This window comes from Capra hircus, chromosome 2, assembly GCF_001704415.2.
Source record: "Capra hircus breed San Clemente chromosome 2, ASM170441v1, whole genome shotgun sequence".
In the NCBI taxonomy this organism is placed as follows: Eukaryota; Metazoa; Chordata; class Mammalia; order Artiodactyla; family Bovidae; genus Capra; species Capra hircus.
The window spans coordinates 129531073-129603161 of NC_030809.1; the positions used below are offsets into that span (position 1 = coordinate 129531073).

The 72089-nt window shown below is 40.1% G+C and overlaps 1 protein-coding gene across 1 annotated transcript; it reads left to right on the forward strand.

Moving 5' to 3' along the window:
• WDR75 (WD repeat domain 75) lies at positions 17335–52785 on the forward strand. Its single transcript, XM_018065506.1, has 21 exons — positions 17335–17466; positions 23406–23535; positions 24302–24367; positions 25125–25215; positions 28319–28443; positions 31900–31970; positions 35247–35366; positions 35796–35884; positions 39773–39931; positions 40793–40852; positions 40943–41058; positions 42248–42423; positions 43562–43719; positions 44191–44371; positions 45429–45523; positions 46639–46734; positions 47327–47496; positions 47974–48033; positions 50690–50839; positions 51192–51283; positions 51568–52785. Exons 1-21 carry the CDS (start codon positions 17381–17383, stop codon positions 51770–51772), a joined length of 2496 nt encoding a protein of 831 aa, XP_017920995.1. The 5' UTR covers positions 17335–17380; the 3' UTR covers positions 51773–52785.

Here is a 72089-nt window from a genome sequence, read left to right on the forward strand (position 1 = left end):
AAACACAGTCCTTAAATACCACAGCAATGAAAAGGTACATAGGTGTTATACAAAAATCTGCCTTTAATACTGCCAACCTTTAGGAAAATAAAAGTTCAAAGCTATTACTAAATGATAAGACCATGAGATTTAGTTTGGGTTTAAGAAAACTTATATTATTAGTGAATATCTTTCTAAGTAAAGAATAAGCAAAGCTTACAGAGAAGGAGAGGAAATCCTATGGTTATCAAGGAAGGAGTTTAAAGCAAAATCCAACATTTGTTTGATGCAACGGTTTCCCAGGAATAAACTGCTACTCACGAATGGGGTCAAAGACACTAGATGGCTCTCCAAAATGCCCTTTTCTATTCAAAAGGTATTTCAAAATAAAGTGGGGGTGGAATGAGAGGCTAGGGAACTGTTCTGTGCACCAAACGCATTCTCAGAGTACTAACAGCTGTTTCAGTTTACATACTTTAAGTATGACTTTACACATAGAAATTAAACTTAGGCAACATGCCTAAGAAGCCTCTCTGCAAAGAACTGCATGTACCATCAACAGCTGGAATTTGTATAGGTCCACATTCTACAGAATATAATGTCCTATGAGCCACCAATGACCTCCATCCCCAAACCCAAATGTCAAGAACAGCTTCTAATGCTCATGTAATTTTAGGGTAGAGAAGGATAAGATGGTGAAGGAAGAGGAATCTAATTTCAAAACAGTATAGAAGAATTCTAGACTTAAAGACATCTTTTGTAAATAAATACAAGATTCACAAAGACCTTTTTGAATGTTTCTATACTGAGAAATGCTCATCCCATAACACTCTACTGAGCTTAAATATCAGCTAGATATTAAAAATATTTTTCTATGTACTAATAGGGTAATTATAATTTCTGGTAGAAGTAAAAATACAAAGTCTGCAAAAATAATGATGTGTCTTTGGTGCCACCATGTGGTGTATTTTTATTTTTGCAGTCATTTTTTAAAAACCAATTTTCATACCTAGTTCTGAAGTCATCATCAGCTCAGATCTCTGGCATGCAAATAATATTAAATACTTCAGGAATATAAGGTTGGTTCCAAGATAATTTACCTACTAATAAATCATCAACCAATAAATGGTAATTAGGAACCCACAATGCAGGAAACACTGCATTATGATATCCAAAAGGACAATACACTCTCTTGACCTCTAAGATTGTATATCTGTTAACACCAAAACACAGACAAATCAAGTATTAACTTGAGACAACTCAAGCTACTATATAATTAAAATGCAATAAGTCATATAGAAAAGTTTACCTGCTCAGATTAGAAAGTAGAAAGATAAATGAAAATATTCATGGAAGAGAACTGAGAAGGTTTAAAACTCTTGGAAAGGATTTCAGTTTTAAGAATAAAAATAAGAAGGGATTTCAGGTAGAAGCAACATAAGAAAAGGTACAGATTTAGAATCATCATGGAATGCTAGGAGGACCATACCCACAGAGAGGTTCATAAAAGCAAGAAAAATAAGATAGATTTTAAAAAGTTAGGACAATCCGTGTCAGTTCTTCATTGCCGGCTGCACAGTACCAGAGTGAGCGGAGGGCTCAAACAAACCTTGTGTGCACCAGGACCCAGGGACCCCACAGAGACTGAACGGAACTGTGCCTGGGCGTCCCCTGTGGAGGAGAGGGTCAGCAGTGGACTGCCGCAGGAAGAGGGGCTCTGGTGCAGCAGACTTGGGTATGGCACAAGCCCTCTTGGAGGAGGTCACCATTAACCTCGCCACAGAACTGCCAGAACTTACACAGGACTGGGAAATAGACCCTTGGAGGGCACAAACAGAACCATATGTGTACCAGGGCCCAGGAAAAAGGAGCAGTGTCCCCACAACAGACTGACCCAGACTTGCCTGTGAGTGTCCAGGAGTCTCCAGTGGAGGCATGGGTCGGTGGTGGCCTGCTGCAGGGCTGGGGGCACTGAGTCTAGAAATACATGCATGAGATCTTTTGAAGGAGGTCTCCATTATCTTCATTGAAAGTGAAGTCACTCAGTCGTGTCCGACTCTTTGCGACCCCTTAGACTGTAGTCTACCAGGCTCCTCTGTCCATGGGATTTTCCAGGTAACAGTGCTGGAGTGAATTGTCATTTCCTTCTCCAGGGGATCTTCCCAACCCAGGGCTCGAACCTGGGTCTCCCGCATTGCTTTACTACTGAGCCACCATTATCTTCATTACCTACACCATAGTTTGCCCCAGGTAAATAGCTAGGAGGGAACACAGCTCCACTCATCAACAGAAAACTGGATTCAAGATATACTGAGCATAGTGCCTTCGGAGAAGGCAATGGCACCCCACTCCAGTGGTTTTGCCTGGAATATCCCGTGGACGGAGGAGCCTGGTAGGCTGTAGTCCATGGGGCCGCTAAGAGTCAGACAGGACTGAGCGACTTCACTTTCACTTTTCACTTTCATGCACTGGAGAAGGAAATGGCAACCCACTCCAGTGTTCTTGCCTAGAGAATCCCAGGGACAGGGGAGCCTGGTGGGCTGCCATCTCTGGGGTCGCACAGAGTCGGACAAGACTGAAGCGACTTAGCAGCAGCAAGAGCATAGTGAAAGTGAAGTTGCTCAGTCATGTCCAGCTCTTTGCGACCCCATGGACTGTAGACCACCAGGCTTCTCCATCCATGGGATTCTCCAGGCAAGAGTACTGGAGTAGGTTGCCATTTCCTTCTCCAGGGGATCTTCCCAACCCAGGGATCGAATCCGGGTCTCCCGCATTGTAGGCAGACACTTTACCATCTGAGCCACCAGGGAAATCCAGTCACTGGTACTGAGCATGGCCCTGTATAATTATAAGGGACTTGATTTAGGTCATATCTGAATGGTCTAGTGGTTTTCCCACTTTCTTCAACTTAAGTCTGAATTTGGCAACAAGGAGTTCATGATCTGAGCCACAGTCAGCTCCTGGTCTTGTTTTTGCTGACTGTTAACAGTTCTCCATCTTTGGCAGCAAAGAATATAAACAATCTGATTTCAGTGTTGGCCATCTGGTCATGTCCATGTATAGAGTATTCTCTTATAGATCTCATCAAGAAAATTAGAGATATCAAGGGAACGTTTCATGCAAAGATGGGCTCAATGAAGGACAGAGATGGTATGGACCTAACAGAAGCAGAAGATGTTAAGAAGAGGTGGCAAGAATACACAGAAGAACTGTACAAAAAAGATCTTCATGATCCAGATAATCACGATGGTGTGATCACTCACCTAGAGCCAGACATTCTGGAATGGGAAGTCAAGTGGGCCTTAGGAAACATCACTATGAACAAAGCTAGAGGAGGTGATGGAAATCCAGTTGAGCTATTTCAAATCCTAAAAGATGATGCTGTGAAAGTGCTACACTCAATATGCCAGCAAATTTGAAAAACTCAGCAGTGGCCACAGGACTGGAAAAGGTCAGTTTTCATCTCAATCCCAAAGAAAGGTAATGCCAAAGAATGCTCAAACTACTGCACAATTGCACTCATCTCACACGCTAGTAAAGTAGTCCTTAAAATTCTCCAAGCCAGGCTTCAGCAGCTCATGAAACGTGAATTTCCAGATGTTCAAGCTGGTTTTAGAAAAGGCAGAGGAACCAGAGATCAAATTGCCAATATCCATTGGATCATAGAAAAACCAAGAGAGTTCCAGAAAAAACATCTATTTCTGCTTTATTGACTATGCCAAAGCCTTTTGTGGATCAATACTGTGTGGATCACCACAAAGTGTGGAAAATTCTGAAAGAGATGGGAATACCAGACCACCTGACCTGCCTCTTGAGAAATCTGTATGCAGGCAGGAAGCAACAGTTAGAACTGGACATGGAACAACAGATTGGTTCCAAATAGGGAAAGGAGTACATCAAAGCTATATATTGTCACCCTGCTTATTTAACTTATATATATGTAGAGTACATCATGAGAAATGCTGGGTTGAATGAAACACAAGCTGAAATCAAGATTGCCGGGAGAAATATCAATAACCTCAAATATGCAGATGACACCACCCTTATAGCAGAAAGTGAAGAAGAACTAAAGAGCCTCTTGATGAAAGTGAAAGAGGAGAGTGAAAAAGTTGACTTAAAGTTCAACATTCAGAAAACTAAGATCATGGCATCCGGTCCCATCACCTCATGGAAAATAGATGGGGAAACAGTGGAAACAGTGACTTACTTTATTTTGGGGGGGCTCCAAAATCACTGCAGACAGTGACTTTAGCAATGAAATTAAAAGACGCTTGCTCCTTGGAAGAAAATTTATGACCAAACTAGACAGCATATTAAAAAGCAGAGACATTACTTTGTCAACAAAGGTCCATCTAGTCAAGGCTATGGTTTTTCCAGTAGTCATGTATGGATGTGAGAGTTGGACTATAAAGAAAGCTGAGCACCGAAGAGCTGATGCTTTTGAACTGTGGTGTTGGAGAAGACTCTTGAGAGTCCCTTGGAGAGCAATGAGATCCAACCAGTCCATTCTAAAGGAAATCAGTCCTGAATATTTATTGGAAGGACTGATGTTGAAGCAGAAAATCCAATACTTTGGCCCCCTATGCAAAGAGCTGACTCATTTGAAAAGACTCTGATGCTGGAAAAGATTGAAGGCAGGAGGAGAAGAGGACAACGGAGGATGAGGTGGTTGGATTGCAACACAGACTCAATGTTCATGAGTTTGAGTAAACTCCAGGAATTGGTCATGGACAGGGAGGCCTGTTGTGTGGCAGTCCATGGGTTCTCAAAGAGTCGGACACGACTGAGTGACTGAATAGAATTGAACTTCATTGCCAGATCAAGAAGCCTAGATTTTACCTATGGATCATAAGGAATCGATTCAAATTATCATGCTTTTATTTACCACTGTAGAAATAATAATTTATTTCCCAAACTGAAAATAATCTAACAAGTCAGGCCCTTTAATATCATACTCTGAATCGGTAATTTGAGATTACAAAGCCCTGAAATCAAAGTCAACCAACAAATCACTCCAGAAAGAAAAAAATTAATATGTACTAAAATGGACAGTGACTGAACCCAGTGAGATATGAAACCTTCTTCCTAGTCTTTTATAGAGATCTGTTCTGAGTGGATGGGTGAGCGTTGTAGGGAAAGAGAAGAATTTTAGACTCACAGGCACCTTTGGAAGCAGAGTGTAATGTAGTGTGCATTGAAGAAGAGCAGAGTCACGTAAAGGAATGATGGGCTAGGACAATTGCTAGGTGAGACTTAGATGGCCAGGTAAAAGTGAACACTCTAGCACTGGGTCAGTTTTCTTCAAATGGTTGATGTAAAAATTTTTTAAATAGAAAATTTACTGCGGGTCATGTTATTGGATGCTATAACTGATCTGTTCTTTAAAATGCACTTATAGACCACCATGAAGAATAAAAGATCTCTGGGGGAAGATTCAAATAACAGTTCCTCAGTCTTCACATGTGAGAAATCATGGGGGAAACCTGCGGTCTTGTTTATGCTGTTCATTCCGCCTGGAATGTTCTTTACAGAGTCTCTTTACATGGCTTACTTCTATTCATCCTTTAAGAATTACGTGAATCATCACTTCCCTCAGAAATTCAGATCAGGTCAGGGGGCCTTCTGTAAACCCACATCACCATGTATATACGACATTTGCACTGGACATGGAAAAACAGGTTGGTTCCAAATAGGAAAAGGAGTACATCAAGGCTGTATATTGTCACCCTGATTATTTAACTTATATGCAGAGTACATCATGAGAAACACTGGGCTGGAAGAAGCACAAGCTGGAATCAAGGTTGCCGTGAGAAATATCAATAACCTCAGATATGCAGATGACACCACCCTTATGGCAGAAAGTGAAGAGGAACTAAAAAGCCTCTTGATGAAAGTGAAAGAGGAGAGCGAAAAAGTTGGCTTAAAGTTCAACATTCAGAAAACGAAGATCATGGCATCCGGTCCCATCACTTCATGGCAAATAGATAGGGAAACAGTGGAAACAGTGTCAGACTTTATATTTTTGGGCTCCAAAATCACTGTAGATGGTGATTGCATCCATGAAACTAAAAGATGCTTACTCCTTGGAAGGAAAGTTATGACCAACCTAGATAGCATATTCAAAAGCAAAGACATTACTTTGCCAACAAAGGTCCGTCTAGTCAAGGCTATGGTTTTTCCAGTGGTCATGTATGGATGTGAGAGTTGGACTGTGAAGAAAGCTGAGCACCGAAGAACTGATGCTTTTGAACTGTGGTGTTGGAGAAGACCCTTGAGAGTCCCTTGGACTGCAAGGAGATCCAACCAGTCCATTCTGAAGGAGATCAGTCCTGGGTGTTCTTTGGAAGGAATGATGCTAAAGCTGAAACTCCAGTACTTTGGCCACCTCATGTGAAGAAATGACTCATTGGAAAAGACTTTGATGCTGGGAGGGATTAGGGGCAGGAGGAAAAGGGGACGACAGAGGATGAGATGGCTGGATGGCATCACTGACTCGATGGACGTGAGTTTGAGTGAACTCTGGGAGTTGGTGATGGACAGGGAGGCCTGGCGTGCTGCGATTCATGGGGTCGCAAATAGTCGGACACGACTGTGTGACTGAACTGAACTGAATACACCTATTAAGATGATTTTTAAAAGATTAAATGGATGAACTACTGCTAAGTCACTTCAGTCGTGTCCAACTCTGTGCAACCCCATAGACGGCATCCCACCAGGCTCTGCTGTCCCTGGGATTCTCCAGGCAAGAACACTGGAGTGGGTTGCCATTTCCTTCTCCAATGCATGAAAGTGAAAAGTGAAAGGGAAGTTGCTCAGTCATGTCTGACTCTTCGCGACCCCATGGACCGCATCCTACCAGGCTCCTCTGTCTGTGGGATTTTCCAGGCAAGAGTACTGGAGTAGGGTGCCATCGCCTTCTCCGTCTTTATAAAATAGACCATCACAATTTCATAATTGTTTAATGTTTTTATATTTTTACTTGTTTTTCAAAAATTGTCAAATTTCTAAACTAAATTAATTCACAAAGGTTGTATGTCCACTCTAAGGTGTAGAAAAACACTGTATCTTGGAAAAAAAAAAAAAAGGCCTTAGAAATTCATCACTTTGGATAATGTAGAAACACAATTTATTATCAGACACTACATCTTACATATTGAATTAAATTTCATGATTGCATGTATCAGTGGATATTTAATCTGATTTAATCCAGATTTTATGAATTATAAATTAATCAACATAATTTAATTCAAAAATAAGGAAACAAAACAGAATAGACATCAGTTGTATATAAACAAGAAGAACTTTTTAAAGTTTTGTAGTATCTCGGAAACCAATTTAGAATCAGGTTCAAAAATAATAAATACTGTATTAAAAATGTGAAAAGTGCCCTCTATATTCACATTTGTTTCTTAGCAACCAGTTTCTAATCTTGTTAAATTTTGCACCCTAATAGTTGAAGAGACAATTTTAGTATGCATATCCAAATATATGTATATACATAGGCTAGGGATATGTGCCTGTATGCGTGTATGTATCCATAGTAGTGTACTAAATTCTTATAAACACAAAACCAAATAAACATGAAAAGGAATAAGATCAGAGAAGCTCCAAAAAAAGATTAATGAAATCAGGCCCTCAGCGGAGTCAGTGACTGGTCATTCTGTTGCTGTAGTTGCTGTTGCTTAGCATCAAGGTTATTCTTTTGTGACCCCCATAGACTGTAACCTGCCGGGTTCCTCTGTCCATGGGATTTTCCAGGCAAGAATACTGGAGTAAGTTGCCATTTCCTTCTCCAGGGGATCTTCCCGACCCAGGGATCAAACTCATATCTCCTGCATTGGCAAGTGGGTTCTTTACTGCTGAGCCACGATGGAAGCCCATGTGTAGCTAATTACATCTTTATAGATAGTAAGGAAGTTTTAGTAAAAGCTTGTAATGAATAGCTAGAACACCCTTGGGGATATAACTAGCATAAAATATTTATTAAGGCCAAGTACTTGAAAGTATAGTGTTTTGTATAAGTTGATTTTTATGTGGGTAGGACTTGAGACTCTACTCAATGGCTTATTTTGCACTTGTTTAGTCACTAAGTCATGTCTGACTCTTTGTAACCCCGTGGACTGCAGCACCCCAGACTTCCGTCTTTCACTAACTCCTGGATTTTGCTCAAACTCATGCCCACTGAGTCGGTGATGGCCATCCAACCATCTCATCCTGTCACCCGCTTCTCCTCCTGCTTTCAATCTTTCCTAGCATTAGGGTCTTTTCCAATGAGTGGGCTCTTCACAGCAGGTGGACAAAGTATTAGAGCTTCAGCTCCAGCATCAGTCCTTCCAATGAATATTCAGGACTGATTTTCTTTAGGATTTACCGGTTTGATCTCCTTGCAGTCCAAGAGACTCTCAAGAGTCTTTCCCAACACCAAATTCAAAAGCATCAATTCTTTGGCACATAGCCTTTTTTATGGTCCAACTCTCACATCCATACATAACTAATGGAAAAGCTTTGCTTTGACTGTATAGACCTTTGTTGGCAAAGTGATGCTTCTGTTTTTTAATATACTGTCTAGTTTTGCCATAGTTGTTCTTCCAAGGAGCAAGCATCTTTGTATCTCATGGCTGCAGTCACAATCTACAGTGATTTTGGAGCCCCCCAAAATAAAATCTGCCTCTGTTTCCCCATCTATTTGCCATGAAGTGATGGGACCGGGAGGGATGGTATTCATTTTTGTTAAGATTTAAACCAGGTTTTCCACTCTCCTTTCACCCTCATCAGGAATCTCCTTAGTTCCTCTTTGCTTTCTGCCATTAGAGTGGTATCATCTGCAAATCTGTGCACAGTCGTCATTAAATTGTAGAATTTTTTAAGCTTTGTTGACTGAAAAAACATACGCACAACCTAAAAGTTGAGAGCTGTATGTCTATTTGGTGGAAATTGTTAGGACTTCAAGCCTGAGAGACAGCATCGCAAGCAGCCTAAGAAACTGCTCTGAGGAGGCAGAGGAAGGAGTCAGCTTATACAGACGTTTGCAACAAAGGGAGCAGATAGTCAGTACATCAGAGTATTGTTAATTAAGGAAACTAAATATCTCAAGTTAAGAAATTTAGTGCTCTTCTATATATGGGAAGATGCAAGCTCTGGGCTTGCATCCTTTTCATATGCATCTCAGCTCTCTGAGGCCAGCATCCTGCTTCTCGATTATTCACACCCTATATTCTTCATTTGTTCACCATAGAGAGTGGTGGGTGTGGTGGATGGCTGGTACTGGCACTTTCTCCCACCCCCATGAGCTCCTCCGGGCTAACCATGGGTAGTGGCTAATGGCTGCTGGATAGCTCGCATTGTTCTTCCCGGCTTGGAAATTTACATTTGGAAGGTTGGAATCCCTAAAGGCTGTGCCATCCTTGTATACCGCTAAGGCAGGAAATATTCCATTTCACAGCTTTATGAAGCTATTCCCTATGGCCTAGACTCTCAAATTAAAATCTGAAAGTTCAATAAGAATTTTCAATTTTTGATATCATTTTAATAATCTGAGAAAAATTACCACAAAAATAACAACAAAAGTTCTCTTTTGAATTATATCCTCAGTCAGTACAAAATAAAATAATGTTTCCATGTTTCCAGTCTTCACGGACACCCTCCATCCTCCCTTCCTAGCTTACTGTTGAGTAGAAACCTTGGTGGTGGTGGTCTAGTCACTAAGTTGGGTCCAACTCTTGTGACCCCATGGACTCCACACAAGATGGATTCTTCACCCAAGAATACCAGAGTGAGTTGCCATTCCCTTCTCCAGGGGATCTTCCCAACCAAGGAATCAAACCCAGGTCTCCTGCATTGCAGGCAGATTCTTTACCAACTAAGCTACAAGGGATGCCCCCAACTAAAACCTTACCAATGGCACAGTCATTTCACACGCTAGTAAAGTAATGCTCAAAATTCTCCAAGCCAGGCTTCAGCAATACGTGAACCGTGAACTTCCTGACGTTCAAGCTGGTTTTAGAAAAGGCAGAGGAACCAGAGATCAAGTTGCCAACATCCGCTGGATCATGGAAAAAGCAAGAGAGTTCCAGAAACACATCTCTTTGTGCTTTATTGACTATGCCAAAGCCTTTGACTGTGTGGATCACAATAAACTGTGGAAAATTCTGAGAGAGACGGGAATACCAGACCACCTGACCTGTCTCTTGAGAAATCTGTATGCAGGTCAGGAAGTAACAGTTAGAACTGGACATGGAACAACAGACTGGTTCCAAAGAGGAAAAGGAGTACGTCAAGGCTGTATACTGTCACCCTGCTTATTTAACTTATATGCAGAGTACATCATGAGAAACACTGGACTGGAAGAAACACAAGCTGGAATCAAGATTGCCAGGAGAAATATCAATAACCTCAGAAATGCAGATGACACGACCCTTATGGCAGAAAGTGAAGAGGAACTAAAAAGCCTCTTGATGAAAGTAAAAGAGGAGAGTGAAAAAGTTGACTTAAAGCTCAACATTCAGAAAACGAAGATCATGGCATCCAGTCCCATCACTTCATGGGAAATAGATGGGGAAACAGGGAAAACAGTGGAAACAGTGTCAGACTTTATTTTAGGGGGCTCCAAAATCACTGCAGATGGTGACTGCAGCCATGAAATTAAAAGACACTTACTCCTTGGAAGGAAAGTTATGACCAACCTAGATAGCATATTCAAAAGCAGAGACATTACTTTGCCAACTAAGGTCCATCTAGTCAAGTCTATGGTTTTTCCAGTAGTCATGTATGGATGTGAGAGTTGGACTGTGAAGAATGCTGAGCGCAGAAGAATTGATGCTTTTGAACTGTGGTGTTGGAGAAGACTCTTCAGAGTCCCTTGGACTGCAAGGAGATCCAACCAGTCCATTCTGAAGGAGATCAGCCCTGGGTGTTCTTTGGAAGGAATGATGCTAAAGCTGAAACTCCAGTACTTTGGCCACCTCATGCGAAGAGTTGACTCACTGGAAAAGACTCTGATGCTGAGAGGGATTGGGGGCAGGAGGAGAAGGGGACGACCGAGGATGAGATGGATGGATGGTATCACGGACTCGATGGACAAGAGTCTGAGTGAACTCCGGGAGTTGGCGATGGACAGGGAGGCCTGGCATGATGTGATTCATGGGGTCACAAAGAGTCGAACATGACTGAGTGACTGAACTGAACTGAACTGAACTGAATGACACAGTCAGTGAATATATATTTTTATGTTAAGTGTATTATCTGTATACATTTTCTACATTCCTGACACACTTAACTTTTTCTTAATTTTTTGATAGTTCTAGACAATACAGAGAATCTATGAGTCTTTTCAAATTGCCACAAACCTCAAAAAAAAAAAAATCCAACATATTTGTTGAAAAACACCTGCATATAAGTGGACCTGTTGCAGGAAGGCGGACCCCTTCCAGGGCCTGAAACTGGGCTCTTGTCTAACACTCAGAAATGAATTGTCCAAGGAGACACATCTGCTGACAAAGCAAGAGATTTTATTGGGAAAGGGCGCCCGGGCGGAGAGCAGGAGGGTAAGGGAAACCAGGAGAACTGCTCTGCTGCGTGGCTCACAATGTCGGGTTTTATGGTGATGGGATTAGTTTCCGGGTGGTCTTTGGCCAATCATCCTAATTCAGAGTCTTTCCTGGTGGTGCACGCATCACTCAGCCAAGATGGATGCTAGCGAGAGGGATTCTGGGAAGTGGAAGGACACGCAGTGTCTCCTTTAGACCTTTCCCGAACTCTCCGGTTGGTGGTGGCTTATTAGTTCAGTATTCCTTATCAGGATCTCCTGTCATAAAACAACTCATGCAAATGGTTACTATGGTACCTGGCCAGGGTGGGCGGTTTCAATCAGTGTGCTTCCCCTAACAGACCCATAGTTCAAGACTGGTCCAGGGCATAGAAGTCGACCCATAGCTCAACAACAAGCCCATGTTGTTCAAGTGTCAATTGTATAAAACTCTTCACATTAAACATAGGAGAATATGTTCATAAATGTGGAATAGATAAAAAGAGTTTTTAAAAACAACAACAAAACATTATCCATGAAAGAAGAGAACTGATAACTGTGCACCAGAAACTTCAGTTCTGTGAAAGACACTATTAACAGAATGAAAAGGCAAGCCACAATCTGGGAGGAAGTATTTACAATTCACATATCTGAGAAAAGAATTGTGTCTAAAATACATTTTTAAAAATTTAAAAACTCCAAAATAAGAAAATAACCAATAAAACAATGGATAAAATATTTGAAGACACTGCACCAAAGAAGATATTACTATATAGATAGGAAATGAACACATGAAAAGATGGCCAACAGCATTAGTCATTAATGCAATGAAAATAATAACAATGAAATCCCACTATAAAATTACAGTGGCTTAAATTAAAAATACTGACAAAACGCTGACAAGGATGTAATGCAACTAAAACTTCCATAACTAACTGATTAGCATGCAAAATGGTACTGAAACAGGAAAAACAGTCTGGCAATTTCCTAAAAACTTAAACATTATTTGACTAAGCAGTCCCACTTATTGGTATTTATTCTAGAGAAATAAGACTTCCCTGGTGGCTCAGATGGTAAGGAGTCTGCCTGCAGTGCAGGCGACCTGGGTTTGATCCCTGGGTTGAGAAGATTCCCTGGAGAAGGAAATGGCAACCCATCCAGTCTTCTTGCCTGAACAATTCCCACAGACAGAGGCATTGGGGCTTCCCTGGTGGCTCAGACAGTAAAGAATCTGCCTGCAATTCAGGAGGCCCAGATTCAATTCTGGGCTGGGAAGATATCCTAGTAAAAGGAATTGGAACCCACTCCAGTATGCTTGACTTTTAAATAAGATTCTGGAGAGGAATAGAAAGAAAGGGAGCACTAAAGAGAACCAAGGACTCGTCAAAGACACTCAGTTCTCAACAAATGAGCCAGACGTCCCTTGTTCTTTTCTATGAAATGGCTAGGGAAGTATCTGATACCGGGTTCAGAGAGTACACACCCACCTTCTATCACCCTTAATATTCTATTAGTTCTTTCAAGTCCTCCAAACACTTAAGAAAATTTTGCTTTTATTTTAATATTTGTAAACCAATCAACAAAGACTGTGGTGTGATATATGAATGTCAGTATACTAAACAAAATATTAAGGAGCAGAATTTGTTATACTTCAGTTCAGTTAGGTCACTCAGTCATGTCCGACTCTGTGACCCCATGGACTGTGTAGCATGCCAGGCTTCCCTGTCCATCACCAACTCCCAGAGTTTCCTCAAAATCATGTCCATTGAGTGAGTGATGCCATCCAACCATCTCACCCTTTGTCGTCCCATTCTCCTCCTGCCTTCAGTCTTTCCCAGCATCAGGGTCTTTTCCAATGAGTCAGTTCTTCACATCAGGTGGCCAAACTATTGGAGTTTCAGCTTCAGCATCAGTCCTTCCAATGAATATTCAAGACTGATTCCCTTTAGGATGGGCTGGTTTGATCTCCTTGCAGTCCAGGGGACTCACAACAGTCTTCTCCACCACCACAATTCAAAAGCATCCATTCTTTGGCACTCAGCTTTCTTTATAGTCCAAACTCTCACATCCATATATGACTACTGGAAAAACCATAGCTTTGACCAAATGGACCTTTGTCGGCAAAGTAATGTCTCTGCTTTTTAATATGCTTTCTAGGTTGGTCATAGCTTTTCTTCCAAGCAGCAAGCGTCTTTCAATTTCATGGCTGAAGTCACCATCTGCAGTACTTTTAGAGCCCCCCAAAATAAAGTCTCTGTTTCCATTGCTTTTCCATCTATTTGCCATGAAGTGATGGGACTGGATGCCACGATCATAATTTTCTGAATGTTTTAAGCCAGCTTTTTCACTCTCCTCTTTCACTTTCATCAAGAGGCTCTTTAATTCCTCTTCGTTCTCTGCCATAAGGGTGGTGTCATCTGCATACCTGAGGTTATTGATATTTCTCCCGGCAATCTTGATTCCAGCTTGTGCTTCATCCAGCCTGGCATTTCGTATGATGTACTCTACATGTAAGTTAAATAAGCAGTATGACAATATACAGTCTTGACGTACTCCTTTTCCAGTTTGGAATCAGTCCATTGTTTCTTGTCTGGTTCTAACTGTTGCTTCTTGACCCGCATACAGATTTCTCAGGAGACAGGTAAGGTATTGGTATTCCCATCTCTTTATGAATTTTCCAGTTTGTTGTGATTCACACAGTCAAAGGTTTTGGAGTAGTCAATAAACCAGAAGTAGATGTTTTTCTGGAACTCTGTAGCTTTTTATGACCCAGTGGATGTTGGCAATTTCATCTCTGGTTCCTCTGCCTTTTCTAAACCCAGCTTGAACATCTGGAAGCTCTCCATTCACGTACTGTTGAAGCCTGGCTTGGAGAATTTTGAGCATTACTTTGATAGCATGTGAGATGAGTGCAATTGTGTGGTAGTTTGCCTTTCTTCAGGACTGGAATGAAAACTGACCTTTTCCAGTCCTGTGGCCACTGATGAGTTTTCCAAATTTGAGTTTTCATTATACTTAGAAATTCCTTTTCTCTCTTTCCCTTTTTTAAAACTACTTATTTGGCTGCACCAGGTCTTAGTTGTGGCATGTGGGATCTAGTTCCCCGACTGGGGGTCAGGCCTGGGCCCCCTGAATTGGGAGCAAAGAGTCCTAGCCACTGGCCACCAGGGAAGTTCCTACACTTAGCAATTCTTGAAAAAGTGACTCAACAATACACTCAGTTTTAAATAATGAACTGCCCACACTTGCTACCTTTCAACTGGTGCTCACTGATGCAGTATTTATAGGCAACTTTGTTTGCCTTGCACTATTTCATCAGTTCTCTTCCTCCCTGATTTCTTTTTAAGAAATCATACTCTCTTACGGACTTTCCCAAAACTTTAGACTAAATAGTTCTTTTTTGGCTATTAGTTATTCCTCTTGGTTTTCCCAGTAACACACATCTCTATTCCAGAAAACACTCCTTCAAAATTTAAAAAAAAAAAATATCCTTCAACCCCACAATACTTATCCTATGAATATCTCCTACAGCAATACTGTCACAAATTTATGTCAAATTTATATATCCTATAGCACTATGTGCCCTTTTTTAAAAAAAAAATGGAAATGACTAAATGTCTACTTTTGAGGGATTGATTTAATCAAGCATGCTACATTTACTCTGTGAAATACTATGCAGTTATTAAAAAGGAGATAAAATTTTAATACACTGCAATGAAAGCATATAGACGGGGGAAAAAAAAACTTGGTGCATTGCAAAGCATTGAAGAATAACATAAGGACATAAGGTATATATGAATATGCATATATGTATGCTTATAAAAATATCAAGAAGCATATACTCCAAACTTTTCACGGTGGAGATATTAGGGGAAACACACTGACTGAAACTGCCCACTCCAGCCAGGCACCATAGTAACTACTTCCATGCCTTATTTTATGACAGAAGGTCCTGCTGAGGAACATAGAACTGATAAGCCACCAACTGGAAGCGTTAAGGAAAGGGCAAAAGGAGATGCCACGTGTCCTCTAACCACCCAGAATCCTTCTCACTGGCATCCATCTTGGCTGAGCAATACATGCGCCAACAGGAAGGACCCTAAGTCAGAATGATTCCACAGAGAAAACCATCAGCCATATGACGGAACAGTCTTCCCAGTTTCCCTTATCTACTGCTCTCCACCGGGGTGCCTCCTCCCAATAAAGCCTCTGCTTTATCACCATGTGTGTCTCCTCAGACAATTCATTTCCGAGTGTTAGACAAGAGCCCCCATTTGAACCCTGGAAGGGGTCCCCCTTTCTGCAACAGAGAATAGGATCAACAGGGACCATTCTATTTCTGCCCACTGATTTTATACCAAATTTGTATTACCATTGAATTGTTAAAATATTACCTTTTAAACTACACAACCTTAACACATATTCATCAGGTCAAGCCTAAACCTCCTCAGAGAAAACTATCCTCTCTCTTATATTCCTATTTTATCTTCTTCAGTGTACAATCTGTGATCATTTTGTTTGTTAAAGATTTTTGCCTTTCTCCCATCGAAGGTAACAGGGCAGGGATCACATCTGTCTTGAATTGTGTCTCACATATAGAAGGCTCTCAATAATTATTTGCCTCCAGAAAGACGAGAGATGTGGTAATTTTCTACAGAATCAAGGCAGTTCCTGTTCCTGTTATAGTTAAGCTGTCTGTGGCTCTTTACACTTGAGAGTTACAGAGGAGATCGGTAAATGTTTATTGAATGAATGAAACAATGAATGAAGAGAAGCACCCCCTAATATATAGGGACCACGAATATGTAACATATAAGCTTACAAAAGGGAATGAAGATGGGGGCATAAACATTCTCAGAGTTCAGGGATTCGGTTGACTAACTGGAGAAGCTAAAACCCCAGAAACACGCGCGAAACAGCAACCAGGGGGCAGGCTAAAGCCCTTAGCCAGGGTAAATGATCTAATGAACGTGGGAGAGACGGAGCAGGAGCCAGGTGTCCAAAGGAAAAAGCCAGGCTCATGGAGCTATACGGGGTCTGTAGGAAAGTGTGCTCAAAGGAACACGACTACGGGACGACTAACGAGAGGTCCTAACAGCTGTGCAAAATATAGAACGCTACCTGTCCACCCAAGAACTCAATTTGCGCGACCAAGCAAGCCGTTGGCTCGAAACGCTGGCGTCATCTTGCAGCGCCCAAACGAGAGGTAAGAGAAAGGCAAAGGCTGGAAGGGTTTGGGGAAAGACTGGAGGTCACTTGATACTTTGGGCCTCCTTTCTCTTCCAGCAGAAGAAACTATAGAGTTGGGTTAACAAGGCAGGAGAGCAATGTATCTATAATAAACAACAGTTTAGAGGAATCTGATATAAATACATTGTGTCTATGTCTCTGTTTCGCTTTTACCTTTTCAGTTCAGTTGCTCAGTCGTGTCCGACTCTTTGCGACCCCATGAATCGCAGCACGCCAGGCCTCCCCGTCCATCACCAACTCCCGGAGTTTACTCCAACTCATTTACCTTTTACACGTGTCCTAATGTGGGTCGGGAAGATCCCCTGGAGAAGGAAATGGCAACCCACTCCAGGACTCTTGCCTGGAAAATCCCATGGACTGAGGAGCCTGGTAGGCTACTGTCCATGGGGTCGCAAAGAGTCGGACACAACTGAGCGACTTCACTTTCACTTTTCAAAGTGACGTTGCCCAAGTCAAAGATGGCCGCGCCGGCGCTGGGTGTTATCATAGAAACCTACCATAGAGACTGAGTCCTAGAATGCCCCCGCGTGGCGGCCTGTGGGCCGGGACAGAGTACCTACCCGCCGGCTTCCGTTGAGGAAGCTCTCGGTGGAGCCGGCGGTAGAGAGTCCTTGCGCGTGCGCGAAGATGGTGGAGGAAGAGGGGATCCGCGTGGTTCGTTGTGGCGGCAGCGAGTTGAACTTCAGGAGAGCGGTGTTCTCTGCGGATTCTAAGTATGAGGCCATGGGTAACTGCCGGCCCGGCTGAGGGGCGTGAGTCCACGGGTGGCGAGAACTGCCGGGCGCGTCCGGACGGGCCAGCCGGCGCTTCTGGCTCGGGGAAGCGGCGCGCGCGGGAGGGAGCCGGGGTCCGGGTGCTGCGAGAGGAGTCGGAAACCCCTTAATCCAGAGGCACCGCAGGCTGGGGCGCGCTCGCTTCCCGGCTCCCCGGACCTGCCGATAGGTTGAGGGGGTCCCCGGGCTGACCCTTGTGTTAGAATCGGCTCAGCATTGGAGAGGCTGGAAAATGGTTCAGGCACAGATCCGCTACTCTTGGGAAACCAGGAGTAAACAGCCTTCTTTCGGACCGAATCGTGACTTAGGTTACTGAACGATTGCAGGTTCCGATTTCTTTGCAGTTCCCTAACACCTAAAAGATGCGTTTTGATAGCCTTTTTGGAGCTCTCCGTAAAAACTGATATTAGATTCTGTGTGAAATAAATATATGCGTAAGTCCTGATGCCCCTGCTCAGGAGTTCAGTGTAGGTGGAAGCGTGACTAAGCCCTGTTCATCTATTGTGTGCTTTTCGCGAGGTTCTTAATCTTTGCTTCAGTTGCCTCATCTATAAACGGGAATAATATTTGTTAGTTCATTTCATAGGGTTGTTACAAGAGGATTAAATGACTTAATACATAGTGTTTAGTCCTTCAGTCGTGTCCGACTCTTTGCGGCCCCATGGACGGCAGCACACCAAGGCTTCCCTGTCTTTCACTGTCTCCTGGAATTTGCTCAAACTCTTGTCGTTTGAGTCAATGAAACATACCATCCAGCCATCTGATCCACTGTCACCCCGCCTCCTCCTGCCCTCAATCTTGCCCAGCATTAGGGTCTTTTCCAATGGCTCATCACAGTTCAGTCGCTCAGTCGTGTCCGACTCTTTGTGACCCATGAATTGCAGCACGCAGGCCTTCCTGTTCATCACCAACTCTGTGAGTTCACTCAAACTGACGTCCATCGAGTCAGTGATGCCATCCAGCCATCTCATCCTCTGTCATCCCCTTCTCCTCCTGCCCTCCCAGCATCAGGGTCTTTTCCAGTGAGTTCAACTCTTCGCATGAGGTGGCCAAAGTACTGGCGTTTCAGCTTCAACCTCAGTCCTTCCAATGAACACCCAGGACTGATCTCCTTTAGAATGGACTGGTTGGCTCTCCTTGCAGTCCAAGGGACTCTCAAGAGTCTTCTCCAACACCACAGTTCAAAACCATCAATTCTTCCGCGCTCAGCTTTCTTCACAGTCCAACTCTCACATCCATACATGACTACTGGAAAAACCATGCGGTGGCCAAAGTATATAGAGAGCATGTCAAACAATGCTTGTCGTTGAATGGCTCAATATATGTCAGCTCTTACATCATTGCTATATTGTGAACATCATCTAGAAATGACATAATATAAAGAGGTTTCCCAGTCACTCAGGGATAGACACTTACCAAATTCCCTTTCTGTCTTGGAAAAGCAGAGGTAGTATCTTACCAAAGCTTGTATTGCCACAATATCTTATGGGTGTATGGCAGTAGTTATTGAATGCATGCATGACTTAAAGAAACTTCTGTAAATTGCTTTAGAGGCAAAAAAAAAAGATCTTTTGGTCTTTACAATACAAAGGGCTTTGTTGATACTCAACTTGTGAGTCAGGAGGAAACTGAGGCTTCAAGAGATTGCCAGAGTTCTGCCACTTTGGACTTTTATCCAGTTTCTTCCCCCAGTGTACTATTTCTACAAGTTATTCATTATATTGGGATCTAATGTTTTTCACTTCCTTAGTCTTGCAGTTAATTTTTAAGTGTTTACCAACTATGTGTTTGTAACAAACTGAGATTTTGAAAACTAAGATAATTCCAGGAGTGATCCTACCTTTAAGGATTTCAAACCTAATGAGGAAAAGAAGATAACCAGTAACATGTTTCATACAGTGGCACTTTGGAAGCCCATAAGAAACAGTGTTTCAGACTGAAAGGATGGAGAAGGTTGATGAGGAAGTGATGTTTAGGCTCAACAGGGATGGAACAAACTCTGGGAGATGGTGAACCACGGGGAAGCCGCAGGCAAAGGAGTCACAAAGAGTTGGACACGACTTGAGCAACTGAACTACAATAAATGGATGGTATTTTGACTAGAGGATAGAGATGGAAGGCATTCGGGATAGGGGGCACAGTATAAGCATGAGAACTGTGGTACAGTTAGCTAGTAGCAATGGTGTGTGGAGAGAGCTGGGGATATGAGTTTCAAAAGGAAACATAGAATCATTCTTGGTTGTTGTTTGGTCCAAAGAGTGTATTTTTTTACTTTTCTAGATAAGGTATACTCAGGCAGGGGGTGGTAACATAAGATTGTGTTTCAGAATATGAATCTGGAAACTGTATCACTTCAGTTCAGTTGCTCAGTCTTGTCCAACTCTTTGCGACTCCATGAACCGCAGCACGCCAGGCCTCCCTGTCCATCATCAACTCCCAGAGCCCACCCAAACCCATGTCCATTGAGTTGGTGATGCCATCCAACCATCTCATCCTCTGTCGTCCCCTTCTCATCCTGCCCTCAATCTTTCCCAGCATCAGGGTCTTTTCAAATGAGTCAGATCTTCACATCAGGTGGCCAAAGTATTGGAATTTCAGCATCAGTCCTTCCAGTGAACACCCAGGACTGATCTCCTTTAGGGTGGACTGGTTGGATCTCCTTGCAGTCCAGGGGACTCTCAAGAGTCTTCTCCAACACCACAGTTCAAAAGCATAAAGCTGTATAATACATGGTAGAGAGATGAGAGACGGTAGGAAAGCATACTCAAGGTACAATGCTGGCATAGAAGAGGGAGTCACACAGTGAGAAAGTTTCCCTTCAGCAGTAGGATCTTGCAAAACCAGTAGGAGTTTGCTCCTTCTGTGGTATGTTGGGAGGCGGGGAGATTAAGCAAAGCAGACAACTTAAATTGGAATAGGCGGAGGGTTGTCATGGCTGTGGGGTCAGTGTATCTGCAGCATAGGGTGAAGGGAAGTGGTGGGAGAAGAGTCTAGAAGGTTATAGACCAGGGCTCCGAAGGCTAATGCAGGCATCCAAGCAAGAGATGACTTTGGCCAAAATTAAGATACTGTTGAAGGTGAAGAGAGAAGACAGGGCTTTGGAGTGCTTTAGCAAATAGGATTAACAAGGAAAAGATGTTGGGTTCCTACTGGGCCTCTTGAGTTTAAAGTACCTTGAGAATAAATGTGAATGTAGCAGGTGTTTAGGTAGAAATTCAAGATAGGAACTTGGTCAAGATTTAGAGATGCTTTTTTTCATGTATATATATATATAAGCTAATAATTAAAGCCAGTTTTTCAGCAAATTAACAGGGTTATAATGAAATCACTGAAGACTTGAATATTATCTAAAAGCTACTACAAGGAGTTGGCTAACTTACACAAAGAGGAATAAGGAAATGTTGTATTTTGCTTCAAAGAGTTTATCAAAAACGCTGAATTAGTAAATGAAATGACAGAATCGTGGAATTTTAGCAGCATCGTTTTTCTTTCCCAGCCCTTAAATCATACATTCTTCAGAACCTCATATAAATCCTGTTTCCTGCTTGAAAGCATCATTAATTTCGTCAACACTCTGTCAACAAAGATGCCTCGAGTCCTCTGCGACAGGCGCTGTGGCGGCGCTTTATGTGCATCCCTGTCTACGTAGCTTAGGTGCTGTTACCCTCATTTTACAGAAGTGTTTACTGAGTGTTAGCTGTGCAAAGCTTGCACTTGCACGCGTTGTCTCAGTGTACCTTTATGATAATCTTATAATAATCTTTATAACCCTGTGAGTAGAGATCAGTGAGGTTTAGAGAGATTAAGTAAGTTCTCCAATGTCATTCAGCCCATACGTGGATGAAAGCTGACATTCGAACCCATCTGGGTTTGACTTCTTTAAAATGCATTCTTTTCTACCGCACTGTATTTCCATTATTATTTGTATTAAGTAAACATAATTGCTCCCCTCAAGAAGCTCATAGTCTGGTCGGGAAGGTCTCTCATAACACTGTGGAAAATGCTGGAGTAGAGCTGAGCCCTGCACCCTGTGGAAGCAGGTTTAAGACAGACACTGATTTGGAACAGAATGAGGGAAGGTTTCTGGTAGAAAGATACCGGAGCTAAATGTCAAAGACATAGAAAATATTCTCATTCTCCATGGATAGGAGAATGTGCAAAAGCATGGAGTGTTTCCTCTAGAGGTTTGTATTCAAATATTGGTAGTTAAACCCATTATTCTCTGCTGAGGAGGAAGGAGAGAGGAAATCACTTTCCTCTAGAGAAGAGTATCAAAATCAGCTAGGGTGAGTTTTCAGTACCCCCGTCACCCAACACCATCTCAAGGAAATACTGCCTGAAGGACCTGCTGATGCAGGAGGGGAGGAGGGTTGGGCAGGTTGTTGGAAATTTGAACCACTTGGCCTACTGTTCAAGTGAAAAAGTTCTAGACAGATTGGAGTCAAATTTAGGAATTTGGATCATATCCTGAAAGCAGTGAAAAAACCTTGAAGGATTTAAATTTAGTCTTTAAGGGAGTAATATGGTCAGGTTTGTAAAAATTAGTCTGGTATGAATAAGAAAAGTGAATTGAAGGGCCACACCTGGAGACTGAAGGGAGCCCTTAAAAGAGTGGTCTGGGCTGAAGACAGTGAGAACCTGGGTACTCCTGGGCATGGAGAGGAGGAACCAGCCAGCAGGGGCGTCCATGGGCCTCAGTTGCTTCATTGCTTGTTCTTTGTTGAGCTTATTAAACAGTTGAACACAACTGTGTCCTCTGGTCACAGCACTTGGAAGAGGCATCTTGATTTCAGAGATGTATGTGTGAAAACTCAAGTGTCTTAGAAATGATAAAATAGGGTAGTAGCAGCCCTGGCCAGCGTAGATTTACCCTTTGATTATTTGGTGGTAATTCTTTCACTGGTTCATTTTATCTAAATAGTTTATAAAACCTTTGAAGATTGGGCAAGTTCTGTTTAACAAAAGTGTGCATATATTGTAGTCAAATATAAGTAAGGCCTCTGCCCTACAGGAGCTTACGGGTACATAAGGGAGATGGATATTTAGATAAATGAGGAATTTCAATACAGTTCAAAAATAGATCAAATGATTTGGGATCACAGAGTAGAGAGAGGTCCAGTCTAAGGATTCTGTGGTTTTTACCTTCTTTGGTATATGAGGAAGCACCATGTTAGACATGTACAGTGTCAGATCTAATAGGCACAGAACAAGCATCTTTTATTTGATAGATCCTAGAATATTTGCAGTTCTGAGCTTTGTCTTATGGTTATGCCTACTATGAAAAAAGTCAAATATTACCCCAGATTAACCACAATTAATAATTTAATAGCCTCTGCTATATGGAAGAAAGCCACAAATCTAGAAAAACAAAGGCAAAATCAGCATTTTGGCAGTAAGAAAAAGAACTGCCATGAAGTCTTTACACTTTGCTGTATAAGAGACCTCACTGAGCAGAGAATCTCTGACTTTGTACTTGTAAACTGGTGTCCGCAATGAATGATGGAGTATTGGAGGACAGGGAAAGATTGCTGTTAGCCACCCCACCACAGAATAGTACCTGATAGTGCATAACACAGCCTCTGCATCCATTAGTGAGTAGGCAACTTGGTTAGGTCAGCCATTTTTGCAGGATGATTCCATATAGCCTCTGCCCCTGGCACAGGTCAGAGATGTGATTTTGGCATCATTGATCTCCTTTTGAGAGTTAATGAACTAAATGGTCTGAGATGTCCCCATAGGTGTGAGCAACACAATTTGAGTACTCAGTTCTTGAATTTTTTTTTTGAATGAAATCTCCATTGCATGTTTTAATTTTTCATGGACAATAACAGATTATACTGTATGGAGAAGTGAATCTTGTTTTTCTCTCTTATTTCCAGGTATATCTTCTGTGTCTCTGGAGACTTTATTAAAGTTTATAGCACAGCTACAGAAGAATGTGTGCATATATTGCAAGGGCACAGGAATCTGGTCACCGGAATCCAGCTCAATCCCAGCAACCATCTACAGGTGTTAAACGAGTCGCAATTTAATATTTTAATATTGGCATTACTGTTGCCAGAATAATTTCAATAGAATTTGGCTGAGAAGCTTTCTAGGTGATGATCAAGGAAATATCTATTTTGATTTTCTGACTCAGGATATTTTTCACTTATTTTTAATTATTAAAATAGGGTCACAGCCTAGAACTACATTATTTATGAGATGAGTTCCATGTCCTACTCCACCATCTTTCTTGTAAATTGTTTTCACAATAAGCACACACACAAGTTCAGTATAACCTTAGTAAAACTCAGTCCACTGAAAATAAATACATGAAATAAAAACATGTTACTAAGGCATTCTGGCGTTACCAGAGTTTGGCCCACAGACTGTTGGTTACAATGAGATAAGTGTAGAAATTGACTGTTACACCCTACATTCCTTTGATACCCGTGCAAGATAAAAGTAGTTCTGCTGGTAAAGAACTGGGCTCTAGGATAATAGTCACAAGCTCTCAAGAGTTTTTTATTACTCGGTACCTTATCATCTTCCTCTTGAAAGTAGAGGGTTGACTTTTTTCCTTCTTTTAATTAAAATTTGATAGGTCTCATTTCCGCAAAGAGCTGTGATAAGTTTTTTTATTTTGCAAAAAGAGTATATATGACTTCACGTCTTTAAAGCTAATAATAGATTAATGAATAGGCAATGCCTTCTGTATCAGCATTTAAGTTACTTGATAATCTTATTGTAGTTCTTTTTCTTAATCAGTTTTGTACTGTTTTTACCCTTTTAGCTGTATTCTTGTTCTGTTGATGGCACGATTAAACTGTGGGACTATATAGATGGCATTTTGATAAAGGTACGTGGATTGAGTTTCCATTTTCATTATGGGAAGAGGAATGGCAACATAAGACAGATGTCTTTTGTTACTTCTCTGAGGTCTCATCTTTTAATGAGCAGTGAAAGAACATGTTTACAAGAGATATTATCGGTGATACACAAAATTACCAAGAACCAATAAGGAAAAACTAGTGACCCCACAGGAAAAAAAAGTTGGTATAGAGTGGGAATATGTAATACACTAAAAAGAAATAGCCAGTAATCATGAAAAGGTTCTTAACCTTGTTAATAGTTGAATGTGAATTAAGAGAGAACGCAGCATTTTTCCCTGTCAGTTTAGACACATTACAAATTGAAAATGTATAGTAATAAAATATAGAGAAATAGACATTTTTGTATATAGTCAGCATATGACTGAAAACGAATATGTTTGCTCCAGCAATCTCACCTTTAGGAATCTCTTGTTGAAATAATGGCAGGTACATATGGTTCTTAAAACATTAAACATTGTTCATGGTAGAAAAAAGTTAATCTTGAGTTAAAATTGGGTATTCATTCAATAGAATACTGTGCACCCGTTGAAAAGAACCAGGTAGATCTAGAGATATTCACTTAAAAGGTTATTCAGTAAATATATACTGAATGTCCACCTAGGTCAAGTTTCTTCTGATGTTGGCAAAATAGCAGTGAGCAAAATGGATTAAAAAAGCCCTCCTGTTATGAAACGTTTGCAGGGGGTGGACAGAACAAATAATATGGTGCTCTTTATCTTTCAGACCTTCAGAGTTGGATGTGAACTTCATGCCCTCTTTACTCTTTCCTGCGCTGAGGATTCTGTCTTCGTTATGATAAATAAAGGAAAACCAGGTATAGTAGATTAATTTATTTTTATTTATATATCTTTGAGTGGCTTTTTTTTTTTTTACAGTGTCTTAAATTTAACATTTTCGTTTTAATCTGAAGTCAACAGTTTTGGAGCTGGTGTTTAAACTGGTTTCATCATTATTGCAGTCATTTGGGGGAGGGTTTTTATTACTTTCTGAAGTATTGATGATGGAATGATTATTTAAAATATGGTTGTGATAATGGACAACCTTACTCTAATTTTAAAGCTGTTTTGAGCTACAGTGTGTCTTGCTACTGAACAAATGTCAGTTTTAAGCATCACTATCATTTTACCCATCCTCGAACACCACCCATTTGTTGACCTTGAATCTGGAAGAAATGGTATAGAAAACAAATTATTAGCAGCTAAGAGAGTGGCTAAATTATTTTTATATTTTTTGTTATCATTGGAACATTATTCACTGAAATTGCCATGTTTCAGAGCATTCTAGGAAATCTAGAATATCTTCAGTGGTTACAAGTAATTATCCTTTAGCAGTAAGTTTAATACCCCATCATTGATATGAAGAATATATCCAAAGCATTTTTCTAATCTCAGACTTTAAGAATCCCAGTGCAACCTGTGTTTATCCTCCTAAAAATAGAGTTGTATTCAGAATACAAAGTACAGAGCAGCTTTAAATTTGTAACTGGGTGGTCAGCTAGATTGGCCCACAACTCATTAAGCAATCCTTTCCATGGTGGGGGTGGTTCGGAAATTTTGGGGAGATTTTTGGTTTGTTTTTGGGGGGGTGTTGGTAGTTAGATTTGGGGGATTTGGGAGGGGGGTCGTTGTTTCTTTTGTTGAAACAGTTTGCAGATTGCTAATGTCATGAACTTTTAAGTAACTTGAGAATAGTCACAACTGTGAAAGTGAAATCGTTTTCAGCTAGAAGTCATTTGGTAACAACCATGTTAAGGAGTAATGTTTTTATCTATCAGAAATGTGACATGAAAGAATAAAAAGCTATGAGTTTTCTTATGTGACCCATCAGTTCAGTTTAGTCGCTCAATCATGTCCGACTCTTTGCGACCCCATGAATCGCAGCATGCCAGGCCTCCCTGTCCATCACCAACTCCCGGAGTTCACTCAGACTCACATCCATCGAGTCGGTGATGCCATCCAGCCATCTCATCCTCTGTCGTCCCCTTCTCCTCCTGTCCCCAATCCCTCCCAGCATCAGAGTCTTTTCCAATGAGTCAACTCTTTGCATGAGGTGGCCAAAGTACTGGAGTTTCAGCTTCAACATCATTCCTTCCAATGAACACCCAGGACTGATTTCCTTTAGGATGAACTGGTTGGATCTCCTTACAGTCCAAGGGACTCCCAAGAGTCTTTTCCAACACCACAGTTCAAAAGCATCAATTCTTCTATGCTCAGCTTTCTTTATAGTCCAACTCTCACATCCATACATGACTCCTGGAAAAACCATAGCCTTGACTAGATGGACCTTTGTTCACAAAGTAATGTCTCTGCTTTCCTTCCAAGGAATAAGTGTCTTTTAATTTCATGGCTGCAATCACCATCTGCAGTGATTTTGGAGCCCCCAAAAATAAAGTCTGACACTGTTTCCACTGTTTCCCCATCTATTTCCCATGAAGTGATGGGACTGGATGCCATGATCTTCATTTTCTGAATGCTGAACTTTAAGCCAACTTTTTCACTCTCCTCTTTCACTTTCATCAAGAGGCTTTTTAGTTCCTCTTTCTGCCATAAGGGTGGTGTCATCTGCATATCTGAGGTTATTGATATTTCTCCTGGCAATCTTGATTTCAGCTTATGCTTCTTCCAGCCCAGCGTTTCTCATGATGTACTCTGCATATAATTAAAATAAGCAGGGTGACAATATTCAGCCTTGACATACTCCTTTTCCTATTTGGAACCAATCTCTTGTTCCATGTCCAGTTCTAACTATTGCTTCCTGACCTGCATATAGAGTTCTCAAGAGCATAAACTGTCTTTAAGGGACATTTCAAAAAATGTCCTGGAAATGGCAGTATATTTCTTAAAATGATTGTTGCCTTATATGGTGACTGTTTAAAATAGCACTTTTCAGTATTTAGGTTCTGCCTGTACATAAATATGTGAATTCTTAATGTCTGTTGTTGTTGTTTAGTCACTCAGTCGTGTCCCACACTTGTGACCCCATGGACTGTAGCCCACCAGGTTCCTCCGTCCATGGGATTCTCCAGGCAAGAATACTGGAGTGGGGTGCCATTTCCTTCTGCATCTTAATGTCTCTGTTAATTCTTAATCTGTATGCATATTACAAAATTAATGTTTCTAAACTCCGACTCACTGGGTCTGAGATTTGGTCTAGGAATGAGCATTTTTTGTATCTTCCTAGGTGGCTTTGCTCATCACTGTAGTTTGGTAGCCACTCCCCATACTCACCACATGATTCCTCAGTTGAAGTGGGCAGTGTTGGGGAAGACTTAACGTTAGAAAAGAAAATACATTTTTAGGATTTAGGCATATACAGTTTGAGATGAATGAAAAGGCTGTAAGAAAGACTGGAAAACAGAAAAAAATAGTAGATCAATGCATTACAGAATTTTGTATTCATTGTAAAGTCTCGGGGGCTTCCCTGGTAGAGGATAAGGAAGAAATAGTGCAGTGAAATATAACTGTTTCCTGTTTAAGGAGAAGCTATTTTTACAAAATGCAAAGAGAAAAGCGTGCCAGTTTACAGAAAAGATTTATCCTATGTATGTGTGGCAAGTCCATAGCATTTCTGAAAGCTCTCAGATTTCTTGCTTGTGGCTGCTCATTTCACCAGGATGCCGTATTCTGTCTCCATTTTAAAGCTCACCTCAGCACTTTGGAAAGCAAAATGCACCCGTAAAAGAAACTCTTTCCTGTTTCTACCTATATGATGCTTGTGTGTGTACGTAAATGAGTTGTGAGATTAGACTTCTGTTAAAACTTGTATATTCAAATGAAGAGTGCAGCTTTTTCAGATAGCCTAGAATTATGATCTTGGCATCAAGTGAACTCTGGAGTTCTGATAAACGGTCTTATATGAACACACACACATGTTTTTCTCTGGAGAAGCTTTCTATTAATATAGCTGCCTTTGGCTAGATGTCTTTCAGCTGGCTTCAGTGAAACTACCAAAATCATCAAGTCAGGAAATAGAAGCTAAGGAGCTCTCCTTTGTTTTGGATTATGTAAATCAGTCACCCAAGTGCATTGCCTTTGGAAATGAGGTAAAATTTGCTTTGTTGGTTTTCTTTTGTGTACATAAAATCTCTTTCCTGTAATCTTTCCTCTGAGTATTTTATGTTACAGTCATTTAATATTGCCTTGAGTTACAGTGCCTTTGTTAGTAGCTAAAAAAACTGTCTTGCAGCTTTAGCATACGTTTGCAGTATAGATTTTTTTAGGGCCGTTCTTATTTTGTATATTGTCTTACTGCCCTTATAAACTCTGTAATTGTTCAGAAAAATCAATGGTTTGACATATTTTCTGTACTTCTTAGCCTATACCACGTAAAACCACTTAAATTCTTTGATTATAGATATATGTCTTTTGAAAATATGACCTCCATGTCTATAAATAATATGCCTTTACAGAAAAGTAAAGAAATGAAATCTCACAAGTCATAATATTTGAGGAATCTTTTTCTAGACTTTTTCTTAAATATGTATAAAATAACTTCCCAAACTGAATAATTATCTGAGGGCTTTTATCTTTTTTTTCTTCATTTAGCACTGCAGCAGTGTATACTTAAATTTTTATCTGAAACAGTAACCGTATGATGTTCATACAAGAATTTATTCAGCTATCAAATCAAGTACCATAGAAAGCCCCTAGATACCATGATGGCATGTTTCTTTAGTCTTAAGTTTTGTAACATTATTTTGGCTTTCTTCTAAAAACGGTTAATTTCTTAGAGAAAACATTATAAACGTCATTACTCTTCAGCATCATAGTCATCAGTTAAATACAAATTAAAAGCACAATGAGACACTACTTCACGTCCGCTAGAACAGATAGTGACGGAACTGAAATTGAAAGTGAAGTCGCTCAGTCCTGTCCGACTGTTTGCCACCCCATGCACGGTAACCTACCAGGCTCCGCAGTCCATGGGATTTTCCAGGCAAGAATACTGGAGCGGGCTGCCATTTCCTTCTCCAGGGGATCTTCCCAACCCAAGGATCGAACCTGGGTCTCCTGCATTGCAGACAGACGCTTTACCGTCTGAGCCGCTGCTGCTGCTGTGTGGTACTGAGTGGTGGCTGAATATGGGGTAAAGTTAAACATGTGCCTTTACTGTGACGCAGCAGTTCTGCTTATAGGTAGCAACATGAAAGCATGGCCACAAACTGACATGTACGAGAAAGTGTGTGTCAATAAGGGAATAAATGATTTGTAATACATATGCATTCATGGTTGCTGCTTCACAATAAAAAGGAACTGATGATACATATAAGAGCATGGGTGAATCTCAGAAAGGTGATATGGAGCTACCATTGGAATGTATTAGATTGGTGCAAAAGTAATTTGGTTTCAGACCATGAATTTTAAATCATTATAATTAGGCTGAAACACATCTTTGTTTTTTTTCCCCTTTTTTAATTTTCTAAAATATAAATTTATTTTAATTGGAGGTTAATTACTTTACAATATTGTATTGGTTTTGCCATACATCAGCATGAATCCACCACAGCTATACACATGAAACACATCTTTACTAATCAAAATAGGGACCATTGCAATCAAGACATTTTTTCCAATGAGAAATAAGTTTGCTTATTTCTGTATCATAAAAACCCATGCTTCAGGATTCATCAGACTCTTAGAAAGCATTTTCTGCCTCCTGATTGTGGAGCATTTTCCCTGCAAAAAGTTGTTGAGATGCCAGAAGTGGTAGTTGGTTGGCAAGAGGTCAGGTGAAATATAATAGATGAGGCAAAACTTGATAGCCTAAATCATTCATGTTTTGAAGTGTTGTTTGTGTGATGTGCAGTGAGGCATTGTCTTGGGGAAGAATTGTGCGCTTTCTGTTGACCAGTGCTGACTGCAGTCATTGCAGTTTTCACTGCATCTCATCAACTTGCTGAGCATACTCCTCAAATGTAATGGTTTCACCGGGATTCAGAAAGCTGTAGTGAGTCAGACAAGACAGGAGACCATCAAACAGTGGCCACGATCTTTTTCTGATGCAAGTTTGGCTCTGGGAAGTGCTTTGGATCTTCTTCTCAGTCCACCCATAGACCTGGTCATTGCTGGTTGTCATATACAATCCACTTTTCCTCATATGTCACAGATCGAGAAATGGTTCATTGTTGTTGCATAGAATAAAAAGTGTATATATATATATATATTTTTTTTTTTTTCTTTTTGGTCAGCTGTTGAGACACCTACTCATTGACCTTTTTCACCTTTCCAATTTGCTTCAAATGCCAAACGACCACAGAATGGTTGACATTGAGTTCTTTGGCAACGTCTCATGTAGTTGTAGGAGGATCAGCTTTGATGATGGCTGCCAGTTGGTCATTGTCAACTTCCAATGGCCAGCTACTACCCTCCTCATCTTCCAGGCTCTCGTCTTCTTTGCAAAACTTCTTTAACAACCACTGCACTGTACATTCCGCAGTCGTTCCTGGGCCAGATGTGTTGTTGATGTTGTGAGTTGTCTCTGCTACTTTATGATCCTTTTTGAACTCAAATAAGAGAATCACATAAATTTGCTTTTCGTCTAATACCATTTCTATAGTCTAAAAATAAGTATAAACAGCAAGCAATAAGTCATTAGCAAAAAACATAAAGTGAGAAATATGCATCAAAATGGTGTATAACATAACCACATTTATTTAAGAATGTATTCCAATATCAAATGGCAAAGTTCAGCAATACAAAACCACAGTTACTTTTGCACCAACCTAATATTTACCATTCTGTTATAGAACAGGCTGAGAGGTAAGCTATGGTGATAGCCGGCAGGGCTAGAGGCATTGGGGATTGACTGGAATAAAGAACAAATGAGCACTCCTGAGGCAAAGAAAATGTCCTAAATCTTGATTGTGGTGATGGTTACATGGTTATATGCATGTTAGACGCTGCACTTTTTTGTTGATAAATTATGCCATAATAGAAAAAAGTTTTAATCATTATACTTAAAGTTTGAGAGTCTAGTTTTAGGATATAGGATCTACATTCCTCTTTAATTTTCTGATTATTATAAAAATGGGAGTATCCTTTCCATACAATAATCATGCTGATAAAGAATCCACCTGCAACGCAGGAGACCCCAGTTTAATTCCTGGGTTGGGAAGTTCCCCTGGAAAAGGGATAGGCTACCCACTCCAATATTCTTGGGCTTCCCTGGTGGCTTAGATGTTAAAGAATCTGCCTGCAGTGTGGGAGACCTGGGTTGGAAAGATCCCCTGGAGGAGAGCATGGCAACCCACTCCAATATTCTTGCCTGGAGAATCCCCGTGGACAGAGGAGCCTGGTGGGCTACAGTCCATGGGGCTCACAAAGATTCAACTAAGCAACTGCACATCCTTTCCATTGTTAAACTGTAATATATTGTTTCATATTAATATACTCAATCAGCAAAACAATTTTGTTGCTTTGTTAACTATTGTGATGAGAATATTTCTTTTTAAAGGGTGTTAACTGTTTTTATGAATGTTATCTTCTCTTTGCAATACCAGGGGGAGTATGTTGCTGCAGTACGGGACTTCTACTTGTCTGTTTATTTTTTCAAAAAGAAAACAACAACAAGGTAAGAATTCCGTTTTGATAGCCTTATTTTATTTACTCAAGAGTTCATTGTAATTGTATTTATCTTAATTTTATTCATCCTGTGACCCAATGTTATTTCTCTACCATATTAAAATTATGAAACCACAAGATATAAAGGTAGAATTTTTAATCCACAGTGAGTCAAAATTATTACCCACAAAATCCTAGGGAGCTTGTCTCCCTAAAACCCCATCCACACATAGATTTCTGCTGTCAGAATTGGGATGTGATTTCCAAAGTCTTTTCTAGATGATCCTCATTCATTTTATGGCAGTAGGAATGAATATAGGCTTTCGGATATCTGGGCTTAACATGACTCAAATTAGTTCATTGAACCTCCTTGTACTTCAGATTAACATACGTTTTAAATGGGGATGATACCATTAAATGCAGATCATGAACTCCTTATTGCAAAATTCAGACTTACGTTGAAGAAAGTAGGCAAAACCACTAGACTCTTCAGATATGACCTAAATCAAATACCTTACGATTATACAGTGGAAGTAAAAAACAGATTCAAGGATTTAGATCTGATAGAGTGCCTGAAGAACTATGGATGGAGGTTCGTGACATTGTACAGGAGTCAGTGATCAAGACCATCCCCAAGAAAAAGGAATGCAAAACGGCAAAATGGTTGTCTGAGGAGGCCTTACAAATAGCTGAGAAAAGAGAAACTAGAGGCAAAGGAGAAAAGGAAAGATATATCCATTTGAGTGCAGAGTTCCAAGGAATAGCAAGGAGAGATAAGAAAGCCTTCCTCAGTGATCAGTGCAAAGAAATAGAGGAAAACAATAGAATGGGAAACACTAGAGATCTCTTCAAGAAAATTAGAGATATCAAGGGAACATTTCATGCAAAGATGGGCACAATAAAGGACAGAAAGTGTATGGACCTAACAGAAGCAGAAGATATTAAAGAAGAGGTGGCAAGAATACACAGAACTACACAAAAAAGATCTTCATGACCCAGATAACCATGAGGCTGTGATCACTCACCTGGAGCCAGACATCCTGGAATGCAGTCAAGTGGGCATCACTATGAACAAAGCTAGTGGAGGTGATGGAATTCCAATTGAGCTATTTCAAATCCTAAAAGATTTGAAAGTGCTACACTCAGTATGCCAGCAAATGTGGAAAACTCAGCAGTGGCCCCAGGACTGGGAAAGGTCAGTTTTCATTCCAATCCCAAAGAAAGGCAATGCCAAAGAATGTTCAAACTACTGCACAATTGCACTCATCTCACACGCTAGCAAAGTGATGCTCAAAATTCTCCAGGCCAGGCTTCAATAGAACGTGAATCATGAACATCCAGATTTTCAACTGGATTTAGAGGAAGCAGAGATCAAATTGCCAATATCCAATGGATCATCAGAAAAGCACGAGAGTTCCAGAAAAGCATTTGCTTCTGCTTTATCGACTATGCCAAAGCCGTTGACTGTGTGGATAACAACAAACTGTGGAAAATCCTTCAAAAGATAGGCATACCAGACCACCTTACCTGCCTCCTGAGAAATCTGTATGTGGGTCAAGAAGCAACAGTTAGAACTGGACATGGAACAACAGACTGGTTCCAAATAGGGAAAGGAGTACTTCAAGCTGTATATTGTCACCCTGCTTATTTAACTTACATGCAGAGTACATCATGTGAAATGCCGAGCTGAAGGAAGCACAAGCTGGAATCAAAGATTGCCAGGAGAAATATCAATAACTTAAGATACGCGGATGACACCACCTTTATGGCAGAAAGTGAAGAGGAACTAAAAAGCCTCTTGATGAAAGTGAAAGAGGAGAGTGAAAAAGTTGGCTTAAAGTTCAGCATTCAGAAAACGAAGATCATGGCATCCAGTCCCATCACTTCATGGCAAATAGATGGGGAAACAATGACAGACTTTATTTTGGGGGGCTCTAAAATCACTGCAAATGTTGGCTGCAGCCATGAAATTCAAAGACACTCCTTGGATGAAAAGCTGTGACCAATCTAGATGGCACATTAAAAAGCAGAGACATACTTTGCCGACAAAGGTCCGTCTAGTCAAAGCTATGGTTTTTCCAGTAGTCATGTATGGATGTGAGAGTTGCACTATAAAGAAAGCTGAGCATGGAAGAATTGATGCTTTTGAGCTGTGGTGTTGGAGAAGACTCTCGAGAGACCCTTGGACTGCAAGGAGATCAAACCAGTCAATCCTGAAGTAAGTCAGTCCTGAATATTCATTGGAAGGACTGATGCTGAAGCTGAAACTCCAATACTTTGGCTACCTGATAGGAAGAACTGACTCACTGGAAAAGACTCTGATGGTGGGGTAGATTGAATGCGGGAGGAGAAGGGGATGACAAAGGATGAGCTGGTTGGATGTCATCACCAACTCGATGGACATGAGTTGAGTAAGTTCCAGGAGTTGGTGATGGACAGAGAATCCTGGTGTGCTGCAGTCAATGGGGTCTCAGAGTTGGACACAACTGAACAGCTGAACTGAACTGAATAGAGTTGTAAGGATGAATGAGATAATATATTTAAAGAGGCTAGTGCTAAGCATGGGACTTCCCGGGTGGCACATTGGTAAGGAATCTGTCTGCCAGTGCAAGAGATACTGGAGACATGGGTTTGATTGTTGGATTGGGAAGTTTCCCTGGAGAAGGAAGTGGCAACCCACTCTAGTATTCTTGTCTGGAAAGTCCCATGGACAGAGGAGCCTGGTGGGCTACAGTCTGTGGGATTGTGCAGAGTCAGATAGGACTGAGCACAGCACACAGCAACACAGTGCTAAGCATGAGAAGTCACTCTTCAAATGACGCTGTCCTCTTTAACCCTGCCTTAAGATTAACATTTGTTTTCCTTTGCAGTATAATAAGCATCCTGACATCTTTAAACAGATTATCCAGTTGTCTCAGATATAATTTCTTAGGCTTATCCATACTTAATACTAAAAACTTGGCTTAAACAAGAAATTTTAACAAACTTTGGCCAGGTAGAAAACCACAAAAAGGACTGTCTATTCTTTACTTCACTCTCAGTGGCTTCTATGGATAAGTTATTATGGCAGAATGTTATTCACATAAAGTTTATATTGTTTAACAATAAATGTTTATAAAACACAATTCATGATTCCTGGTCACAGTTTTTCTTAAAAATCATACATTTATATTCAGTACATCTGAGAGCTCACCAGTTTGGCTTGATAAGGATGGACCTCCCTTTTACCTAACTATATCATACCCACCAAGTCTTTAATAATCAAGGTAAAATTTTTTTCTTCTAGGTTTACCTTATCATCATCAAGAAATAAGAAACACGCTAGGAACAACTTTACATGTGTAGCATGTCACCCAAAAGAAGATTGCATAGCAACTGGTCACAAGGATGGCAAAATTCGTCTTTGGTCGGTTTACTCTTGAAAAGCTTGATGATCACTTATTTCTTCTGGATTAGTCCTGCAGAACAGAGATGTACCTGGGTACAGGGAGAAGGATAGAACTGAAAAGCAGCTGCTAATAGTAGAGATGGCGTCCTCCCTTTCTTATATAACTATACTCTTCGCTGCACAGACTTCCTATTTTAAGATTTCCACCCTTGGCCCTAGGAGTAAAAAAGGTGCATTTTATCTATAAGAGAGCTTTTTGTCAGTCTTTAAGTAAAATGGAAAGAGTAACAACAGTGAATATTGAACTAGTAGGATATTGTGATGGTTTGTTGTTTGCAGAAGTGACTGGTTTAGATATAGAAAGTGTTCTTTTTGCACATTAAAACCAGTGAGCTTGATAAACATAACCCCTTTGACCAAATTAAGAATTTTGGTTTTCTCCAACAGGAGGAATTTTGATGATGAAAAGAAATACACATATACATGTTTACATTGGCATCATGATTTGGTTATGGATTTGGCTTTTTCAGTGACAGGTAAGTGCAGATTTAATCATTAAAATGAACTTTTGAAATGTGTGAACCAAGTATTTTAATTCACTGTATATATAGTCTGAAAGACTTAAAATTGCCTGGGCCAAATGAATTTTAAGCGCTTATATTACCCGTGTTTTAGGCACAGTTAGCACAACGCTTATTGCACAATACCATTTGCTTAAGGTTTCAGAGCCCTTTAGAGTATCAAAGTGTACACCTTTCATAAAGCCTCTTGTTAATACATACCTATTTAAATTATATTACTTTTTTGTTTTAATATATGTGCACATTGTCAAGTCCTTGCTGTCCATGAGTCTAACGCAGTTTATCAAGAGCAAGTGACTGCTAATGCTTCACATCCATTATCTCAATTCATCGTTGACTCCAAAAATAATAGGCACCTTTATTCTCATTGTACAGATGCCATAAATGAGCTTTATAGTTGACAACTAACTTGCTTAAAAGGTCACATGGCTAGTAAGTTCGATTTGGACCTAGATCTAGTTCAAAACTTTCTTTTTTTTACCTATTAGATCGCCACATTCACTGTTTGAAGTTAATTCAGTCCTTCGTTCCATGTAAGCTGCATGAGAGTGGCTGTAATGAGTAAAAATAAAATAGGATGACCTGCAACAGAAATTTGGGGTACATTTTGTCTTTGGTTACTTTAGCATCCCTACACCTGTGTGCTGAAAATCATGTCATATTTTGACTGGTTCCGAACAATGCAGGGGAGGGGATGCTAGATGCTCCAGGGGTTGATGTCCCTGGAGAAAGTGGATTTTCTTCCTGCAAGTCTTCCTAGAGATGGCCAGGTCAAGTCTTAGTGCTGTGTGCTCTGGATTCCTACAGGGTTTCTTGGGTTTAACTCACTGGAGCCCTCTTGGGAAGTAGAAGGTATCCTCAGCCCATTTGTGCTTTTGATTTTGGGGGTTGGGGAGTGGTATCTGGAAGGGTGGGACCCTTAGAGTAGTACAGCAGGAGTCCAGCCTCGACATACGGGAACTGGGGACAAAAGGAGAATGAAGAGGGTGTTAACCCTGTGGATGGAAGACTTAGGCCATCTTATCTTTAACCCCACCCCCACCCCAGCCCCCAGAGTACACCCCAGAGGGTGTTTGTGGTGTTTTGTGTAAATGCGTTTGTAATGTTCAGGCAGTGTCTTTATTCTTTCCTGACCCAAGGCGGGTGCTTCTGCCCTTCCTACTCAGTTTGTTTCTCTCTGCTGTGGCCCCTGCTCAAATCAGAACCAAGATCAGCTGATAAATATTGTCATTGTGACTTTTCTCTTTTGTTGTCCTTACCCATCTTGCCCACCGCCTGTCAAGCTAGTTATTAGTCATAGCTTTCTTGATGGCCTTACTTATCCTTAAGCCCTGGAACATTCAGGATCGGCCTTTTCAGGTGGGGTTAGGGAAGAAGGCATAGTTAGATTAGTTGGCACTCAAAGAAAGTAAACACGAATACCAGAAGCCTCTGCTGTGACCCAGGGCTTTTGTGCAGGAGGTACTGCAGATCATCTTGGCTAATAGAGAGCTGAATTCTTGATGTCATTTTTTTAAATCACATGACTGTTTGTAAACAAGGAGTAATATAGTACATGGTTGTCAGTGAAATGTTAGAATTGACCCTGAATGTGTATAAGAGTTAATTGAAGAAAGAAATTAGTTGTCTGTGCAAACAGTTTTTAGAACTATTTATAAGTTAGGATAAATATTAACTGTATAAACTGTTTTGGCTCTGCTTTGAACCCAGTCATGCTGTCTGTGAAAGCATCTAATTTTTGTTGTTTTTTAAATTATGAAAGTAACACATTTACAGGAGACCTGGAAAATACAAAACAAAGTTACATGTCGTTTCACCATATATATTACAGTTGTCTGTTTTAAGTCAATAAATTAAGATTTTTAGTTAGAGTTTCAATATCAAACTCTCAGAAATTATTAGAATGAATGTACAGATGAGTCCAAGAATATAGTAGACCTGAAAAGCACTATGAACCAATTTGACGTAATTAAGATTAATACAATTTTCGCACAACAGTAGAATACAAATTTTATTCAAGTTCCCATAGACTATAAACTAGGAGATATCCAGACATAAGACCAGGTGCAGAAATTTTATAGTCATAAAGTATTGATCTTATAGAGTCTTTTCTCTTTTTACTGTGGAATTATGTTAGAGATCAGTATCAAAAGATATTTGAAAAAACCCACATGTTTTCTTCAAGTGCAGTGTGACCTTTACCAAGAGAGACCTTTGCCTTAGCCATTGAAAGACTCAGTAAAGTTAGAGGACTGAGAAACAGGGTGGTTGCAGAGAATCTTTTAAATGAGAAATGAATAGCAGAGCTACTTTTAAAAATCCCATATATTTGGAAATTAAATGTCCACTTTTGAATGAGGGGTATATCTAAGAGGCCATAACAAGGAAAATTACAAAATATTTGTAATAGAATAAAAGTGACAAGAGAATTCACCAGAATTTTTTGCATGCAGCTGATACTGCTCAGTGCAATTAAATACAATGTAGAGTCTTGAATAAGGTATGAAAACAAATAATGGACACTAACATAAAAATTTGAAATGTGAACAAAATCTGTACTTCAGTTAATAATACTGTATCACATGTTAATTTCTTTTTTTTTAAATTTTTATTATGTTGTGTTAGTTTCTGCCATACAACAATGCAAATAAATTGCACATACATCCCTGCCGTCCCTAGCCCCCCTGCCCTGCCCCCATCCGATGCCTCCAGGCCATCACAGAGCACCGCCCCGGGCTCCCTGTGCTGCCTGGCAGCTTCTCACCAGCTGTCCGTCTCACACCCGACTTTCTCCGTTCATCCCTCTCTCCCTCCCCCACTGTGTCCGCAAGTCCACTCTGTGTCTGCACCTGCATCTCCTTTCCTTCCCTGCAAGTAAGTTCATCAATGTCACTTGTTCTAGATTCCATATTTATGTGTTAATATACTATATTTGTTTTTCTCTTTCTGGCTTACTTAACTATAACAGATTCTAGGTTCATCCACCCTGCTAGCATCTAATTTGTTACTTCATTCTGATCTTTAAGCCTTTCTTATTTCAGTGCTCTAGGTCCTCAGGTTAATGTTGAATAAAAGTGGTATGATGTTCCCAACACAGGGGGAAGGTTTTCAGTGTTTCACCACTAAACTACTCATAGATTTTCTATAGGTGTTTTGGTGAAATTTTAAAGGTCTCACTACTTGTTTACTAAGTTTCTATTATGGGTCTAGAATAATATCATTTACATTCTCTGCATCTGTAATAAAATACTGATGATTTATTTTTCCTTTATTCTCTAAGTAGCGTTCATTACACTGGTTTATTTTTCAAATGTTAAAATAACCTCACATTGCTACAATAAACTTTACCCTGCAGTGATGTCCTGTGTTTTTAGTGTATCACTGGATTCAGCTTGCTGTTTTCATGTGGTGGTTTTTGCCTGTTAAGAAATTGTCTTGCACTTTTCATATGGTGTACTAGTTTTGGTGCTGAAGTATGCTGGTCTTCAAGTGTTCTTTTATTTTGTTACCTGGAAGAGAGTAAAACTGGTTTATTTCTTCTTTAAATGTTTGGAAAAGTTCACTAGTGAAGCCATTTGGGCCTGGAGGATGTTTGTGTTACCCAGATTTTCTAGTTATTGGCAGAATTGGTCAGCAACGAAGTAGCCACATTACTGGAAAGAAAAAAAATCCATGAATCAGTGATCTTTAAATCTTTAGTCTTGCAGGTTTATTAAAAGATATAAAGACACTTGTTTGCATGTTTTTTTAAAAAGTTTTTCTCTAACGTAGGAAAACTCACAACATTGATTATATCTTCCTGTTTTTTCTCTCTCTGTTTCATTTCTTTGGGTGGATGAGAAGGCAGCAGTCTGCTGAGCGGTGGCCGTGAGTCTGTCCTCGTAGAGTGGCGTGAGGCAGCAGAGAAGAATAAGGAGTTCCTCCCCCGCTTAGGCGCTACCATTGAACATATCTCAGTGTCACCAGCCGGGGATTTGTTCTGCACTTCACATTCCGATAACAGTAAGGCTGAATTTGTTGTCGTGAGGAAATATGATTTTGTGTAATGTCATAAATCAGCTAGCGTCTGTAGGGAATGGAAAACAGCAAAGCAAGAGTAGCATAGGATTTAACCAGCCTATTTTTCTCTTCCATTTCTCATCTTTTCTCCATCCCTTTCTTGCCCTTAGGTGCCACCAGAATCCTACATTTCCAGAGATGTTTTTATGAGAGTATAGGGCTAAGTGTATTCAGTTATTGTTGTGGCACTTTTTCATGTGGGATGATTGGGGGAATAAAAGAAGGGTTGAAATGGGCGTTTGTGTTTTTACAATATAATGGCATTTTTGTAAGAATGCTATGAGATTTTCCTTCGGTATAACCATTATCTCAGTGTGAGAGCTATTATCTCACTGTGAGATTTTGACAGAAATGGAGGCCGTCTTGTGATTCCACCAATGCATTTGGTCATCCTGTTATAACTCAGCTGAGATGTGAATCCCATAGCCCACTGCCTTGTTTTCACCTCAACAGAGAGCATGGCCGACCAACCCATTGGTGCAGTGATTCATTTCAAAGTAAACTGTAACCATCTCTTTGGGGGCAAATAAGTTTCTGAATTAACATTTTCAGTGTAGTCATAGTCACAGCAGAAAACTTAGAGGTTCCAACAGGGACTGAAAGGTGGGATGAAAAGCCCTCATCCCACCCCTAGTTTTTCTGTTAAATAACAAACTATAGTCCTAACTCTTCAATCACACCCCAAGAACATACCTCAGTTGTCTTCTGTATTCTGGTATATATCAGAAGAATATAAACTCCCCTTTTTTTTTTTTGCCTTGAAATCTGACTCATTTATGTTTAACTGTTTGTTTTTACCCACAGAGATAACAATCATTCACCGAAACCTTGAGGCGTCTGCAGTAATTCAAGGCCTAGTGAAAGGTACTGCAGACCGTTGGCTGTGGAATGGTATACATTTTTTAAAGTGAATATTTTTCTGATTTCAGCTACTATTCATCACTTGTTTTGCAGACAGAAGTATCTTTACCGGTTTGATGATTGACCCAAGAACTAAAGCTTTGGTTTTGAATGGGAAACCTGGCCACCTGCAGTTTTATTCTCTCCAAAGTGATAAACAGTTATACAATGTAAGATTTTGATGCATTAACTAGTCTTAAAACTAGTGAAAGTTTTTATAGCACCCACTGGGGTCAGGTAACTTTTGTGACTTCTTAAGATGCTGTGCCTGTTACTTAAACATTGTATTACCAGTTGTTTACAGCATGATCCTAATGAGGCCACGGTTGCAGGTGAAGTCTGCTTGTAAAAGCTCGTCAGGGCTGTCGTGTAGGCTGTTATTTTATTGTTTCAGACAACACTAATTAACTGTTAAACACATCTCTACCTTTGAGCAGATACCTCTGTCTACCACAGGGATGGGATATGAGAATATGTGGATTGACAACACAGACATGTCTGTGTTTTGTGGCAAAACAGTGTCATATGTGCATACTGAAGATAAAATTTTCAGTGTAGATTAAAGAGGAACACTTTCTGTAATCCTAATAAATGCAGTTTAGACCTTCCACTTTTTCTTTTGTGCCTCACAGTACCCTTGATTGGAGAAGGAAGTGGCAACCCACTCCAGTGTTCTTGCCTGGAGAATCCCAGGGATGGCGGAGCCTGGTAGGCTGCCGTCTATGGGATCGCACAGAGTCGGACTGAAGTGACTTAGCAGTACCCTTTATAAATTTCTATTACAGCCTCTCTAACACTTTGTCTCTTTCCCTCCGACACCTTTTAACTTCTCAAAGGAAGAAAGCTTACTGATCTTTGTACATTTCTAGTACAATGCCTGGAAATAGTAGACACTGAATACATTTGTAGATGTAGATAAGGAAATAGAATAAAGGAAAAAATTATAAATGCTCGTCTTTTTACAGTATTGTTTTTTTCACTCCTTAAAAATTGTAGGTTTTATTTTTGCTCTCTTTGTTTCTAGTGATGTGAAATCTAGTCTTGAGATTTTATATAAAACTATAAAGAAAAACATTACTGTAATCTAAGATTCTGTTCTAAGATCTATAAATGGAACATAATCATTACTAAAATTCAAGATTGTTGAAAAATTATCACCACTGAATTTATGTTATATAATATGCTTCATTTTTTAATGGCAGTTTTGATCACTATAAGCAATTGTTAGTTCATTTTTGTCTAAAAGTTTGTTACTCTAGATTCCAGAAGGTATCTATGATGTGGTTAATATTCCTTGAATGCTTTAACATTTACATATTTACATTAATAAAAATTTTGGATTTTTTTTTAACCCATCAGTTAGATATTATACAGCAAGAATATATCAATGATTCTGGTCTGATCCAAATTGAGCTAACAAAGGCTGCATTTGGCTGCTATGGTAATTGGCTTGCAACGGTGGAACAACGTCAAGAAAAGGAAACTGAGCTTGAATTGCAAATGAAAATATGGATGTATAATAAGAAAACACAAGGGTAAGATTACCTATATAGCTGTTTTACTTCAGAGCAGAAAATTATTTGACTTTCTAGCTTGTGGTTTCAATTATTGGTCTTTTTGATACATTTATATTAAGAGAAATGAAGGAAGTGTTACTCCTCTAATAAAGCCTTTAAGCTTTCTGCTCTGAGAAAGCAGTGGTGTCTTCCAAGTTATGAGTCACTTTATTGCATAAATGAGGAAACATGGAGAAGTGACACCCCCAAGGACACACCTAATTCCAGGCAGATCCAGGATTAGGACAGCTGTCTTTGTTCCTTGGCTCTTTTATTGATGTTAGACTACCTTCTTTGGGAAAAATGACAGTAGTAGGTGGTGGAAGTGTGGTGTGGTGCAGTTTCGACTAGATAAGGAGCCCACTAGTTTCAGTTAGTATGGCTGTAATAGCTATTTATCAAGTCCTTGCTTGTCAAGACCTAGGCTTAGTGCTCTGTGCCAGTTATCTTGTGAATCTTCACAAGATAAGCCTGTTGCATTTTACAGATGAGGAAACAGTCCCTCCATACCACTCTCATAACCTGGACTTGTAAAAAATCTGTCAGCCAGACAGGACCACTGCCCTGATATTCTAGAAAACAGTGCTAGCATGAGTCCTCTCATTCACACCAGTGTTCTGTCGAGGCAGAAACAAACTTCGGGAGGTAGTTTGGGTGACTTATTAAATACTGACCGGGGCAGTTTGAAATAGGTAGTGTTTCTTTACCTTCTTGCCATAAGGAGGGGCTTTATAGCCATTTCCTTTTTTGCTTTTTTTTTTCCAAAATAGGTATATGTGTTCTGCAGTTTTCCTGTATTGTAGTGTAGTAACCTTTCAAGTGTCATGTTTTGACAGACCCCTATTTCATACTCATTCTGTACCAGTAAGTTGACACTACGAATCGTCTGTGTTAATGTAAGTTACCCGAGGCCAGAGGTAATATGCTGGAACTCTTTGCATCTTTAGTCTGTTAGTGACAGAGCACTCAATTGTTGGTCATTCTGGTGGTAATATATAAGTTGCCTAATCTTAAAGATTCTATTGGAAAATGTACAACTTGTAAGAAATTCTTAATATTCAATGACAGTATATCATATTGTCCTGGTATAAAAATTAATTGGTTTCCTTCCTACTAGGTTTGTTCTTAATACAAAGGTTAACATGCCACATGAGGACCACATCACAGCTCTCTGTTTCTGTAATGCAGAAAAATCTGAAAGCTCCACATTGGTTACAGCAAGTAAAGATGGCCACTTCAAAGTGTGGATATTAACAGATGATTCTGATATATACAGTAAGTTGCTTAAATATAGTATATGCATATGTAGTGTACAATTTAAGAATTGGTATGTTTAACTCATGAAAATTATATCCATTCTGGGAGGATTTTTTTCAACTATAATTCTGTCGACCATTGCCTAATTTCAAATGATTTGGGAAATAACATTTTTACATTCTTTCTTTCCCAAGTCTTTACTCATTTTATGACATTCTTGATTAAGTGTTTGCTAATTATTCCATTCTATGAGGAAGGAGTTTTAAAAAAAAAGTTCCTCCCTTTCGCAGTTACTGCCTTTACTCTTCCACTAGAGGAAGGCCAGGGTCTCTTGGAAGGGATACAAATTTCATATCAGTCAATGATATGTAACTAAATTTGGGGGAGGAAAGTTTTTTGTTGCTTCCTTGTTTTTTAATATGTGTGTCTAATAAATGCCCTAAAATATTATCTAACATTATACTATTTTTATGCTCTATATTTCCACAGAAAAGGCTGTTGGCTGGACCTGTGACTTTGTGGGTAGTTATCATAAATACCAAGCAACTAACTGTTGTTTCTCTGAAGATGGTTCATTACTAGCAGTTAGTTTTGAAGAAATAGTTACAATATGGGATTCAGAGACTTGGGAACTTAAATGTACATTTTGTCAACGAGCTGGGAAAATAAGGTAGGTAAATTATTGGGAGAGTATAAACTACTGGATTTTTTTTTTTAATTCAAACAAGTCTTTCTACATAAACTTTAATAATAATTTATGCTTTCTCCAAAGGCATCCTGTGTGTCAGTGGTGCCACCAAAATCCTGGGGAGCTAAGAAATGCTGTGTTTGTAAACCGCGTGCATTAGTTTTCTTGGTTGTACTACACAACTAGATGCCATGCATAAGCCTCAGTAGATGCAGGCAGTGTGTGCTGTCTCTGCATCTTCATAAAAGCAATGTTACGCTCAGACTTCATTATTTTTAATAATGGCAAGAGAATTAACAATAATATCTTCCACTTTATTTTAGGTCACTTGAGCATTTGAGGACAGAATGGCTAATTTTTATAATTTCTAACATATCTAATTCTGAATTTACTTTATAAAACTTCACAATTCAGATTGCAAATCTGCCTCTTGAGGCAAAAAAAAAAGCATAAACGGTTTTAAGTAACTTGGTATGTTTCACATACATGTTCTCTATATGTGCCAATTACTGTACAGCATATTAGAAAAGAATCGGTCATCAGATCTGTTTTCCTAAAGAAACAAAATAGGTCAATAAACCTTTCCTTTTGTGCTCCTTACCCCCTTTTTCTGCAGGATAATTATGAACAAAAACGTGTGTGTATCTAAAAGTCTGCATTGCACAAAACTAGTACTATGTGGGAAGTCTGCAGCCCTTTGTAACTGAGTGTGGTAGAACTAACTGTTGTTGACTTCCCTGTTTTAATCTAGGGTGAGAAGTCTGCAGTCCTCTGCAACTGAGTGTGGTAGAACTAACTTGTTGACTTCCCTTTTTTAATCTAGGGTGGGAAGTCTGCAATCCTCTGTAACTGAGTATGGCAGAACTAACTTGTTGCCTTCCTTGTTTTAATATAAAGCAAGAAGTCAGCAGTCCTCTGTAACTGAGTATGGCAGAGCTAACTTGTTACCTTCCTTGTTTTAATTTAGGGCGGGAAGTCTGCAGTCCTCTGTAACCAAGCGTGGTAGAACTAAATTGTTAACTTCCTTGTTTTAATCTAGGCACCTTTGCTTTGGGAGATTGACTTGTTCCAAGTATCTTCTTGGTGTCACTGAAAATGGCATTCTGTGCTGTTGGAATCTGCTCAGTTGTGCATGTAAGATATTTTTTGCTATAAAGTGGTATCAGAGCACATAGGAAAACTTGGAGTGCTATGCCTATAATAATAGACTTTGATTACAGCTGGCTCTTGAGTGATGCAGGAGTTAGGGTCATTGACCCTCTGCACAATCAAAAATTCACACATAACTTAGAGACATCCCTCTGTGGATTCAGCCAGCCTTGGATTGAACAGTGCTGTAGCATTCGCTGTTTTAAAAGTCTGTGTATATGTGTACCCGCTCAGTTCAAATTCGTGTCATTCAAGGGTCAGCTGTATTTATAAAGGGCTTCCCCGGGTGGCACTAGTGGTAAAGAATCCACCTGCCAACGCAGGAGATGCAAGAGACTCAGCCTTGTTCCCTGGGAGAAGGCTTATTTCCTGAAGTGGGAAATGGTACCCTACTCTGGTATTCCTGCCTGGAAAAGTCCATGGACAGAGGAACCCGGCAGGTTCACAGTCCATGGGGCCACAGAGCGGACACAACTGAGTGCATGCATGCATAGACCTGCTCAGTTCAAATCCGCGTTATTCGAGGTCGGCAGTGTTTATAAATTATTACCTAATTTTCAGCAAATCAGCTTCCATCGTCCTTGCTTTTTTCCCCACTGTCTTCAGTGTGTATGACTCTGCCGCCCTCCATATTCTCCACCCTCCTAACAATTTGTGGAAAGTTTCTCTGATTCATAATGCATATTAACCTGCAGTGCCCCTGTCAGCATTAAATTTGAATGGAGCCTATTCACAGTCCTCCTAACAAACATGGACTCTGGCATTTTACTTATTCAGGTATGTTTGGAAGGCATGGTGGTTGCTTAGTAATGAATGTTTATAACTTACGATGATTCTGGTTAACATTTTGCCCACATTTAGCAGTAGTGGAAAAACATCAGACCATAGTTGCACTGAAATAATAACCATTTGCTTCCTGCCCCTCATCTTGGTGCAGATTTCCACAGATAATTTCAGTACGTTGACTCCGTATTATCTGGAAGCATAAAATCCCTCTTCCTAAGAATAATAAAACTGATTGTCCCAATAAATATTGAGTACCTACTTTAAGAAAGCTTTTGGTAAATCTCTTCTTAGAAGTGAATCCCTTTTTCCCTCAGTGGAATGGAGTACGAAATTAAATGTGAGAGTTATGGAACCTGATCCCAATTCAGAGAATATTGCTGCAATCACTCAGTCTTCTGTTGGTTCAGACTGTAAGTACACACTTTTCTTTGACAGAAGAAATCTGTTAACCTAAATTTTCTTTTTAGCATCTTTAATGTAATTTGAATTAAACTTTACTTTGGATCAAAAGCCACTTGCCTGACTACTGCTCTTCCTTGAGTTCCAGCTTGAGGACGTCCCTCATTTTTCAGCATGTCATCTCCTACTCAGTCCTCAAAATCCAAGAGAGATTTCACCTCTTTGAAGGGTTTTGAAAGCACCCCCCAGCCCCCAAGGAGCTTTAATCGTGCCTTCTCAGTGACCTTAAGGCTCCACAGATGTCTGTTCTAGAGCTTAAGACAAAAAGTACTTCTGCAGTGTTTTGGTGTCTGTTTTCTGCAGTTGGCCCTGCTCTCAGAAATAGGAATTTTTCTTTCTCTTTTTCATCTTCAAAGCCCTTGTTCCTAACCTTCTTGACACATAGTAGGCATCACGTAGATACTTGTTGAATCAAAGCCTAAAATAATCATGACCTAGGCCATTTACTCAATGGGGTAAGTCCCAGGGTGAGTATGGTCCTCCAATCTGAGGCTAGAACTAACCTTTGCCAGCAAAATGTTATTGTCTTTTTTTTTCCTCTAGTGTTTGTATTTAAACCTAGCGAGCCAAGGCCATTGTATATTCAAAAGAATATCTGCAGAGAGGAAGTCTTGTGGGGAGTGTTTGTTCCCCGAGATGTCCCTGAATCATTCACCTCAGAAGCTCACCAGTGGCTGAACAGATCCCAGTTTTACTTCCTAACAAAATCACAGGTAACCATCCACCTCAGAAAAGGCAGTCATTAGTATGTGTGAAATAGTTTTATTAAGGATTACCCCTCCTCTCCCTACCCACCTCAACCCACTGCCAAATTGTCTAATATGCTCAGTACAGTCATATATTAGCCCCCACCTTTAAGACTACTTCTTGTATTCATTCATTCCATGACAGTAAAAAAGATATGATCTAAAAGATAATTAGAGTATTGTGAATAGTGTTTGTTAGAATGGCCTTTTTATAACTTTTTTATTTGATTTACCATAAAGAAATCAGTGGCTTAAATTAGATCTATCAGTTGATTTTATATATATATATATCTTTCAGAACAATCTTAGAACTGTCACAGCAGTTACTAAATACATTTTCTGTGAGCATATATATATATATATAAGCATGAAAAGTTGACATTATTTTCTAACTTTAATGTCTGCAGTTTACATTTTGCATCATTAATTGACCTCTCTTTTCAGAGTTTATTGACATTCAGTACACAGTCTCCAGAAGAGAAACTCACACCCACAAGCAAACAGGTACGTTCTAGTCACTTATAGCTCAGATCATACACATTGCCTCTCTGCAAAGATAAGTTTATCTTTCAAAACTCAGCTATGACAAAAATGTTTTACCTGCCCTGAAGTGGAGTTTTAAATTATATACTTAGAAACTACTTGCTTCATTTGATGTCATAGTGGTCTTTGAAATTGTAGTTTTAATTTGTAATGCTAGTGATATGCTGGTGATCCAAAGAATCAAATAGTTTTATGAGACTTTTGTGAGAAAATTTGAACTTCACCACCAAGTGCGATTACCCACAAAGATACTCACTCTCAACTATTTAGTTGAAGTTTCTATATACCTCTCTGTCTCTAAGAAACATGTTTATATTGCTAATTCTGGATTTTTCAGATCTAGGCATTAGATTTGGTCTTTTCTAATTGTGATCTATTGAAGTTGAAATTTCTTCCACACCCCTCCCCCCAAATACACAACATACACCCACATACATTCTGTCCCTAATCTTTCCAGTGTAGATAAATCTTAAATTTATCTTAGATCACTGTTCATCCTTAAAAATGTTAATACAATTCATAACTGAGCCATGCAGTAACAAACAGGTTGTTTTCCCTTTTATGACCAGCTTCTTTTATCTGGAGTTAATGATTGCTTATCTTTTCATTTGCTCAGTTTCCTATTCTCATCTAGTGAAAGTGAGAGTGTTAGTTGCTCAGTCATGTCCAATTCTTTGAGACCCCATGGACCATAGCCTGCCAGGCTCCTCCATCCATGGAATTTTCCAGGCAAGAATCCTGGAGTGGGCAGCCATTCCCTTCTCCAGGGGTCTTCCTGACACAGGAATCGAACCTGGGTCTCCTGCACTGTGGGCACCTAGTTCACCACCAAAGTCTATCCTAGTGTATAAGTCCTCTCTCGTGGTTTTCATATTAGGTATTCTGAGTCTTGAAGAAGTATTTTCAAGAGCCTCTGACCTGCTTTTTTCTGAACTGATTGCCCTATTATAAACCTAAAACCTGCTGCACAGTAGTCATCTTAGGATCTGCATTTGCTGCCATTCTGGGGATTCAGTCACCTACTGTAATGGATCCTGTGGTTTATCGCTTACTTTGCTTACTCGTTTGCTCTGGTAAATATCTCCCTGTTGGTGTATGGGCAGTAAATTAAGACATTGCAAGTTTGAACTTGTTTTTATTCTCTCCCATTTGATTGGTTGGTTACATAGAAATCTAGATTGAAAATCATTTTGTCATAGAACTTTGAAGATACTGTTATACTTTATCTGTAACCTGACTTAGTTTTCTCTGAAAATTCATTGAATTCATTCAGCATTTTTTTGTTGATCATTACTGTATGCTCTAGACATTTAGGGTATCAGTGAATGGAAGAGTCAAGTCTCTAAATTTGTAGTGTTACAGTCTAATAGGAAGGTACAGATAATACACATTAGGTAAAATATATAGTATTTTAGAAAGTAATTATTTTTTTCCCATTTTTTTATAGTATGAGAGATTTCTTATTTTTCATCTGATCTTATAGATAAATATATATATATATGTTTGGGGTTGAGTTTTTTTGTTTTTGTTTTTTTTGTATCTCTCGAATGGTTTATTTCCATTAGGTTTTTTCTTTTCAATCTGTTTTGGAGATTTTCATCAGAGTCTGATGATTCTTGGCTGTCTGCTTTTAATTAAAAGTGAGCAAGATCACCGTTTGAAAGTTCCCCTGGGTGGAACTTGACCCCTGGTCTCCACTAGCTGACTGAGCTGAAGTCATTACTTTTAGAACTTTCTTAGACTGGTCGTTATCATTCAGATAGACTTCTTCCAGATTCCTGCCTGAAAGGCGTCACCTGACTCCAGCACTGTGGGAAGCGCCCTCTATGGGCCGCAGCTGCCTTCAGCTGCGCAGCCACCTCCACCCTCCACAGCACACTGTCCAGTCTAAAGAGGCACTTGGTTCTGCTCTTCAAGGAGCATACTGCCAGCCTTCTGCTGAGGCTGAGGAGGAGATCTGGAAACCTGAGAGCTCTTGAGATAGGCTTTAACCAGGCTAACTGGGTTTCTTTTTCTTTTTAGCCTTTTTCAGAGGTGCTATTAGTACCAATTCTTGAGCGTTGTGAGATTCTACAGAATAAATTTGGAGAAGGAAATGGCAACCCACTCCAGTATTCTTGCCTGAAGAATCCCATGGACAGAGGAGCCTGGCAGGCTACAGTCCATGGGGTCACAAGAGTGGACACAACTTAGTGACCAAACTACACCGCCACAGCATAAATTGGGATGCTCCTTAGCGTTCGCCACCACCAGCTTAGAATCCTGTTCTCTTGGGTCTACTAGGTTAGTTACCACCCTTCAGCCTGCTTTCCACTTTCCACGTCACCCAGTGTCTTTATTACTGCAGATTTATGCCCTCCCCTTTGCTGCTGTTTTTGTAGGACTGGGGGAAGAGGTAGTGGTAGGTGTGCATTTTGTTCTGTCATCCAAGTGTCCACGTTGGCTTTTCTCAGAGTAAATGGACTAGTCACAGTTGCTTTCCTTGTGAAGTGAAAGAATCATACAAGATAACCTACAATTCCTTTCATCCCTGTTATTTTATTACTGTCATACTTGGATCAGAAGGCAGTTCCTCCTTTTTTATTGAAACTATTTCCCTGTTCTTTAACCCTTATAGCTATTAGCAGAAGAAAGTCTTCCAACAACCCCATTTTATTTCTTATTGGGAAAGCACAGGCAGCAACAACAAAATGACAAGTTAAATGAAGCTTTGGAGAATGAGCTGGTGCAGCTGCCCTTAACAGAAAACATCCCTGCAATTAGTGAGGTAAGTAATTAACTAATTACACAAGTTTATCATAACACTGAAACTAATAGTATAAATTAATTGCTTATACCTATGTGACATGGATTAAATGCAGTAAAGCACTTTAACTAAAGTTGGAATTTTTGTATAATCAATCTGTAACAAATAATTTTTGGATAATCATTTGTGTATTGTGCAACTATAATTCTCAAACTAAACGGTATAAAATTTAGGATTTCTGATGGGGTCGGAGGAGGGGTTGTTTGCATAAAAGTAGGAGTTGTTTGGTTTTTCATCAACAGAACCTGGTGTTGATAAAAGCCTTGGCATTTGCTCTTTTTAAATGGAACCCTATTTTTCTGTTTTACTCTAGCTTCTTCACACTCCAGCCCATGTCCTGCCATCTGCTTCTTTCCTCTGCTCCATGTTTGTAAACTCACTGCTGCTGTCTACGGAGACTAAGAGGTAAGGCCGTTCATTAGATGTGTTCAGATACTCTGTTTTGAGAAACAGAATGGTCTGTGATATCATTGATCACAATATTCTTTCCCTGTGTTTCTCCTTCAGCTTTAATCTGTATTTACAGGGTATAGAATTACTAAGTCAAATAAATAAAATAAAAATGTATTCAGTAATAAGAATTTTCATTAATTTTGTTCGTATGATTTTTTTCATAAGTATCTTAAATTAGAAAGTTATTGTTTAGAAATATTTTTCAATAGTAATTGCATTTTCTGTTATTGTTAAAGTGCTGAAGAAAATCCTGATGATGTCGATATGGAAGAAGAAAAAGAAAGTGATGATTCAGATGAAGAAAATAATTTCACTGAAAAGATCCAGGATACAAATAACACAGATTTGGAAGAAGACATTATACATCAGTTGTCAAAATCAGAAGAAAAGGAACTGAAAAAATTTAGGAAAGTAGACTACAGCTGGATAGCTGCTCTCTGAGCCTTGGAGGATGGGGGAGGGTTCTGCACTTTGTTTTTATGTTTTGATTTGTTTTCGTTATCTGTCGATACTCCACAAATCTATTTAAATGTTATTTCTGTTCTTGGAATGTTAAATATTTACAGGCTTTACTTTTAAATGACTGGTAATATGAAGTTGGGTTTATATCACATTTTACAGTTGCCATATGTACCATCTCATTTCACATACCAGCCTTAAACTTATACAGCATAAGTCCCTTATCTGCAATTTGGAGATATAATAAAATGTTTTAAGGTTTTGTAGATAGTGTTTTAATTTCAGAATTCATTTGGTGGCCAAGTACGACTTGAACTGATGTGAGGTTCTCTACAGTCTTGATTTCAGCCCCCTGTATATTTCTCATAGAGAAATTTAGGGAGATGATTTGATTATGGTAGTATTTCACAGACTTCGCTGAGAATGTTACATAATATAAGCTGCCTAAAATCTGGAAACATCATCTGACCCCATACCTTTCTGAGAAGGTGTCTACTATGCTTGTAAATACGGTCTTCGTGTCAGCCTTAGAGCCAGTAAGAGCTAGTGTTACTCTGTCCGTGTTACTGTGTCTACTGAGTCATGGAAGAGTCCCTTAGGAGTTTTCCAATTCAGTGATCCTCTCCTGTAAAATCTATATTAAAAAGTTAATGCAAAAAAAGTGTACACATAAGTGCACATCTCAGGGAATGTTCACAAATTTGCTCTAAGTGGCTCTTTTTAAAATTTTTTTTAGATTCTATTTCTACTATTTTGGGATTTTACACTTTTATATTGGTACTCATTGAAAGTAACCTTATAAATTTCTATAATACGCTTAAACATCTATATGATTTATGAACTTAGAGAGTGTCTTCTACTGACTATCTAGTATGGTGGTTAAAATAGTACATTTAACATCCCATCATGTCTCTTTATGGCCGCTCAAGTTAGTTGGTCGTTTTGTTGGTTTTCATGGATGCTAACACTGCTGAATACATTGGTACAAAGCAGAACAGTGATGGATCTTTTTTTCTCTTGTCACACACTGTCCCTTGCTCGGTTCTTTTCAGATAGCGTCCTCTTGTAATTTTGTTGAAAGTTCTATTTTGAGGTTCAGTTCAACTTCTTGAGGGTATAGCTTGTGATCTTAAAATTGCCTTTATATTTTCTTAATTTTTTCTCTCACTTAATTCATTAGCTTCATTGAATACATCACTTCTTCTAGTCAGAAGATGCAGAAGATGGCAGAACTGAGGTCTCTGGCCAAGGAGCTACTAGGAAAGAACATAGGAAATGGCGTTTCCCTGGACATTTTGCTCTTAGCCATTCACTCCCTTAGAGCCTCTGCTCTATTTTCTCTTCTGATCTTTCTTCCAACTGAATGTGGCTTTCAAGAGTCAGGCAAATGTTTATTTTATTTAAAAAAAAGATAGCATTGTAAGTGTTTTTTTATTATTGTGCTTCAACTTATTACATTCTTTTTTTCCTTTTTAATTTTTTTATTGAAGGATAATTGTTTTATAGAATTTTGTTGTTTTCTGTCAAACCTCAACATGAATCAACCCTAGGTATACATATATCCCTTCCCTTTGGAACCTCCCTCCCATCTCCCTCCCATGACACCCATCTAGGTTGATACAGCGCCCCTGTTTAAGTTCCCTGAGCCATAGAGCAAATTCCTGTTGGCTATCTATTTTGCATGTGGTAATGTAAGTTTCCATGTTACTTTTTCCATACATCTCACCCTCTCCTCCTCTCTCCCCATGTCCGTAAGTCTGTTCTCTATGTCTGTTTCTCCATCGCTGACCTGTAAATAAATTCTTTGGTACCATTTTTCTAGTAGATTCCGTATATATGCATTACGTACTATATCTTTCCCTTTCTGACTCACTTCACTCTGTATAATAGGTTCTAGGTTCATCCACCTCATCAGAACTGACTCAAATGTGTTCCTTTTTATGGCTGAGTAATATTCCATTGTGTGTATGTACCACGACTTCTTTATCCATTCATCTGTCTGTAGACATCTAGGTTGTTTCCATGTTCCAGCTATTGTAAATAGTGCTGCAGTGAACAACGTGATACATGTGTCTTTTTCAGTTTTGGTTTCCTCAGGGTATATGCCTAGGAGTGGGATTGCTGGATCATTTGGTGCTTTTATTCCTGGTTTTATAGGGAATCTCCATACCGTCTTCCATAGTAGCTGTATCAATTTACATTCCCACCAGCAGTGCAAGGGCGTTCCCTTTTCCCCACACCCTCTCCAGCATTTATTGTTTGTAGACTTCTTGATGATGGCCACTCTGACCAGTGTGAGGTGATATCTCATTGTAGTTTTGATTTGCATTTCTCTAATAATGAGTGGTGTTGAGCATCTTTCATGTGTTTGTTAGCCATCTGTATATCTTCTTTGGAGAAATGTCTGTTTAGATCTTTTTCCCACTTTTTGATTGGGTTGTTTGTTTTTCTGGCATTGAGTTGTATGAGCTGCTTGTATATTTTTAAAATTAATCCTTTGTCAGTTGTTTCATTTGCTGCTATTTTCTCCCATTCTGAGGGCTGTCATTTTACCTTGCTCATAGTTTCCTTTGCTGTGCAAAGGCTTTTAAGTTTAATCAAGTGCCACTTGTTTACTTTTGTTTTTATTTCTGTTACTCTAGGAGGTGGGCCAAAGAGGATCTTGCTTTGATTTATGTCATCGAGTGTTCTGCCTGTGTTTTCCTCTAAGAGGTTTATAGTTTCTGGTCTCACATTTAGGTCTTTAATCCATTTTGAGTTTATCTTTGTGTATGATGTTAAGAAGTGTTCTAATTTCATTCTTTTACAAGTGCGTGTGTGTGTGCTAAGTTGCTTCAGTCGTGTCTGGCTCTGTGACGCACCAGGCTCCTCTGTCCCTGGGACTCTCCAGGCAAAAATACTGGAGTGGGTTGCCATGCCCTTCTCCAGTCTTTTACATGTCGCTGCCCAGTTTTCCCACTACCACTTATTGAAGAGGCTGTCTTTGCCCCATTGTATATTCTTGCCTCCTTTGTCAAAAATAAAGTGCCCATAGGTGCATGGGTTTATTTCTGGGATTTCTATCTTGTTCCATTGGTCTATGTTTTGTGCCAGTATCATACTGTCTTGATGACTGTACCTTTGTGGTATAATGTGAAGTCAGGAAGGTTGATTCCTCCAGCACCATTCTTCTTTCTCAAGGCTGCTTTGGCTTGGGCTTTTGTGTTTCCGTATGAATTGTGAAATTTTTTGTTCTAGTTCTGTGAAAAATGCCATTAGTAATTTGATAGGGGTCTCATTGAATCTGTAAATTGCATTTGGTAGTATAGTCATTTTCACAATATTGATTCTTCCTACCCAGGAACATGGAATATCTCTCTATCTGTTTTTGTCATCTTTGATTTCTTTCATTAGTATTTTATACTTTTCTGTGTACAGTTCTGTTGTCTCCTTACTTAAGATTATTCCTAGATATTCTTTTGTTGCCATGGTAAATGGGATTGATTCCTTAATTTCTCTTTCTGATTTTTCATAGTTGGTATATAGAAATGCAAGTGATTTCTATGTATTGATTTTGTATCCTGCAATTTTGCTAAATTCACTGATTAGCTCTAGTAATTTTCTGATACTATCTGTAGGGGTTTTTTTTTTTAATGTTTTTTCATGTCATCTGCAAACAGTGAGAGCTTTACTTCTTTTCTGATCTGGATTCCTATTATTTCTTTTTCTTCTCTGATGTAGCTAGGACTTCCCAGAACTATGTTGAATAATAGTGGTGAAAGTGGATACACTTGTCTTGTTCCTGATCTTAAGGGAAATGCTTTCAGTTTTTTGCCATTGAGAATAATGTTTGCTGTAGGCTTATCATATATGGCCTTTACTATGTAGAGGTAGGTTCCTTCTATGCCCGTTTTTTGAAGAGTTTTCATCATAAATGGGTGCTGAATCTTGTCAAAGGCTTTCTGCATCTATAGAGATGATCATACAGTTTTTACCTTTCAGTTTGTTAATATGATGTATCGCATTGACTGATTTCTGTATATTGAAGAATCCGTGCATTCCTGGAATAAACCCACCTTGATCATGGGATATGAGCTTTTTGATGTGTTGCTGAATTCTGTTTGCTAAAATTTTGTTGAGGATTTTTGCATCTATGTTCATCAGTGTTACTGGCCTGTAATTTTCTTTTCCTGTGCTGTCTTTGTCTGGTTTAGGTATCAGGGTGATAGTGGCCTCATAGAGTGAATTTGAAAGTGTTCCTTCCTCTGAAATTTTTGAAATAGTTTTAGAAGGTTAGGTATTAGCTCTTCTCTAAATGTTTGATAGAATTCTCCTGTGAAGCCATCTGGTCCTGGGCTTTCGTTTTGGGAGAGATTTTTTATCACAGCTTCAGTGTCAGTGCTTATAATTGGATTGTTCATGATTTCTATTTCTTCTTGCTTCAGTCTTGGAAGATTGAACTTTTCTAAGAATCTGTCCATTTTTTCTGGGTTATCCATTTTATTGCCATATAGTTGTTCATAATAGTCTCTCATAATCCTTTGTATTTCTGCATTGTCTGTTGTAACCTCTTTTTCATTTCTGATTTTGTTGATTTGATTCTCTCTTTTTTTCTCCCATGAGTCTGTTTGTCAGTTCTGTTTACCTTCTCAAAGAACCAGCTTTCAGTTTTATTTATCTTTGCTATTGTTTCTTTTATTTCTTTTTCAGATACTTCTGCTTGGATCTTTATGATTTCTTTCCTTATACTAATTTTGGGATTTTTTTGGTTCTTCTTTTTCCAGTTGTTTTAGGTATGAAGTTAGTCTATTTAATGTTTTTCCTTGTTTCTTAGACCTGCTTTTGCTGCATCCCATAGGTTTTGAGTTGTCATGTTTTCATTGTCATTTTTTCTAGATTTTTTTTTTATTTCCCTTTTGATTTCTTCAGTAACCTGTTGGTTACTTAGAAACGTATTGTTTAATCTCCATGTGTTTGTGTTTCTTACAGTTTTTGTCTTGTAATTGATATCTGGTCTCATAGCGTTGTGGTCAGAGAAGATGCTTGACACAATTTCAGTTTTCTTAAATTTCCTGAGGTTTGATTTGTGACCTAAGATGTAGTCTGTCATGGAGAATGTTCCATTTGCACTTAAGAAGAAGGTATATTCTGGATTTGGATGGAATGTCCTGAAGATATCAGTGAGATCCATCTCATCTAATGTATCATTTAAGACTTGTGGTTTTTAATTAATTTTCTGTTTTGATGATCTGTCCATTGGTGTGAGTGGGGTGTTAAAGTCTCCTACGGTTATGTTACTGTCAATTTCTCCTTTTATGTCTGTTAGTGTTTGTCTTATGTATTGAGGTGCTAGTATGCTGGGTCCATAGATATTTACAATTGTTATGTCTTCCCCTTGGAATGATCCTTTGACCATTATGTAGTCTCCTTCATTATCTCTTATAATCTTTATTTTAAGGTCTAGTTTGTCTGATATAAGGATTGCTGAATTTGGCGATAAGAAGTTCATGATCTGAGCCACAGTCAGCTCCCAGTCTTGTTTTTGCTGACTGTATAGAGCTTCTCCATCTTTGGCTGCAAAGAATATAATCAATCTGATTTGGTATTGACCATCTGATGATGTCTATATGTAGAGTCTTCTCTTGTGTTGTTGGAAGAGAGTGTTTGCTATGACCAGTGCATTCTCTTGGCAAAACTCTGTTAGCCTTTGCCCTGCTTCATTCTGTACTCCAAGGCCAAATTTGCCTGTTACTCCAGGTATTTCTTGACTTCCTACTTTTCTATTCCTGTCCCCTATAATGAAAAGGACATCTTTTTTGGGTGTTAGTTCTAGAAGCACTTGTAGGTCTTCATAGAATCGTTCAACTTCTTCAGCATTACTGTTTGGGGTATAGACTTGGATTACTGTGATATTGAATGGTTTGCCTTGGAAGCGAACAGAGATCATTCTGTTATTGCCACATTCAGACTTATATTGAAGAAAGTAGGGAAAACCACTAGACCATTAAGGTATGACCTAAATCAAATCCCTTATGATTATACAGTGGAAGTGACAAATAGATTCAAGGGGTTAAATCTGATAGACAGAGTGCCTGAAGAACTATGGACAGAGGTTCGTGACATTGTACAGGAGGCAGAGATCAAGACCATCCCCAAGAAAAAGAAATGCAAAAAGGCAAAATGGTTTTCTGAGGCCTTAAAACTAGCTGTGAATACAAGAGAAGCAAAAAGCAAAGGAGAAAAGAAAAAATACACCCATTTGAATGCAGACTTCCAAAGAATAGCAAGGAGAGATAAGAAAGGCTTTCTCAGTGATCAGTGCAAAGAAATAGAGGAAAACAATAGAATGGGAAAGACTAGTGCTCTCTTCAAGAAAATTAGAGCTACCAAGGGAACATTTCATACAGAGATGGGCACAATGATGGACAGAAATGGTACAGACCTAAAAGAAGCAGAAGAAATAAGAAGAGGTAGCAAAAATACACAGAAGTAGTATGTAAAAAAGATCTTCATGACCCAGATAATCATGATGGTGTGATCATCAACCTAGAGCCAGACATTCTGGACTATGAAGTCAAGAGGGCCTTAGAAAGCATCACTATGAACAAAGCTAATAGAGGTGATGGAATTCAGCAGAGCTATTTCAAGTCCTAAAAGATGATGCTGTGAAAGTGCTGCACTCAGTATGCCAGCAAATTTGGAAAACTCAACAGTGGCTACAGGACTGGGAAGGGTCAGTTTTCATTCCAATCCCAAAGAGGGCAATGCCAAACAATGCTTAAACTACCACACAACTGCACTCACATGCTAGTAAAGTAATGCTCAAAATTCTCCAAGCCAGGCTTAAACAGTATGTGAATGATGAACTTCCAGATGTTCAAGCTGGATTTAGAAAAGGCAGAGGAACCAGAGATCAAATTGCCAACATCTGCTGGATATTGAAAAAGCAAGAGAATTCCAGAAAAGTATCTAATTCTGCTTTATTGACTATGCCAAAGCCTTTGATTATGTGGACCACAACAAACTCTGGAAAATTCTGAAAGAGATGGGAATACCACACCACCTTACCTTCCTTTTGAAAAATCTGTATGCAGGTCCAAAAGCAACAGTTAGAACTGGACATGGAACAGACTGGTTCCAAATAGGGAAAGCAGTATGTCAAAGCTGTATATTGTTACCCTGCTTATTTAATTTATATGCAGAGTACATCATGAGAAATGCTGGGCTGGATGAAGCACAAGCTGGAATCAAGATTGCCGTGAGAAATATCAATAACCTCAGATATGCAGATGACACCACCCTTATGCAGAAAACGAAGAACTAAAGAGCCTCTTGATGAAAGACAAGAGTGAAAAAGTTGACTTAAAGCTCAACATTCAGAAAACGAAGATCATGGCATCTGGTCCCATCACTTCATGGCAAAAAGATGGGGAAATAGTGACAGACTTTTTTTCTTGGGCTCCAAAATCACTGCAGATGGTGATAGCAGCCATGAAATAAAAAGACGCTCACTCCATGGAAGAAAAGTTTTCACCAACCTAGACACCATACTAGAAAGCAGAGACATTACTTGGCCAACAAAGGTCCGTCTAGTCAAAGCTATGGTTTTTCCAGTAGTCATGTATGGATGTGAGTTGGACTATAAAGAAAGCTGAACACCAAAGAATTGATGCTTTTGAACTGTGGTGTTGGAGAAGACTCTTGAGAGTCCCTTGGACTGCAAGGAGATCCAACCAGTCCATCTTAAAGGAGATCAGTCATGGGTGTTCATTGGAAGGACTGATGCTGAAGCTGAAACTCCAATACTTTGTCCACCTGATGCAAAGAACTGACTCATTTGAAAAGACCCTGATGCTGGGAACGATTGAAGGCAGGAGGAGAAGAGGGCGACAGAGGATGAGATGGTTGGATGGTGTCACCAACTCGTTGCACATAAGTTTGAGTAAACTCCGGGAGTTGGTGATGGACAGGGAGGCCTGGCATTCTGTAGTCCATGGGGTCGCAAAGATCAGACACGACTGAGCAACTCAACTGAACTGAGGATGCTACTGCAGCTTAGTTTTGCTTTCCATTTGCATGGAATACATTTTTCCATCCTCTCACTTTCAGTCTATATGTGTCTTTAGGTCCGAAGTGGGTTTCTTGTAGACAGTGTTTATATGGGTCTTGTTTTTGTATCCATTCAGCCAGTCTGTGTCTTTTGGTTGCACCACTTAATCCATTTACCTTTAAAGTAATTATTGATATATATGTTACGATTGCCATTATCTTAATTGTTCGGCATTCATTTTGTCACTCTTTTTCCTTCCCTTGTATTTCTTGACTATATAAGTCCCTTTAACATTTGTTGTAAAGCTTGTTTGGCAGTACTGAATTCTCTTTACTTTTGCTTGTCTGAAAGCTTTTTATTTCTCCATCAGTTTTCAATGAGATCCTTGCCAGGTAGAGTAATCTTGGTTGTAGATTTTTCCCTTTCAGTACTTTAAATATATCCTGCAATTCCCTTCTGGTCTACAGTTTCTGCTGAAAGAACAGCTGTTAAGCATATGGGGTTTCCCTTGTGTGTTACTGCCTCTCCCTTGCTGCTTTTAATATTCTTTCTTTGTCTTTAGTCTTTGTTAGTTTGATTAGTATGTGTCTTGGCATGTTTCTCCTTGGGTTTATCCTGTATGGGATTCTCTGTGCCTCTTGGACTTGATTGACTATTTCCTTTTCTATGTTGGGGAAATTCTCAACTATAATCTCTTCGAAATTTTCCTCATACTCCTCCTTCTCTTTTTCTTCTGGGACCCCTGTAATTCGAATGTTGGTGCGTTTGATCTTGTCCCAGAGGTCTCTGAGGCTATCCTCAGTTCTTTTCATCCTTTTCACTTTATTCTGCTCTTCAGAAGTCACTTCCACCATTCTTATCTTCCAGCTCACTGATTCGTTCTTCTGCTTCAGATATTCTGCTGTTGATTCTTTCTAGAGTATTTTTAATATCAGTAATGTGTTTGTCTCTGTATGTTTCTTCTTTAATTCTTCTAGATCTTTGTTAATTGATTCTTGCATTTTCTCCATTCTGTTTTCCATGTTTTTTTAATCATCTTTACTATCATTATTCTGAATTCTTTTTCAGGTAGTTTGCCAATTTCCTCTTCTTTTATTTGGACTTATGTGTTTCTACTTTGTTCTTTCACTTGTGTTGTATTTCTCTGCCTTTTCATTATTATTTTTTTAATTTACTGTTTTTGAGGTCTCCTTTTCCCAGGCTTCAAGGTTGACTTCTTTCTTCCTTTTGGTTTCTGCCCTCCTAAGGTTGGTGCAGTGGTTTGTGTAAGCTTGGTATAGGGTGAGATCTGTGCTGAGTTTTTGTTTTTCCTCTGATGGGCAAGGCTGAGTGAGGTGGTAATCCTGTCTGCTGATGATTGGGTTTTTATTTTTGTTTTGTTTGTTTAGATGAGGCGTCCTGCACAGGGTGCTAATGGTGGTTGGATGATGCCAGGTCTTGTATTCAAGTGGTTTCCTTTGTGAGTTCTCACTATTTGATACTTCCTAGGATTAGTTCTCTGGAGTCAGTGCTCCCACTCCAAAGGCTCAGAGCTTGATCTCTGGTCAGGAATGAAGATTCCACAAGTGGTTTGTTATGGCATTAAGTGAGATGAAAACAAATATCCAAAAACAAGAAACTAAAGATGAACCCCAGACAAATGGCAATTACAAAATCAGGCAGGCAAACAACAATTAAAATAATGGCATATTCATATACACCCATGAGCAAAGTCAAAACAGTCCAACAAAAAAAAAGTACAGTAGATTGACCCAATGAACAAAGGAAATAAAAAATTATATTTACCAGTTAAGACCAGAACTAACTAAAGCACAAACTGGAAAACAAAACTAAAGCAATGTGCCAAGTGGGGAATAAAGCAACGAAAACAAAACTAACAAATAATGTTGAGAGGAAAGGAAAGAAAGAATAGATATGCAAAGTTAAATAGATATAGATGAAGATTTATATACATTAAAGTTTAACTGCAAGGGGGAAAGAACAGTAAGAAAAGCAAACAAAGGAATAATTGTAGAAAAAAAATATAATAGGTTTTTAAAAATTAAAAAAAAAAGGAAAATACCACAGAACTGCACAAGTCCAGCGTAGAGGCAGAGGTTTATAACAACAATAAAAAGAGACTGAATATACACCTATACATATACACCCATAAACAAAATCAAAACAGTCTAACAAAAAGTACAGTAGATTAACCCCGTGAACAAATGAAACCAAAAATTATATCTACCAGAATAAAACGAACTAAACCACAAACTGGAAAACAGAGCTAAAGCAAAGTGCCAACTGGGGAATAAATCAGTGAAAATAAAACGCGTTTTATTCCTCAAGTATGTTGAGAGGAAAGGAAAGAATAGACATGCAAAGTTAAAGATGTATATAAAGATTTAAATACATTAAAGATTAACTGCAAGGGGAAAAGAAAAAAAAGCTAGCAAAGGAATAAATGTCGAAAAATTAAGAGTAGGGTTAAAAAACTGAAAGAAGGAAAAAAAGGAAAACTCCACAGAACTGCAAAAGCTCAGCATAGAGGCAGAGGTTTATAACAATAAAAAATGTGAGCAAAAAAAAAAAAGGAAAAAAAAGCTCAAAAACTTAATTAGATTTCATAGTGCCAATAAAATCAACAACTAGATGAGGGGAGAAAAGAAATCCAAAAGAATCTACAGAACAAGTCAAAACATAAAAATAATAAATGTTTTTCTTGAGTCATTGCTGTCAGAGTCCTTTCCCTCGCTGGGAGTCACAGTCCGCCTCACACTGGATGCCCTCAACACTGTGCTGATCTCTGGACCTGCTGTGGGGGCGGCTCAGATTCTAACCTGGTCCTACTTCTGTGTGTTCTTGCCTCCAGTGTCCATGGCTATCAGAACTAGTGCGATTTCTTTTGTGAGCGCTCTCAATGACCTTTTATATTTTCCATAGACACAGTCTGCCTAGTTGATTGTGTGAATTTAATCTGTAGCTTGTACAACTGGTAGAATGGTTTTAAGTGTACTTCCTTAGCCACACTGCCCCTGGGTTTCAATTGTGGTTTTATTTCCACCTCTGCATGTGGGTCGTCCACTGGGGTTTGCCCCTGAGGCTGCCCTGGAGGACTTGAGTTTGCCCCTGTGAGGGCCAGGTGTGGAGGTGGTGCAGCTGCTTGGGTCACAGGGGTTCTGGCAGCACCAGGTACTCAAGGGGGTTGGTGGCTGGGACAGCAGGTAATATAGTGCTCTAGAAGGGCATGACAAGTATTGGCCAATACACTCCAGTATTCTTGCCTGGAGAACCCTCCATCCTGGCAGAGAAGCCTGGCAGGCCACAGTCTACAGGGTCGCAGAGTTGGACACTGTGGAAGCAACCCTGTGTGCATAGACGCAAGACTTTCTTTGCCTGTGGCAGCTCTGCCCCAGTGAGAGTTGAGTGTGAAGGTGGCTCAGCTGCTTGGCTTCTGGGGACCCTGGTGGTGCCAAGTGTGCAGAGACACAGACTGCCTCTGACGCAGGAGTTATGACCCTATCAGAGTCTTTTTTCGAGCCTCTTGTAGCTGGCGATCAGAAGGCCTCTTTGACCAGTCTTTCTCCGTAGCTCTGCCTGTTCAGGCACTGAGAGGGCTCCCTTGCCTGGGGTCCTTCTCTGTTGTGGGTGTGTCAGGCACATAGAGGGGCCCCCCAGGCTAGGGTCCTACTCTGTAGATCTGCACGTCAGGCACTTCAAGGGGCACCCTGGGTGGGGTCCTACTCTGTAGTTCAGTATGTCAGGCGTTTGATGGGCCAGCCTCTCTATTGTTCAGCTGCAAATGCTGTTGTGTGGGGAGAGAAGAGGCTATGGTGGCTCCACCCCCTACACATGACTCAGCAGTATTGCCTTGCATCCACGGATGCCTGGCTTTCCTCCACAGACATTTCCCACCAAATCTCCTCCCTCACATCCCCTCCGTCTGTCTTTCCACAGTCAACAGCAGCCCTCGCCCTGGGATTGCGCCACAACCCCTAAACTCCAGTTCCCAGCTGCTGCGACTTCCAGGAGACTGGCGTCACTGTCCGGGGTTGGTATGGCTGCGGCAAGAACTGTCTGATTCTGATTCCATTTAGGCTGCCACAGATCAGCTGTTTCATTCTCAGCCTTAAATGTTTCTCCTCTGACTCAGACAGTTGCCCCCAGTGTGGGGATCAGATCCCTGCTCTAGTTTCCCCACCAGCCGAGGGCAGGTCCAGTCCTATTAACACTCCTGTTTTTAACCCCTAGTTCCTTCGTCCTACCGAGTTTTGCATGGTTCTATATATTCTTTTCCTCTGGTCAGGTACTCCTGTCCACTCGCAGCTGGTGTTCTGCATGCACTTCTGTGTCTGAAGGTGTGTTCCCGATGTATTCGTGGAGAGAGATGTGCTCCACGTCCAGCTACTCCTCCACCATCTTGTTCTCTATAAGTAGCTTTTTATGTCTGTATCAGTATCCAAGTAAGATCTATGCATTTCATTTAAACAGCTGCTGCTGCTAAGTCGCTTCAGTTGTGTCCAACTCTGTGACCCCATAGACGGCAGCCCACCAGGCTCCCCCTGTCCCTGGGATTCTCCAGGCAAGAACACTGGAGTGGGTTGCCATTTCCTTCTCCAATGCGTGAAAGTGAAAAGTGAAAGGGAAGTCGTGTCCGACTCTTCGCAACCCCATGGACTGCAGCCTACCAGGCTCCTCTGGCCATGGGATTTTCTAGGCAACAGTACCTGAGCGGGGTGCCATTGCCTTCTCTGATTTAAACACCTAGATTGAGATATAAGTAACTCACAAACTGTACAATTTGCTCATTTAAAGTGTATAGTTCATCCATTTTAGTATATTCAAAGTCATGTACCATCACCACAGTCAATTTTAGAACATTTTCATCACCCCCAAACTCAACTCATTACCAGTGACTCCCCATTACTCCAAGCCTGTGCCACCCCATGCCATAGGCAGCCACTATTGCACTATAGGCAGTAGTTTCTGTCTATAAATTTGCCTACTCTGGATATTTCACAAAAATATCTGTGTAATATACGGGCTTTGTTAGTACTTTCTTTCACTTAGCATTCATCCTGTAGCATATATCAGTATTTTCATTTCTTTTCAATTTCATTTCACCTGGTTATATATCTAGGAGCAAAATTACTGAGTCAATTGGTAACTAACTTTCTAAAGAATCACAAAGCTATTTTCCAAGCCAGCTGCACCATTTCCCATTACCTAACATTCTTTTCATTGTGTAGGACGTAAATTGTTCCACACTCTGATCCATTAAATTTAGGTCCCTTTGTGAGGTTAGCTAGTCTCTGAGGCCAGTGTTTTGAGATTCCTGGGAGGACTCCTTAGCTGTCTCTTCTGGTTCCTTTTGGTAAACTAGCTGGTTTATGGATTATCTTGCTGCTCTCCTAGAGCTACTAGCCTCTTAATTGCTTAGCACCAAAATCTCCATTATTTTCAAAAATACCTTAGGCTTGAACTTCACTCTATTTAAAATAATGTCAGAACTCTATCCTTAAGAGCTGTCTCTTGTCCCTAGGCAAAATCTCTCAGCCACCCCTCTCGGGATGTCAGAATGACACCTCTGCTTTACAAACAGCAGAGGCAGTAACCTCTCGTCTTTCTCTCCTGATGTGGAACCTCTGCCCTAACTGTCTGGGGCAAGGCCAGCCAGGTGACCAGTATTCTCAGGCTGGGCAGTAGAGCTGATCTGCTGCTGCTGCTGCTGCTGCTAAGCTGCTTCAGTCGTGTCCGACTCTGTGACCCCATAGACGGCAGCCCACCAGGCTCCCCCGTCCCTGGAATTCTCCAGGCAAGAACACTGGAGTGGGTTGCCATTTCCTTCTCCAAAGAGCTGGCCTAGTTACCAGTTAATTAGTTTACCGTATTAAAACACTGACATGGCACTTCCAGGTTTAAGAAATGCTTATGTTTTACCATTGTGTTTGAAAGGTTTGATACTTTCAAATCACATTATTTAAATTTAAAACTTTTTAAAATGATTATTACATAATCTGAATAATTGCTTTATAAGTGTGGAGTTTTCCAAGGAGTTGATCTCTCACACTAAAACATGACAACCTTGTTAGTCTCCAATACCAGAAATAAATTAAAAATTTCCCAGAGACAGCTGTACAGATAAAAGGGTGATAGCCACTCTCCCTTACAATCTAGGTCTCTGTCCAGCAAGAGTGTAGCGCCATCCCCATAAGGATTATTCACCTTCCAGCCTCCCTCGCGTGTCTAGTTCATCTATCAAAGCACGAATCCATTACTTGACGCTGTCATTAGTGCATCCTGTACTTCAGAAAGTGGACAATTTCAGCCTCACTGTGGGTGGACCACATGTTAACCACCTACCGTGTCTGCATATTCCACACACATCACACTGGGACTCTACCAGCTCCAATTTGACAAATGAGGAAAACTGGCTCCATAGAGAGCAAGTAACTGGTATCTAGGTCACTGCGTTCTCAGGAAGTGGGGCTAAGATAGGAGCCCCTCATCCATCAAATACCAAATGCTGTGCTCTGTATAGAAGAGCACATTGTCTCCCAGACACTTTAAGCAACTAATTAGCATTATAAAGGTATCTATAATGGGGAAGGAGTTGTGATAAAAAAATTTTTAGATGAATAGCTCAGGTTTAGGGCCAGTCCCAGCTGCAGACAAGAGCTCTCTGGCTCTGAGACCAGGCTGTAGTCCTTTAATCTGTCTGAGCTTCAGCTCCCTCCATCTGTAAGATGAAGTGCACCTGCCCTCTTTCTGTGTCTGACTAGTACTATTATGTTCTAAATATAGGAAAAGTATAATTGGATATTGTATGAGATTATGCAGTTGAGTCATGGGGGAGATCACGTATTAGTGGTGTCCAACTCCTTGTGACCCCATGGACCGCAGTTAACCAGGTTTCTCTGTCCATGGAATTCTTCAGGCAAGAATGCTGGAGTGAGTTGCCATTCCCTTCTCCAGGGGATCTTCCTGACCCATGGATCAAAGCTGGGTCTCCTGCACTGTAGGCAGATTCTTTACTGTCTGAGGCACCAAGGAAGCCCCCTTATGCACTTGATTATATGCCAAATTTTAAGGAAAAAGTTTAGGCTAATTAAATAGCTGCATATTAATTAGATAAGGCTCACTGTTCCTAGGCTGAAGCAATTCCTCTTGATTTTTGTTCCCTTCTCACAGACTAGCACTCAGTATAGAAATTACAGAATGTAATATGTATAATGTGTCTTAAATAATTTCAGGTCTTGCAGTAGGACAGTAATGGAGCCTTTAAAAGAAATGTATTAATTACTTTAAACCAAATGGTTATGTTTAACTGAAGTCTTGTACATGGCACTGATTTTTCTGTGAGGCTACTTTATCTGAACTACAGGAAACTGCGCTTTCTCTGGCAGCTTGTGTGCTTCTTGATAGCCATGAAAATGGGAAGATCATCCTACACGCCAAAGTCAAGATTCTGTATCACCACGAGGCCTAAATGAAACGGCCAAAGGTGAGCCCCAGGACGGCTATGTGATCCCAGGAAGATTACTTATCACTGGGATTAAAGAGAAATGGAAATGGAGCTGGGGCTTGATAGTACACCATGCAGGGGGCGGTGTGAGTAAAACACAAGCTGGCAGAGGGAAGCAGATCCAGGCAGTGATTAGACTGTGTAAGCTGCTGCTGCTTTTCTAAAACCGTGAGCAAAACCACTCAACCTCTGTGTTACAGTTCATTCATCTGAATTACGTACTTAGGCAAAATGACCTCTTCTAGCTGCAATACTCTGACCACAGAACTAAGATGTCAGACTGGTGTATTATAGCCTCCACCCCCACCTCACGCCCCAAAACACCAAGGATCTGGTCTTGCAAATACTCATATGTGGTGCCTGTTATGTAAGCATGAAAGCATGACATACCTCTGGCTTGGAAACTTCTTTGGAGATCAGAGCACTTAGTTCACGGAATGAAACAAGCAGGCATGAAAGCACACCAGTTCCTCCCATTGTTGGGCTGAGTTTTGAGAATCCTCTTACTCAGTGGTCGCCTACTTTAACGGAAGGATGAATGTAAGTGCTCTGAAAATAAGCACTTTAAATGCAAATATTGATCTTATATTCTAGCTAACATAGGAAGATAAATTTAAACTTCTTGTTCCGTCAAAAATGCCTGTCTGCAGTTGTAAAATATGAGCCCCTTAGCGCAACTGCATTTGGTGAGTGGAGCTTCATGCCAGAAAGACCACTGCCCCAGGCGTCAGAAGACCCCCGCGCCAGCGTGGCCTCCTACTGGGTTTCTGCTTGTATTAAGTTTATCTGAGGCCTTAATTTTTTTTTAATCTCTAAAATAAGAGAACTGTGTTTCCCTGGATGGTCCTCTGAGGCCCATTCTTGTCCCTCAAGTTGTAATTTTCCAAAATGCCCAGAATTCTATTGGCCCTGCTCATGCAGATATTTGGGGCTTAGCTGCTTCATTACAAGTTCCACTGGTGGTGGGGAGAAGGGGAAACAGTGGCTCAAACAGATTCCATTTCTGAAGAAGAAAGAATTGCATCTGCTTAGTTTCAAGACGCCCTTGGCCTAAACCTGCAGACTTCACCACAGACACCAGATTAGAATCAGAGCTCCCAGCAGTTTTCCCAGAAACTGTAAACAAGGCCAAAAACAAGAAAAGATAATGGCATAAAGGAACAGCAGGCTGTGTGCTCAAAGAGGTGCTCAAATTTGTTGAGTGAAACCATAGGGAAGGTAAGAGAAGACAGGCTGACACGGTTTTTACATTCACAGTCAAGGGGAAAATAAAGAGCCAGAGATGCCCTATTTAATCAAATCTATTTCCCAGGCTCCAAGTGCTCCCAGAAACCACTGAGGAACTATATGTTTTGCAACACAAGTAGCGCAGTCCATGAATTTTAGTCAGGCGGTGGAGTTAGCAGAAGAACATGGAATGTTCCAGTCTTAGAATGCAGAACTTCCCAGGATGTCTGAGCACCGGGATGGGAGGAGGTCAGCTTGATTTCTGCTCCACACTAACCTTTAACAAGGATGCTCTTTCATCCTGTGTGGGAGCACATCTTTGAGTTTCTTACTTTCACCCTCATGGCTTTTCTCTTGCTTTTTCTCGTCTGCTTGGGACCTTGCCCAGCAATCATCACCTCCAACTGTTCTATAATTTTCACTGTCCCCTTTCCACTTGGCATAAGAACATGCTTACACTTGATATGGTCAACTTTTAAAACATGATCACACAGCTTACACTGTGTCATGTTGCGAATGTCAGTGTTGGCATTTTCTTTCATCCCAGTTGCATTTGCTTCCTTTTTTCTTCTTTTTGTTGTTGTTGTTAAATCATGTTTTCTGTAAGCTGTTTTAAATCTTTAGACTTGCATCTGCTGCTGCTGCTAAGTCGCGTCAGTCGTGTCCGGCTCTGTGCGCCCCGTAGACAGAAGCCCACCAGGCTCCTCTGTCCCTGGGATTCTCCAGGCAACACTGGAGTGGGTTGCCATTTCTTTCTCCAATGCATGAAAGTGAAAAATGAAAGTGAAGTAACTCATTCGTGTCCGACTCTTAGCAACCCCATGGACTGTAGCTCCCCCGTCCATGGGATTTCCCAGGCAAGAGTACTGGAGTGGGGTGCCATTGCCTTCTCCGAGACTTGCATCTAAGGACATGCAAATATTCACATATTCCAACAGGTATCATAGCCAATTTGTCATCCTGCATCTAGCAAAGTAAGTTCCAAATAGAAGTTTGAGAACTCAATGAGTAAATGAGTACTTTAATGTATTAGGTAACATAAAATTAAAACAATAAATAAAGATGATATTTTTGTTTTAAGATTGTCCCTCATTCTACAAAAATTGTTGTAGGTTTCAAGATCTCAGTTAACCTGAACTCTCTGGTAACCCAATCTTTCTAGTGACCAATTCTGAAAACAATCCCCTTTCTCAGGCAAACAGGAAGGTCGTGTATTAATATGTGTGGTTGAAAACTACCCTCAACAAGCAAAGAACAGTGAGTGTGATTAAGGTTTGGGACTACCCTAGTCTCCTCTCTGAGGCTCCAGTCATCTCACAATGCCATGTGGTTATTAACATTCAGCAATACATGAACCGTGAAATTCCAGATGTTCAAGCTGGTTTTAGAAAAGGCAGAGGAACCAGAGATCAAATTGCCAACATCTGCTGAATCATTAAAAAGGCAAGAGAATTCCAGAAAAGCATCTATTTCTGCTTTATTGACTATGCCAAAGCCTTTGACTCTGTGGATCACAACAAACTGTGGAAAATTCTTAAAGATGTGGGAATACCAGACCACCTGACCTGCCTCTTGAGAAACCTGTATGCAGGTCAGGAAGCGATGGTTAGAACTGAACATGGAACAACAGACTGGTTCCAAATAGGGAAAGGAGTACGTCAAGGCTGTATATTGTCACTCTGCTTATTTAACTTATATGCAGAGTACATCATGAGAAACGCTGGGCTGGAAGAAGCACAAGCTGGAATCAAGATTGCTGGGAGAAATATCAATAACCTCGGATATGCAGATGACAGCACCCTTATGGCAGAAAGTGAAGAAGAACTAAAGAGCCTCTTGATGAAAATGAAAGAGGAGAGTGAAAAAGTTGGCTTAAAGCTCAACATTCAGAAAACGAAGATCATGGCATCTGGTCCCATTGTTTCATGGCAAATAGATGGGGAAACAGTGGAAACAGTGTCAGACTTTATTTTGGGGGCTCCAAAATCACTGCAGATGGTGACTGCAGCCATGAAATTAAAAGACACTTGCTCCTTGGAAGAAAATTTATGATCAATCTAGACAGCATATTAAAAAGCAGAGACATTACTTTGCCAACAAAGGTCCATCTAGTCAAGGCTATGGTTTTTCCAGTAGTCGTGTATGGAGTGAGAGCTGGACTGAAAAGAAAGCTGAGTGCCGAAGAATTGATGCTTTTGAACTATGGTGCTGAAGGAGACTCTTGAGAGTCCCTTGGACTGCAAGGAGATCCAACCAGTCCATCCTAAAGGAAATCAGTCCTGAATATTCATTAGAAACACTGATGTTGAAGCTGAAACTCCAAAACTTTGGCCACCTGATGCGAAGAGCCGACTCATTTGAAAAGACCCTGATGCTGGGAAAGATTGAAGGCAGGGGTAAAGCAGACAGAGGATGAGATGGCTTGATGGTATCACCTACTCAAGGGACATGAGTTTGGGTAAACTCCAGAAGTTGGTGTTGGACAGGGAGTCCTGGCGTGCTGCAGTCCATGGGATCGCAAAGAGTCGGACACGACTGAGGGTTACTGAACTGGGCTGAACTGAACTAAATGATAAGTTCTTCATAAAACTACAAATTTTTGTATAAAAGCTGAGCAAACCAGTTGGTATATTTAGCCACAGTACTTAAAATGTATCCCCTTGAACAACAAAAGGATTTCAGTTTCACTTGGAGGAAAAATTACATCAAGAATACATCCAACTTGAGGTTAACACTTGACATGTACATTAAATCCATTCTTTTAAGAAAACAACAGTGCAAAGTATAAGCTCTAGAATAAAGAGATCTGGTGATCAGTAACAGAAGCCAGCCCCCTGACTCCTGAAATACTATATGGAGCACAGAGTAGGGTAGGATTTTAAGGTGAATCCAATGTATATCACGGGGGTGTAGCACAACTGTCAGCACATCCCTGGTTCACTGAAGAATCGTCCCACGTGTTCTTTCAAAACTCTCCAGATGCAAGCAGAATCACAGCAGGCTTATAGGACTTTGTGGTGCATCATGACTTACTGCAAAGCTTGCTGTCCACCGTGCCGCCTATGTGGTCCTCCTACAAAAACAGTTTAACCTAAATCCAATTATGAGAAAACAGGCAGAGATTCTGCAGAACAACTGAACTCAGGACCCCAAAGTAGCAGTCTTGAAAGAAAAGAAGACAGGGAACTCCTGCAGATTAAAGGAGACGTAGCTCAAAGGATAATGCAATGCAGGAGACCTGGGTTTGATCCTTGGGTCGGGAAGATCCTCTGGAGAAGGGAATGGCTACCCATTCCAGTATTCTCGCCTGGAAGTATTCCATGGACAGAAGAGCCTGGCGGGCTACCATGGGGTAACGAAGAGTTGGACACGACTGAACGACTAACACTTTCACTTTCAAAACAGACATAACTAAATGCAATGTCTGCCCCTTGGTCAGATCCTGACCTGGAGAAAAAGATACAAAGGACATTTGGGGAACACCTGGGGAAATTGGAATATACACAAATTTTAGACATGGAGTTATATCCATGTTCCAG

What these genes read in the sequence shown, in the direction of transcription:
- WDR75 (XM_018065506.1), top strand. Translation starts at nt 17,381, where the DNA reads ATGGTGGAGGAAGAGGGGATCCGCGTGGTTCGTTGTGGCGGCAGCGAG. An exon ending in ATCCCAGCAACCATCTACAG is followed by an intron (nt 23,536 to 24,301) that starts GTGTTAAACGAG and finishes TTACCCTTTTAG; the next exon opens with CTGTATTCTTGTTCTGTTGA. An exon ending in TTTGGCTTTTTCAGTGACAG is followed by an intron (nt 35,885 to 39,772) that starts GTAAGTGCAGAT and finishes GTGGATGAGAAG; the next exon opens with GCAGCAGTCTGCTGAGCGGT.